The sequence below is a fragment of the Hibiscus syriacus genome, unplaced genomic scaffold (genome assembly GCF_006381635.1).
Source record: "Hibiscus syriacus cultivar Baekdansim isolate YM2019G1 unplaced genomic scaffold, ASM638163v2 tig00110548_pilon, whole genome shotgun sequence".
In the NCBI taxonomy this organism is placed as follows: domain Eukaryota; kingdom Viridiplantae; phylum Streptophyta; class Magnoliopsida; order Malvales; family Malvaceae; genus Hibiscus; species Hibiscus syriacus.
The window spans coordinates 4831395-4883355 of NW_024062775.1; the positions used below are offsets into that span (position 1 = coordinate 4831395).

The following is a 51961-nucleotide window of genomic DNA, read 5'->3' on the forward strand; positions in this document are numbered from 1 at the left end:
GATCTGAATTATCGACATCCAAATGGCAAGCAGGGCCTCGGTGGAGCTCCATACTCTCATTTACTTTAGAAACCAGTGCATACCTTGGCCTCTCCCATCGAGTCGAAAGAACCTTGCATATACCATCATGAATAATTGCACATGTTTTGAATTTTTTTTGGGTGGTGCAGGCCCATCGACACAGAAGCCAGGATAGTGAAGATAAGGTCAAACGGGTTCATCGTGTTTGTGCCCAAGTACGAACTTAGATCTTTTTATGCTGGATTATCTCCCCATGTTCCTTGTGTCTTTCTATTTCAATCTCTTTCTCGGCAAGAAAAAGATAATGTTTTGGCACTTTCGTTATACAAAACAAACAGATATGGCATAGAAGGACCGGTGTACTTGACAACAAGGGCAGAGAAGGGAAGCGGGGAGTGGCGTGTCGACGAGCAGCAGCAGAAGATTATAAAGATGGACAATAATAGTCTTTCCTACAGTGTACTGCAAGCCGTGAGGATCCACATGGAGGTTGTCGAACGCCAACCGAACCGCCCTAAACTGCAACTTACTCTTATTACCTAGAAGCAAAAGATGAGATTAGCATACACAAAGGATGGAAAAATGTTGTATTATATAAGATATAAATGGGGCTGTTATTTGATTTCTTGGTCTCGTGGTAGTTCAGGTTACTGGCCTTTGGTTTTGCTTTAAAATACTTGTTTCTACCAGTGCCACATTTTCGGTTTTCCTTTCCATAATATAATGATTGGAGTAGTACTGACTCAGTGAGTGGACCTGTTTTATATAATATTTTGGGTCGATAATTAAATTAATACAACTTAATAATATAATTACAATTAGATAATGGTAGTGCTAGTAAAAAAATGCATTGCATTGGTTGGGCGACAGACAACCAGACCTAACCCATAAGCCAAGCTTGACTGTTCTTTTTATTCGTGGAACAGGTGGGGACCCAAAAACTGCTAAGAAATAAATGTCCAAAAGTTGAACCTTAATTAACGGCCCTAACACACACACATCTTCCCCTTTTCTCCTTTTGCTTTGATTGATGTCACATGATTCCTTAACGTGGGTCACATGGCATTGGCAGAGAAGAATAACCCCACTTTTACCATCATCATATTCATATACCATATCATCTTTACAAAGAAACAGCAGATTTCTCATTTTCAGTAAGAAATGTATTTACATAAAATTTGAAATCTGGACATCATTTTTAAGATTTCATCATTAATGGGGATAATGATGGAACAAAAATGCATGCATGAATGAAAAGATGATGATTGACAATGGTGGTGGGAGTGTGAACTGTGAACTGTGAAGTGAAGGACCTGGGGTTGCCTGTCCTTTTCGGAATGTGAATGCATGTGGTGCTTCTACTATTGCATCTAGTATAGATAATTATCATTTGGACCGGAAGTGAAAAATTAAAATATTTTAATATATTTTATTTATAATATTTAAAATAATTTAAATATATTAAATGGTATTTTTGAAATATTCTCTCTTTGTTTCACTTAAATTCATTAATGATTGGTTAGTCTAAAATATCATTAGCCTTTTCAAAGCTCATTTCTCATCTTTCTTTCAGTCAGTGTTTCACCTCATCCTCATCCTCCCGATGTCAGAAATCCAATACGTACCAAATATATTAATGCATTACTCTCTCTTGTCTTAAATTTAAAAAAAATAAACAAGAAAGAAAGAAAGACAGAGACGAGGGCAGAGCATCGCAGAGCAAAAGCAAGAGTCAGAATCTGGAGCACAGATCAAACACCACCGCTAACCCATTTTCCCGTCTACATTACCATCCCATTAGGAGATCCCCAGCCGCGCTGATCTCCTCCACTCCATGGCTGCAGCCCTCGAGTGTTGGTCCAGCCGAGCCACCACCACCACCGATGACGACATGGTCGAGCAGGTTCTGATGCGCTCCAACGACCGATCCGAGGACACCTCTTCCTCCTCTGCTGCTTCGGCCAAGCTAGAAGCGCCATCCGTCAAGAACAAACGGCTCCAGAGGTTGAGCAGGAACGTCTCCGAGGCCATCGCATCTCTCAAGAACTCTCTCAATCTCGATACTTCCACCCCGCGTGATCAGCCTCCCACGGTTTCTTCCGTCCCTTCTGCTTCCTCCAAGGTTGAGGCTTGCCGGAAAGTGGTGTGGGGTACCGTCGTACGGAACTTGACTCAGCTTTATCCTGGGAGTCAGTTACCTGAGAAGCTTGTCTCCAATATCCGCAAGCATTATGATTCCTTGCCTCTCAGGTACTTGCCTTGCATGTTCTTTTTTCCTACTCAGTTTTTCGGTTACTCTAAAAATAAATGCAGGAACACTCGACGGAATTCTAAAAGAGTTTACTTTCAGCTATGTGTTTTCTTTCTAGGCTTTTAAACTGGGAAAGTTTGGGTTTTAGTATGATGCTGAAATGTTCCTATTTCTTCTCCCTTAATTTCTCTTTTTTTTCTATTTTTTTGGGTATCATGTTTGACAGTTATGCACAAGCGGGATTTGATATGAAAGAAGTATTTCTACATGTAAAATTGATAGAGCAAGCATCAGGGGATGATCATCCTGCTATATTTATTCAGCAAACATCTGATGATGATGTACAAGGTTCTGTGTTTAAGCTCACATTTGCTTGCAATTCTTCATTTTCATGGTCTGCCATGTCTGGTGCTCTTGATACTACCTCTATCTGTTGCAAGAAGATACAGATATTCGAGAAGAAAGGGTTCACCCTTGGAATTATTCTCTTCTTGGTTCAGAATACCCAAGACAAGTCTTTTAAATCCCACATCGAGAATGCCCTCAAATCTGCTCTCAGGAAGCCCAAGACGAACACTGTGAAGCTACCCTTTGGACTTTGTGGATGTCAGGAGGAGAGTACTAAAGGGAGAGACTTCGGGGAAATTGAGGAAGACCCGATTGAGCAAACTCAAAGAAGTGGGGTCGAAAATCCAAATACCAGAATTCAGCTTCTGATGCCTCTGCCCTCCTCGTCGTTTGTTGTATCGGTTGATGAATGGCAAACCGTCCAATCAGGGGCAGAAGAGATCGGGAAATGGCTGTTGAACTCCGACAGTCTTGAGTTTATTGATCAGATTGCTCCCAGCTCCTTTAAAGGTTTCTACAAGGGTAAACGTGTTGGAATCGAAAAGCTCAAAGGATGTGACAAGGGGAATTCTTATGAGTTCGAACTTCGAAAAGATCTCTTAGAGCTTATGACTTGTGGGCATAGGAACATTTTGCAATTCTATGGTGTTTGTGTTGATGAAAATAATGGCTTGTGCGTTGTTACCAAGTTGATGGAAGGTGGGTCGGTCCATGATTTGATGCTAAAGAACAAGAAGCTTCAGATTAAGGATATAATGAGAATTGCTGCTGATGTAGCAGAAGGAGTCAAGTTTATGATCGATCACGGTGTTGCATACAAAGACCTTAACACACAGAGGATTCTGCTAGATAAGCATGGGAATGCATGCTTGGCGGACATGGGTATAGTCACTGCTTGCAAGAGTGTTAGTGAAGCAATGGAGTATGAAACCGATGGTTACCGTTGGCTTGCTCCCGAGGTTTGCATCACCTTACTTTTCTTTGAATTAATATCATTATGCAGTCATAAACTCATAACCTCATTCCCTCCCTTCGCCCGAGTGCACAAAATCTTTTTGCTAATGTTGGTCATAACTCGGAAGTCATAACCATTGTGTGCAGTCAACTCCATCAATCACACGGACCAGCTATTGTAAATCAATTCACCTAAATAAACCTCTTCAACAGTTGATTAATCACTTATGGGCAATTCAGATTGATTTTTGTTTTCATGCGATGCTATTATTCTAATCTTGCTAAAAGAGTCTTTATATCACCACTTTAAACATCATTGTTTGGGCATGCGTAATATGTTTAAATGATTGTTTTTTCTGTACGCTTCAATATTGTGTTTACCTTTATTTATGCACTACTTTATTCTCAATTAACAAAGTATCAGTACTGTTGAAATGCCACGTTTATCTAATTGTCTGTGGAGCCTTTTAATTTTAGCATGATTGTTAAATTAGTCCTTTTCCACACCTAAGGCCACTGTGTGATTACTACCTTTCCTAATTGTTATTGACATTGATGTGGCGATTATCTTTAAAGCATAGTTAGAGGCAATAAGTTAGTATGTATTCTATGTATTTCAGTGACCATATAGTGATGCCATATTTTATTGTTTGTATTTTTTTTTTCTGTCTTGTTTCCGACTGGTTCTCTTTCTATCTGCAAGTTATACCAAATTTACATGATAATGTGTTTAGTGTAGATAGCTGTTCGTAATTTGGACATAACATAACATGATAACAGGACTTCGAAGAGTTTCAATGCAACATATCACGAGTCGACTTGCACACAATAATATGTTATATCTACTTTATCTATGTTGCTTTTCATATTCCGTTTCCGTATGACTTACAGTTGCTGATCATTTCTGGTCCTAACATTTTTTGGATTGCAGATCATTGCTGGGGACCCGGAGAATGTTACCGAGACATGGATGAGCAATTCCTATAGTTTTGGGATGGTGGTTTGGGAGATGGTGACAGGTGAGGCAGCCTATTCCGCATGTTCACCGGTACAAGCAGCGGTAGGAATAGCTGCTTGCGGCCTAAGGCCGGATATCCCTAAGGACTGCCCGCAAATCCTCAAATCTCTGATGACCAAGTGCTGGAATAGTTCTCCAACGAAGCGACCGCAATTTTCCGAAATTTTATCTCTGTTGTTGCGGACCAATTACAGGTAAAATATACCCTCTCCCCCCCAACCCCACCCAAAAAAAATCATAAGTGTAATCCATTCATGCTAAAATTCTGTTATAGGAGACTTCTTATGATGTCTTGCTAGAAAAATGCATGAATGTGTAGTTTTTGGAAGTTCCTACAGCAGAAAAAGAAGATAACTCTAAATTTCATCTCAACCTAAGTATATCTTCGTGCATTCCACCTTTTCAAATCAATATTTTTTCATTTGGCACCCAAGGAACAAAGTTAAAACACGTGTGTGGAGCATTCGTGATGGACTTGTTGTGAGTGGTGGGGGAATATTTAAATAAGTTTCCATGCATGTTTTAATATGTTGATTACTGCAAAAGGCTACTAGTAATTGATTGAAAATGAGGAAAAAGCAAGGGAGAGGAGATCTTTTTAGCCCTTTTTGTGTCTAAAGTTTTGGAGTGAAATAAGGAATAATTGCATCATGTGTTTTCTTGTCTCTGCGGTGGCTGGTTGAGGGACCCAGAGGTGGTCTGTCTTGTTGTTTTGTCTCAGAAAAAGGTCAGAATTCATCAATCAAATACCACATTGTTTTCCACCTATTGGAAAACATTTAGTATACAATCTCCAGAATTCGGCTATAATTTCTTACATGTGCCGATGATTTCAGACGTTTAATCATAAGAGAAGAAAATGACTTTTGCTAGTTGAAGCAATAAGTGCTGATTAGTAATGGTAGCATTAACCTTGATGGATGTTGAGGATCCTGTTGTTTTACGTCTCCTCTAAGTTTGAGTGGGTAACTTGTAGGACAGTTTGAGTTGGTTTTTTAGTGGACTCGGTTTCCCCCATTCTTCATTTTGATACTAATGTTTATCGAGTTGTTCCCCGTCCTCTGGGTTACGCTTATAGCAATAAGCGTAATGTTTCTGGCTGATGATGTGTATAAAAGGGCAGGCTACCCACTGTTGCTTGTGTTTCTGGATCTTCGACAGCCTTTGTTGCCACTGTTGTTATGGCAACAACTTCCCCTACTCTTTCCCTTTTCAGAAGCCGACTCTCTCCTGTAGCATCCAATTTGTTACGTTCAGCTTTCAAAATGAATTGCTCGGATGCTTCGAGTACTTAGAGTTTCATAGCCAAAGATTTTACCATTTGGTAACCGATAGTTCGTACGTAGAAACCACAAATCTGCATCAATTCCCCAGATTGAAACCAGACGATAATCTGACCATAAAGCTTGAAATTAACAAATATAATAACTTAAGGCCAAGGAGAAGTCCAACTGAGTTGCGAACACAACGGTTCCCACATTGCTGGGACAACTACAAGGACAACTTAGAGACATAACTATGCTTGAAAACAGTTAAGCTAAGAAGCTAAGCTCGTCTCAAAAGTAGAGGTTATGTGCTCCTTCTTAAAATGAGATCCTTAAAATATTTTATAATAAGATTAAATTGTAAAAATATCAAAATTTATCATATTACGATTATCTCTTATAAAATAAAAAATTTCAAACATATAAAATTAAGTTTTCTTCATTGAATTTTCTTTACACGCGCGTATAATACAAAAAATTGAGTTAACATATATTTTTTAAAGTGTGAGGTTTCTAAATTTTAAGACCGACTATCACAAGTTTACAATAATCAGTAGCCATGTTTTGTAAAGCATCAGGTTTGCTCTTGCCAAACCTTTGCCTAAGGCCCAGTTTACTCAAACCTTTGCTTAAGGCCCAGTTTACTTTCTTTTGTGGGTATGATCGGTTCAGTTTAATTGGATTGATTGTATATATTTAAATTTTTTATCGCATATATAAATAAATTTATTTAGATTCAAATCATCTAAAAATATATAATAAAAATTATTTACATAAAAAATCACTTATGTTTATATTTTGTCCACTTTTTGTCATTGATTTTTAAAAATCATAAGATATGATTACTTTCATTTTTATTTAATTACGATATAGTCACCTCGAGTTAACTGTCGTTAACAACAGTTAAATATTTTAATATAATCACACATGTAGTCTCATTATTTACACATTCTCTCAATTTAGTCATACTTTTAATAAATTAAAATAAATATAATCCTATTTTACAACCCGGAGTTGACTTAGAATTTTTTCAAGTCGAATAGAGTAAAATCAAATTTTCAAGTTTCTGTTTAAATTTAATTATAAATATTTATAATATTATGATATTATTTGATTCCAATTTAAATGATCTTTTATAATCATATACAATACATGTGTATTTCTTCATTGTTTTCATATGTGATATACATTTATGATACAAAGTCGAGAGACTCAACTCAAACTTGAAAACCAATCCACTAATTACTAAATTTTTTAGTAATTCGAGTTGTATTTTACAACTCGGTTTGAACTTAAAATTTTTTCGAGTCGAGTCAGGTTTATGAAATTATAACTCGAAGTTAATTCAAGTCAAGTCGAAAAAATCGGTTCTTTGAGTTGAGTCGAATTTCGCTCAACCCCTAATGTCACATGTCACCGTTCGGTTGGAGGATTAACTTTCATAAACTCGACTCGACTCGAAAAAATTTCAAGTTCAAATCGAGTTGCAAAAACAACTCGAATAACTCAAAAAAAATAGTAATTAGTAGATTGATTTTCAAGTTTGAGTTGAGTCTCTCGACTCGACTTTGTATTGTATATGATTATAAAAGATCATTTAAATTGGAATTATATAATAGCATAATATTATAAATATTTATAATTAAATTTAAACAGAAACTCGAAAATTTGATTTTATTCGACTCGAAAAAAATTCTAAGTCAACTCCGAGTTGTAAAATAGGACTCGTCAACTCGAATAACTCAAATTTTTTTTACTCGAATCGATCGAACGCTCACCCCTACGCGGCATGACATGTGACATCATTCGATTGAAAGATTAATTTTATTTTAATTTATTAAAAAGTCTGACTAAATTGAGATAATATATAAATAACAGGGACCAAATGTATGATTATATCAAAATATTTAATTGTTGTTAACGATAGTTAACTCGGGTGACCATATCTTAATTAGATAAAAATAAAAGTGACGACATCTTAATTAAATAAAAACGAAAGTGACCATATCGTATGTTTTTTTGAAATCAGTGACAAAAAAATGACAAAACATAAACGTAAGTGTAGGAATGGCAACGGGGCGGGTTCGGGGCGGGTTTTGCTCCCCCATTCCCGTCCCCGAAATAAATCCTCATCCCCGTCCCCGCCCTTTCCTTGTCGGGTTTTTTATCGGGGCACCTCATCGGGGATTTTTTTTCCCCGGCCCCGTACCCGACCCGAAATGTTATACCCGAATCCGACTCGATCCTGAGAAAAATCGAGCAGCCGTAGTTTTCATAAAAAATAGAAAAAAAACGATCACAAAAAACTGAAAAATTAGTCTACATGATTTACAATTCAAACTACAGTCACATATTCAAACTCAATTCTAAATAATTGTCTAAACTCCAAAATAAAACACATACATAATTAAATACAAACTTGTTATGATATTCAAATCATACAACGAAGATACATATGTAATATTAAGTCAAATAAAGTCATCCAAAATCGTCGTGCCACTTTTGTCACTTTCTTTGGTAGCTCCCTACATTGAGAAATTTATCAATAAATCAACCAAATTTTACTTTAATAATTATAACAGTTAGGGTTTAGGGTTTAGAATTTAGGATTTAAATATTTAGGGTTTAGGGTTTGTATTATATAATTAATATAAAATATATAAAATATTATATATATATAATTAATATAAAAAGTATAAAATATTATTATATATATATATATATATATAATCGGGGTGGGGCGGGGATACCTTGCCCCGAGCCCGAACTCGAAAATATCCCCGAATTTTACCCCGATACCCGACCCGATATTATTCAAACCCGAAACCCGACAACCCGACCCGAACTTAGTCGGTTCGAGTTTTTCTATCGGGTTCGGGTCAGGGTCATTCTGTCATTCCTACGTAAGTGATTTTCTATGTAGTTAACTTTAAAATATAACATTTCCTATACCATTAAAATGGTTTCTTCTATTTTAGTTCAATTTGAATTAGAATCCTTTTGGACGGGGTGAAGTTAAAAATAATAAGGTGGTGAGACTTATTGAAGTAGCAATAAGTTTATACTTGCAAATTAACATTACATATATTAGTTTAAAATATATATACATAATTTAATATAATAAATAATTAAAATTATATTCACATTAAATAATAAATTAAGATTATATTTTTGTTAAATATAAGATCGTATTTCTATTAAAGCTTTAATTATTTAAAATAATTTATATTAAATAATAATTAGATTTAATATTTATGATAACAATTATATATTCACTAGATTATGATATAAAAAAACAATATTTTATATTTCCAACACGATAAAATCTGTATTTTAAACCGACGAGTGGCTCTTTTTAAATGGTTCTTATCGAGACCAACGTGGTAAAATTCGTGTTTTAAAATGAGGAATTATTTTGCAATGTGTATTTTATATACCCAATGAATTATTTATTAATAAATATTAACTAGGGTTTAAATTCCAATATCCTTCTGCATGGACCCTACAATAATTAATTATTGTAATATATTATCCCATTATGGAAAAGAGAAGTGCAGCTAGGGATTAATTAATGGAAAGGTGATGTCGTTTTCTACTATCACTAGGTAAGCTCTATTATATCAGCAATATAAGGTCATGGTTAGTATACAATTAGTTTCATAAAAAAAATAAAGAAAGTATTAGACTAATGCTGAATTTGGGGTTCTAGCATATATTGCATATACATAGAGTAATTTTCAAAACAAATGATTAGGTCTAAAATCTAAATGAATATTATAGGAAAAAGCCAGGCGGCAAAGCAGACCCGTGGAGGCGGAGGCGGCTCCAGGGTCAAAACTATTTAATCTGACCGGCGCCCGCCCGACCCTACCCGGTTAGGCCAGGCAGTGAAAAGGGTTACTGACCTTGTCCCTCGTGGATAACCTTTTTGAACTTTGAAATTAGAATTGTGAATTTTAATATTTAACTTAATAGTAAATATTTATTGAGAGGTTCGATGAATCTTTAATTTTAAAATATTGTATTATAAAAATTAATCTTATATTTAGTAAAGTACAAGTATGGCAAAAAGTAGATCAAAGAAAGAAAATTGGGAAGTGGGCGGGTACGGCAGTTTCGGGATAGCTTTTAAATTCATATATGGATCGATTCATTTGTAGTTTTCTAATCATTTCATGGGACAACTTGACTTGAGCATCTCTAGGTTTGGCTGCCTTGATCAATGCCATACCTCTAGCAAGGGGAATTCCCATGCCTTCTCTAGTTTTGTTTAATGAACTCCCTTTTGTATCAATGTGCTTGTGAACTCAAAACTGGAAACTTAAACATAAAATGTTAAAATTCATTGAATTTCACTGCCCCCCATTATTCACAGCGTCTAAAGTAACCTCAACTACCCAAAAATGGAATGATAATACTGGCTGGCTGGTTAAACCTGAGAGAATGTGTAAACGTGTTAATATCCATGGTATTTGACTCAACTGAGTCAGCTCGAGGTGGTGGAGCAGAGGCGTCCCTTTCTGAACCTTCTTCCTTTCTTCCAAAACTCTGTACTATTTATTACTCATTTTCAACAACGTCAACGAATATTACTGCCTCTACTGTTTTCTAAGTTCCTGCAAACCCAAATTGATATTTTGTCTTCACTACAGTTTCCATTCCTTTTGCTTTAGTCTTTGGCTTCTGAAAAAGAAACCCAGAAAAGAGAAATATGAAGGGGTTGTCGCTATGGTGCTGTATTGTGGTTTTGTTAGTAATGGAGGGAGGAAGAGTAATGGGAGCAGGCGAGAGTTCAGGGGAGAGGAAGCTTGATCAGACACCTACATGGGCTGTGGCTGGTGTTTGTGCTGTTATCATCATCATCTCCATTACATTGGAGAAGGTTCTTCACAAACTTGGAACGGTAATCCCTCTTTTCTTCATCAAGTTTTTACCTTTTTTGGGGTATTTAGATTTAATTCACTTTATCATTGTCATCTCGACTATTTTGGCACTCAGTGGTTCACAGAAAGACACAAGAGAGCTTTGTTTGAAGCCTTGGACAAGGTTAAAGCTGGTGAGTCAATGGCTTTATTTTTATGAGTCACTAATAGTTATGCATTCTGCTTTTAATTGCCAGAAACTGGTTGTGCAAACAAGTTGCTTCTTGGACTTATGTCTGATGCTCTTATGGTTAAGTTCTACGAGCTGTCACTGTTTTGCCCAATAATTTTTTGACTTATAACATGATTATTGCAGAGTTGATGGTTCTGGGTTTCATTTCACTGCTCCTCACTTTTAGCCAGAGCTATATTGCCAGAATCTGTATCCCTACAGATGTTGCAAATACCATGCTGCCTTGTAAAGCTGATGTTAAGGAGGAGCACGCCCCTAAAGACAGTGAAGAAGAACACCGCCGCCGACTCTTATGGTTTGACCGACGAATTTTGGCTACGATTTCATCTGCTCCTAAATGCAAGGAGGTGAGCCGAGCTCAACATCTATTAATGTCCAAGTTGTGTGGTTTTTTACTATTAATTTTTGAATTTGATCATTTACAGCTTCCAATTGGTCTTATATATACCATTTTGTAATGAAAAACAAAAACATTTAATACTCCTTTAAGATACATGAAGTCACCCTTCTACATCTTGCTATTGCATGGTCAATTACAGCCATATGGAGGCTTCTCTTATTTACTTTTCTGGGTTAATCTTCCTGAAACTGTAACTATCTGGATTTTCTCTGCAGGGGCATGAACCGCTTATATCGGTTGAAGGGTTGCATGAGTTACACATCCTCATATTCTTCCTAGCTGTTTTCCATGTTTTATATAGTTTTGTTACTATGATGCTTGGGAGACTAAAGGTAATTAAGTTTTATCGTATACGTCTGCATTATGCATGACCCTCTTTCTCTGCTCTACTGCACTAGATGCATTCTTAAGGATTATCAAGTATGTTCTTTTAAACTAAAAGTTGCTTTGAGCAGATTCGTGGCTGGAAGAAGTGGGAACAGGAGACCTTATCTCATGACTATGAGTTTACAAACGGTATGTTTTCCTCCAAGTAACAGCTTCCGGTGCATTTTATAGCTTTAAATCTTCTACTGTCAAACTTAATTTCCCAACTTTACTGTTGCAATCTTGGAAACTTACATAGATGCGTGGTTGTTTTCGCAGATCCCTCCCGGTTCAGGCTTACTCACGAGACGTCTTTTGTGAAAGCTCACACCAGCTTTTGGACTAGGATTCATTTCTTCTTTTACATTGTAAGTAATTGTATAACCAGAAAAAATAGTGCCATCTGTTTAATAAGGAGTGTCAAGTAACCAGATACTGACCAGAAAGTGCAACCATTTTGGTTCCGCTTGTGGCCCGTAACTCGTAAGGTGATGCACGAAGCTGAAATCGAAAAGGATAAGTTATTTCACGTTAGTTATGACTGCATTAGGAGATGTTGCACCAGTTAATGACCAAAAAATGAAAATTCTGTACTGACCTTAGCCATTCACTGCAGGGATGCTTCTTTCGACAATTTTTCAAGTCCGTAGGGAGGGTTGATTATTTGACATTGCGAAATGGATTTATCAATGTGAGTTTCTTTCAATTGCAAAGCCAACGATATTTAGATGTCTGTCCGTCCTTCTGTTCCTGACTATTTCAAACATGTCTTGTAGGTTCATTTAGCACCCGGAAGTAAGTTTAACTTCCAAAAATATATCAAAAGATCATTAGAGGACGACTTCAAGATCGTTGTAGGAGTAAGGTACTATCAATATTTCTGTCTTGCACCAGACAACTTTCCTTGCTGTTAATATACCTGATCATAGGTTTATCTTGTGTACAGTCCGGTGCTCTGGGCATCATTTGTGGTCTTCCTGCTGCTAAATGTCGAAGGTGAGCCGCTTTTTCTCGAGGCGATTAACATTTTGCTATGATAGGCTGAAATAGAAGCTGAATTCTGTTTGCTAATAAAACATACATGTTTTTGCAGGGTGGGAAGCAATCTTTTGGGCATCCCTAATTCCTGTGATTGTAAGCAACATTTCTTTATAGCAGTTTCTTTATAACTATAGTAGAAGATTTTGAACTTCTAATTGTTTCATACATGACAGATCATCTTAGCTGTTGGGACAGAACTTCAAGCCATTTTGACAAAGATGGCTCTCGAGATCACCGAAAGGCATGCTGTTGTTCAGGGAATGCCACTTGTACAAGCCTCAGACAAATACTTTTGGTTCGGTCGACCCCAATTAGTTCTGCATCTGATTCATTTTGTATTGTTTCAGGTATTCATTACTTTCGACTTTGATCGATTAACGAATATAAGAATAGCTGCCTTTTTAACAGACAATCCTTCAGTTATTTTCTATCATAGTTGTCTAGTATATTTCATGCGAAGAGTACTTATCATGCTGTAATGGCTGTCTGATCCATATTTTCTTCGTTTTCGCAGAATGCGTTCCAGATAACTTATTTCCTGTGGATATTGGTAATTATCTAAGCTCTACCAACTTGTCCATTTTCTGCTTTTCGGCTTTCGCATGCTCTTTTATTCTCTTTTATTCATGTTTCTTCGAACCTTCTTTTTAATATTGGTGTAAGTACGTAATTTTTTGTTTGTAATTCCTTGTGCAGTATTCCTTTGGGAAGAATTCCTGCTTTCATGATAAGTTCGGGCTTGTCATAGTAAAACTTTCTTTGGGGTAAGCTTAAGCTCAAGTACCATCAGTTTATTGTGGATGGTAATATCATGCACCACAGATACTTAAATGTATTGCTCGAATGTTTTTCGTGATTTGCAGGGTCGGAGTTCTACTTTTGTGCAGCTACATCACCCTTCCGCTGTACGCCCTTGTAACTCAGGTGCCTCTTCGATTTACGACATCGTTGATTTGATCCTTCAGTAATTTTCTTTACTGTGAACTGTCCATTATGGATAGAGTTAAAACCGAGTGATGCTTATAATGCCGGATACTTGCAGATGGGTTCCCACATGAAGAGGTCCATCTTTGATGAGCAAACGTCCAAGGCCCTTAAGAATTGGCATATGGCTGCTAAAAAGAGACGAGGGAATGCAACAAAGTCCCCTACTAGAGCCCTGGGTGGAAGTGCAAGCCCGAGTCCAACACTCCATTCCCCCGGACACTCGCTTCGTCGGTTCAAAACTACCGGTCATTCAGCGCGTCCTTCGAATCTCTTTGAAGATCATGACTTGTCCGATCTCGAGGCCGAGCCATTGACACCCGCATTGAACGACAATTTGACAATAAGAGTGGACCCCGATGGGCCAGCAACCGAAATGAGCGAAATCTACCATGTAGAAGCAAGAAATGTAGACAACTTCTCCTTCACGAACTCCTCCCCGGCAAAGGAAACATGAAAGATTGTTGGGTAGGATAGGAGGCTGGGCAAGTCGGATTCGGTTTGCTTGGAAATTGTACAATAAGGGGCACTGGCGGATCTATACTTGTATCAGAGTCCATCCTAAAATTTTATGTCTATTTATGTTGAAAATTTATATATATATATATATATATTATATATATTTACGTAGATATTGTTAATATATGTATGTTCGACTTCAAAAGTATTTTTTAAATTTGTCAGTAATAATAGGCATATTATTATTTCTACCATTACTAGTTATTCTAAAAACATGGAGCGTGGAGTGGACACCCAGCCAGCAACCGGCATATGATCTCATTCTCATATCAAACTGCCATGTACTTTAAGACGACGACTGTGACTCCCATCTCTTTCTAATTTCTATAATTTCATATTAATTTTCAGAGTAAATTATACCAAATAGCATTGAAGTATAAGTTTACTATTAATTAAACTATTTAAATTTAAATTGATTTTGAGTTAAGTTTTAATTTATATTTCACCTATATTATTAAACTGTTAAATCTAAAATGACACAACAAAATGAACAACGTTGTTTAACCTCACTGGAATGATATTGATGTTAAAATAATATCATATTAATTAAATAAATATTTATAAGTAAAAAACGATATTTAAACTCTAACGTTATAACTAAATTGATTTGAAGTTCAATATTAATTGATATTAAGCCTAATGTTTATTTGTGTTTATTGTAGTTTATCTAATTTTAATTTAACGTAAGATACGATGAGTTACAACAAAAAGGGATATGGTTCAAACACTTAAATATATCAAGTAACAATTATATGTCAATTATTTTAAGACGTATATCTTGAAGTCTTCATTAAAAACGAGAGGAAGCAGTATTATGCAATTTTAAGCCAATAGGACACCGACACATTTAAAAATCATATGAATATAGTAACTTTTGTGTTGGATAAAAATAATTATCTTTTTATGTCAAATTGATAAGATTAGTAAGGAAATGATCACGTGCGTCATCTTTAATATACAGTTAAAAAATAACGTTATCTATTTTATTATTATTTAAATAATAAAATCGGTATAAAAAATATTATTATTTCTATCGATTTTATTATTATTGGGCGTTTTACCGGGTTTGATAATATATATGGTAAAAAAATAATGTTTTAAGTAACACTTTACTAGATATATTATTAAACTCGATAAAGCGTTCAATAATAACAAAATCAATAGAAATAAAAATATTTTAAGTAATTTTTTATTGATTTTATTATTATTTAACTAATAAAATCGATAACATTTTTTTAATCGTATATAAAATGTGTTGCACTGTAGAAATTCCCGAAATCATAATCTCATCACCAAATTAAAATAGTTGTATTAAATTACATATACAATGCAGAACACATCTTCTGTTGTACGTGTTCATAAATGCATGGCAGACTGCAGACAAGTTTCCGAACCCCTTTTAACCAATATTTTGAAAATCAGATCGGATCGATCGGTTTAAAAAAAAATCATTGTTTATTTCGATTCAGACTATACCGATTGAACCGCTACTAGTGAACCGGTCAGAACCGCAGAACCGTTCAAACCGAACATGCTGAAAACTAGAAAAAACCGTCAATTTTGTTTTTTTAAAAAAAAAATTAAATCAAACGTCGTCGTTTGTTAAACGAGTCAAGTCAAACTCGAGTATTGCTAAGCTTAACTCGAACTTGAAAACTTTAAAAATAAGCTTAACTCGACTCAAACTCACGAGCTAAAAATTATCAAGTTCAACTCGAACTCGAAATATAATATTGAAACTTGAACTCGAAAAGGCTTGAACTCAAAAAAAATTTAGAAGCTCGATTGAAGTATAAAATTCGAGCTTGATTGAAGTGAAAGAATAGTTCACTCAATGCTCACCAAAAGGCTCCATGATTTCGAATGTCAAATTACCTCTATTATTTATAGAAGTTAGTTGGGATGCTCTTCTATGTTTCTTAGCCATGTGAGATTGTTTTGTTCTCATATTTTTACTCTTGGGATGCTCTTCTATATTTCTTAGTCATGTGAGATTGTTTTAAAAAAAAATTAAACCAAACAATATCATTTTGTTATGATTTTTTTAACTCCAAATTTTTTTTAATATGTTTTACCTTAATTATTATGTTGTAGTTAATTTAAATCATTTTGTTTTACTTGATTTATTGATTTTTAACTTATATATGTTATACTTGCTTTGAATATGACTTGTGATATAAAAAATTATTTTTTATTAAATATTTTTAATATTTTTTATTTAATTTTTTAAATAATTATGACGTCGTCCGGTTCTTTCGACCGGTCAAACCGATTCGACCGGTTAAACTAGTGAACCGATAGCATAACCGGTTCGCTAACCAGTCAATCATCCAATGGCGAATAAAATGAACCAGAAACTACAGATTTCATGATGTGTCTTTTGGATCAGCACGATCTCCGTGGAGTTCGTAAATGCTGTTGTAAAAGAGAGCCTGCAACAATATCAAGATAGCAGCGGAAATTGGAGTTATCAAACACCAGTCTGGAAACTTTTTCAGAATCATTCCGTGTTCAAATTAATGATTTTTCTATCACGGCTTGTTAAAATGGTACTCAAACTTCAATTTTACAAAAGAAATACAGATTACAACGCTTCCTTCCTCCCTTGTTTCCTGGATCTGAATAGTACAACCTCAATTCAGTGCAAAGGAAAACATAAATCAAGTGGGAGAAAAATCAAGGGGGGGGGGGAACAATTATACTTGATTAGGGAAAAAGGGAAAGAAATCCACGATTTTAAGAAGAAAAGTCAGAACCATGATCTATGATCCACTTGGCGATGCCAATGACTGATTGCATCGTCCTAATTGATTCCATCTGACTCAGTAACAGCTAAAAAACCTGTAAGATACAGAAACAAGAACAACTATGAGTGAAAATTCTACTATTAGCTTTCCTTTATGAAGATTTTAACGCTAGGATAAGATTTAGCTATGAGTATTCCAAATCCATTGATTTACAGACAACTTGGCCAAAACATACAAGTGCGGTAAATCAGGCTTTGACATAGTCCATTCCATTGCGCTTCCTTTTGTTAGACTTGGAGAAGAAGCATATTTGAGCCCAACTCTTCTTCTGCTTCATCGGGGGTAATTTAACATCCCTTTTCTCTACAAGATCAGCCATATACCGGATAATAGCCTAAGGAAATGAAGAAATAGCTTTAGCCATGAGATAACATTTTTTTTAAAGTAAGGCATAGCTAGGGAAACATTACCTGTGCACCCTGTTCAGCAATGTGCCTAGGAGGCACTTCCAGGGGATTTTCTTCCACACGTAGAACTTGAAGGCGTGTTAGCATCCTAAAAGAATCTGGGAGCACCCGGATCTGATTATTGCTAATGTCCAGCTCCTCAAGCATCTCAAGGTTCCCAATAGACCTTGGTAGGGATCGGAGATCGGCAAAATTGTTGCCTATGTTCATCTTCACGAGTGTGGTGACAAAAACATAGACTCTCCGGCAAAGACTCGAGCTCGTTGAAACTGACATCTAGTTCCTTCAAGTTTGCCAAAGATGCCATCGTTGTAGGCAATTGTTTGATGTTATTATAGCGCACGGATAAAACCTCCAACGTTTCTATCTTCCCAACTGCTTCAGGAAGGGCTTTGAGCCGGTTATAATCGGCACTTAGCTCTTTAAGTGAAGTGCAGTGACCAATAGTATGTGGAATTTCTTCGATGTCATTTGTCTCCACATTCAGTTTCTTTAGGCTAATGAGTGAGCCTATTGTGTCCGGGAGCGAAGGAAGGTGATTGGAACTCAAATCAAGCTCCTCAAGGCGTACCAATCTCCCAAATGTAGCGGGCAGAGAAGACAACTGATTGGCACTGACATCTAGAAAGACCAAGCTGAGAAGATCGCCAATGGAATCTGGGAGTCGAGCAATCTTATTTGAATGCAAATCAAGTCTCTTCAATGATGAAAGGCCGCCAATGGTGTCAGGCAAAGCTGCAATACGATTGTCAGACAAATCGAGTGTAAATAAACTCGACAACTTTCCTATTGAGTCAGGAAGCCAGTCAATTTTATCCATCAACTTAGCTTGGAGGTTGAGATCTCGAGTGCCTTTCTTTGCAGAGACTTCAATTATACTTGCTAACTTAATCAAACTCAACTTCTCACCATCTTGAACTGCACAAGCAAGTAATATGCTGGAGTATTAGAGAAAGAGAAAACAGGGTTGTAGCAGCAAGCTGAACAAAGTGCTACCAAAATCTTAGTCAAAATCTTTTACTTAAAAAACAAAGAAATCAAGTCAAGTAGAAGCTAACCGGAAGCAGCGGCTCCCCCAGGTTTAAGAGAGGAATCCAATATGTGAGGTGTAGATGAAATAGAAATACCCAACCCGCCGTCAGTAGCGTTAGCATAGAAGGATGACTTTGAATTCTTAACGTAACTGTCATCTCTGGAGAATAGTACTCGTTCTGATGCAGGCTCCCTGGCGGTGAAGGACGACGAAGTGGCGGCGGCAAATGAGTTGTTGGAAGGCGGCGGGGTAGCGGTGGTTCTGGGCAAGGCGTTTGAGCAGGTGGGTATATCGTGAGATTTCGAGGAGGAAGAAGAGGAAAGGCAATTGGATGCTCTCTGGATAAATTCATCGAACAAAGCATGGACGGCCTCGAGATCCAGCAATTTATATGCCTCCCGCTTCTGCTCCTTGCTCTGAAAGTAAACGCAGTTCTTTTGCATCTCGAGGAGGATAAGGAAGAGCTCCTCGGGGACATTAGGGCTCTTGGTCTGTCGAGCAATGGCGTCGAGCCTAGCTTGGTCTTCCTTCTCCACATTCAGAACGAGCTCCCTGGCAGCTTGAACATCGTCGAGAGCAGGACGCGGCGGCAGAGATCTGTGGATTCTCTCATTATCTCCTCCACCGCTTCGTCAGTGGATTGAACCGCACAGGATTCAACCATATTGTTTTCACGAAGAAAATCACCGAATTGATCGGAAATCTAAATTACACTACAACTCCACGAAACTTAACGGTTAGTCGAACAGAATCTTGACTGATACCGCGATTGATTTCGATATCACCTTCGGCGGCGGCGTTCTCGTCCAGCCCTGAACCGACCGGATCCAATAAAAAATAACCGAAACAAACTGAATCTGGATTCCCGAATCTCGAATTTCAATTGCAATTAGACGAAGATGGATTTAAGATGGGAGGGGGGAAAGAAACAGAAAATGATTACTAGAAACAAAGGAAGGATCATCGCCGCTATTTAAATTAAAACCGGAGTAGTAAAAGTAGTATAATAAAGATAAGATTTTCCAGAAATGAGAAAAACAAATGTAAAATTAAGTGCAGTAATAGTCAGAATCACAGAGAAAAAAGAGAAGAGAGGCTTCACCACCAAATCACTCACTGGTAATTCATTCTTTACATGTAGACCAGACATGGACAGATAGACGTGTTCATGGTTAGATTGCCTAGCTCGGCTTTCTCTTCGCTGCACATGAGTGTAAGCTCGTAACCCATTGCAATTAAGTGTGAACAATTTTATAACTGATTTTTTTATTTATTAATATTTTTTTAATATTAATAAATTTAAACCCATAATTTAAATTGGATAAACAAAATTATATTAATAAAATTCAAGGAATTAAATTTAAATTATTTTATTTTAAATCAAATGATTAAAAATAACCATATCGAGGCATGCAGCCAGTTTCTTTGTTTGTGTTATCATTATGTAATGGATGCTTCCATTGCATTGCAAGACAGATGGAGAGGCTAATTGATAAAAATCCAAAGATGATGTGGCGTCTAATAAATCCAGCTGTTTCGGTGCACTGCTCAGATTTTTTTTAGGAATCTTACTTTTATTAGTAAAATATATTAAGAGAGTATTCCTTTGTTAATTCCATATACTATCAAAGTTATAAAATATCATTCGATTTTTCATTACATTTTAAATTCATCATAATTTGTTAAAAATTTGATAGGATCCTGAGGTGAACGTTAATACGCTGACTGTGATATGATAAAATCTTATCATAGAATCTCAAACAATTATCATATTTACCATCATGGTACATCTACCTTAGACAAACGTTACTTTTTAACAAAAAGGACAGTGTGGAACATAATAAATAGTCGTGTGATCATTTTGTAACTTTTAATAGTAAAAGGACGTAATAAAGCAATGCCCTATAGTTGAGGGACCATTTATGTACTTTACCCAATATATTAAATCTCACTCAATTGTGTTTAAATAATTATTTTAATTATAAGTCTATTAAGTGAGTTATTGGTTAAAGAGAGTAGTTTTTTTTTTTAAATTTTAGATTTTAACAATTGTATTTGTAGGGTATGTACGTTATCAATAGTTAAAAAAGATTTTGAACATATATTATCATTATAATCATCATAAATTAACAATTTAATATAATCTAATAATCAATTTATAACATTTCGATAAAATTTTAATGATTATTTTATAACTTTTAAAAAAAGTAATAACTAAAATATTTATATAAACATAATTCAATAGTACAAACCAATTTACTTCGGTGGTTAAAGAATCGTTGTTGTTTTTAGAGGTCACGAGTTTTAGCACCAGCGACTATAGTAAGATGATTGAGCTTTTATTATCAAATGATTGAGAGTATTTAAAACAAATATTACTTTGTAATTACTTTAACTTAATTAAAAAATAATTCAATAATTTTAATGTATTTTGTCATAATTTTATTATTATTATTATTGTTAAGGAACTGTTGTAATTTACATTTTAGATCATTTAATTTAGTTTTAACTTTTATTTAGATTACAAATTCTTTTAATTTCATCAAATTATATCATTCAATTTTTATTTTATAAACTAAATCACTTACACTAACATCGTTAGATAATTATAAAAATTAACTAAAATTAATACTTTTATTTTATATATTTTTATATATCTTCATCAAATAATGTGTAATTGATAATTTAAATAATACTTTGTCATAATTTTTTCAAACATTTCATTTAAATAAATTCAAAGAAAATATGACTATTTTTTATAATAAAAAAATTAGTTGACCCTATTTCCATATGTAATGATGATATAAAAATATATTAAATAAAACTATCCATTCATTTATTTCATTATAGTTATTTAACAGTGTTAGCATAAATGATAAAAAAAATTATTAATAATAAAAGTAGAATGATGTAATTCAATTAAATTAAAGGTTTATGATATAAATAAAAATTGAAACTAAGTTCAATGATTATAACCGATATTAACCTAAGAAACTGCGTGCAAATGTATTTAGAGTCGAGCAGTGCATGTAGTTACTACATCCTTAATATACGGTTAAAGAAATGTATTACCGAAAATAAATTTTTTTAATATTTCTAGTAAAACGTTATTTAAAACATTATTTTTTTTATCAAAAAATATTATTGTTGCTATCTAATTTCCTGTATAATCTAATATTAACATTTTCGATAAAAAATAATATTTTAGTTAGTGTTTTATCTGAAATGTTAAATATTTTAGGTAGTGCCTAATATTAATATTTTTAGGTGAAAAAATAATATTTTAGGTAGAACTTTACCGAAAATGTTAAAATAATAATAATATTTTCAGTAACGTCTTTCCTTAATCATATATTAAGACTATTATACCTAAGACATCCCGCCATGTGCCAACTACTATGTTCTAGTACTTAAATTCTACTATGATTTCCTAATGATTAAAAATACTTTACTTCTAACGTTTTGTTTACTATACACAACTAAAAATAATTAATCAATCATTCATATCCCTTCATCCTAATAATTCGTTATGGCTTCACCTCTGTCATTACTATACTATTATTTGGATACGAAATATTTTATATAAAATATATTTAATAAATTATCAAATGGTTTGTGTATGAATTAATTAATTTATATTTTTTAAATAATAAAATTTTAATTATTTTATTTAAAAATATATAAATACGTGAAAATATAAATATTTTTTATGATAATATTAATGAAAGAATGTTCGATTTTAAAATGAATTTAAAATAGAAAGCTTTGAAGCATTGATGAAATGCACCCATTGTGATAATTATTATTATTCTGTTTTATTGATTTTATTAAAATATAATATTTTGGTAATAAATCGACAAAACATAAAATTAGAGCCATATTATCTATTTGTGTAAAGCCAATAATGAATTTTTATTTTAAAAACTAGATTGAGATTTGAGTCTGAGTGAGATCTTCTTTAATTTAGTTCAAGCCGAATGAAGAGTGAAAATATATTATAATCGGGTTAGATTTTGATAGGTCAAAATTCTATCCCGACCCATAAATATCTTTGGATAAATAATATCTCTGTATGATTTATGTATGACATCTCATATGAATATATATATATATATATATATATATATATATATATATGAAGAATCTACAGCGTACATCGCATATCACAATAAAATTTAGTTTTGTTTTTAATAAAATTATAATTAAAATGAGAAATTTACTTGTGGTATGTTTTGATACGTAACTTTAGTGATATATTACGATATGCGACGTACATTGTAGAATTTTTCTCTATATATATATTGAAAACATTTAAAATCAACCGGTATCATAAAATTTTAAATAGTTAAGATTGAATATAAACATAAACTAGAATAATTTAATTCAACTTAATTTTTTTTAAAATAAATTCTGATTTATAAAATAAGAATGATCAAATTGAGTAACTAGATCGAGTAATAAAAGAAGGGAAGAGTGAGTTAATGGTGTCTGAGAAGAAGGGAACACGTGTTGGGGTGATGTCGAGAAATGTCCGCCTAACTGTCTCCAGCTGGCGAATGGATAGTCACGGCATAACCGTTTTATCATGTCCATGCCCCCATCAACATGGAGGATGGCACCTTTTCAGAAATGTTTATTAAAAAAAAAATGAATACTTTGAATCAAATTTGAATTTAATGTCAATAAATTTTTATTTTAATAAATTTTATAGTTATGTTTTCGTGAAAAATAAAAGAAATATTTGATATTAAATTTAAATTTAATATAAATTAAAGTTTAGCCACTTAATTAATCGATCGTAGCAATTAGGACATGATTGCTAATTTGTACACAACAATATGATGCGGAATATTTTGAACATATGCAATGTAAAATCTACTTGTTTTCTTAAATATGAATAATTTATTCAATTAATCGATTGTCGTAATTAAATCATATGTAACAAAACTAATAGAATGTCTCGATTGTGGCAAAATTAAGTGAATGTCTCGGTTATAAGTTTTTGAAATACGACAACTCATTTCTAAAATTAGTAATAAAAGAGTGGCATATGATATAATTTATCCCATAAAATATAGTTTAAAGTTTTTTTTAATGATAAACTTGTAATACTCGTTTTTAACGACATAATAACTTGATCGTTACGATCTATCTATTTACTAACCGACTCTATTGTAACTTTTAAAAATATGACTTATTTATAAATTTACTAATAATTGGAATTTGGTTTAATTTACCCCTTATAATTTGACGTTTAAAAGGATTCTCAAATGGTCAAAAGCTTGAGTTTCTAAAGTTTCTTTTGAGAAATTGGTTATTTAACCAAAACAAAAGACCAAACTCCGTTAATATTTATTTGTTTTGAAAATATGGTTGGAAACTCTCATTCTCAAAACGTATTAAAGTCAACTCACAATTAACTCGGTGTACAAAGCAACCTCATAAAAAACAGATGGGGGGGTTCCTTTCAAAGCGGATACAAGATTTTGCCACCCGTCACTGTTCATCAATTACGGGCCTTACGGCCTCATCCGTCTTCACCAACGAGTCACGGATTCAGCATGACTCAATCACGTGCTATGTTTCTCTAATCTCACCAACTCAGCGCACTCACTCCAATAACTCTAAGATGAGTCTACATCTCACGCATATGTTAAAATGATATTTTTAGTCAGTCAACTTTTAAAAAATTATAAAATGAATATTAAAATTTAGATTTCGTTAAAAAAGAGTATTGACATTTGACTATCGTTAAGAGCTAATGTGGCATATTAAATAAATAAAAAAATCTCATTTGCTCAATCAATTGTGACTAAAATTTTATTTTTGATATTTTTCAATAATTTTAAGTAATAATTCCAAAAGATTAGAAAAATATTTTTTAAATATATGGATTTTTGAAATTTATTTTTGAAATTTTAAATATATTTTTAGAATTATATTTAAAACTACTAAAAAAGTTAAAGGATTGAATCACATTGTTTAATAAAAAAATAATTTAATTTTTATAACCAAAGTTATTGGATTTCAAAAATTATAAATTATAAATTTTCAAATGTAACCACAATTAAATAAAAATTAATTATAAAATATTTGTAAATTAATAAATTCATATTTTTAAAAATATATATAATTTTATGAATTAAAAGATTAATTATAAAGTTGTAATTTAAAAAAAAATACTTTTATAATTTTAAAAATGAATCATGAATTTATATATATATATATATATATTCATTTTTTAAAATTATTATTTCAAAATATTGAAAAATATCAAAATAAAATTTAGTTTATAATTGAGGGCTGAATGAGATTTTTTTATATTAATTTAACATGTTAAGTTATCCTTTTAATGATAATTAAATATGTGATATTCATTTTCTAATACAATTAAGAGATTGATTGAATGAGATACTATGTAACTTTTAAAGTTTGATGTTCAAAAGAAATATTTTAGTACAATTTATTGACCATTTAAAAATTTTACCTTTAAAATTAATGGTACGGTACATGGCATGTATTGTATAATTTTCCTAACTCTAATCCGGATTCTTCTAAATCAACGTCACCTCCAGTTGTAGTAACCGCTTCCTTTGGTACCGAACTCAAACAAGACTTTATTAGAAAACCACCTTGAGCCATACCTCAATTGCAAGATTGGTCCCCAACCTAAACTATCAATTTGGTTTCTGGTCCCAAAACCAAATATCAACTGTTGATATGTGACAAATGTAATGTTCTTATCAAATACGGTAGACATGCTATAGAATAACAGTTTATGTCCCACTTTTAACTAAAATGAAGTTAACCAATCTGAAACCCGAGGCATAGCTAAGGGATCAATGTTCTAATAAAGCCTTTAAAAATATTCAACATAAAACAAAACAAAACTCATTTGAAAAGTTTCCAACAAAGGTTTTGTTTTACCCAAAAAAATAAACTGTTGAGAGGAAAAAACCTTATTTAATTAATATTTAAACTAACAGACCTAAAAATATTATTTTACCAAAAAAAAAAATAGGGGCAGCCCCTCCTACCCAACAAATGGCTCCATCCCTCGATATTACAATGTTTAAACTATAGACAGACTACTTGGACCACCAAAATACCATGCAAGATGTAGAATAAAATGTGTAAACCACCACCACCATCTCACACCATTGATCTGTCTAAGCTCCGTTTCTTTTATTCCATAGCACCGAAAACAAACCTAATCGATTCCTTCGAGTTATCCGAGTTGCTCGCTTATGTTCATCCACAAAACTTTGGTCTCAAGAGACAGCCACATATATTCATAAATATAATGATCACAATGAATAAAGAATAGAATTTAGTCTGCTACGGGGGGCTCCTCCACCTTTTTTTCTGTTATACCTACCATATTGCAATGTGGCTCGGAAGGGAAAACGAAAACATTACATGCATCAATGGAGGGCTGAAATCGAGCCGAGTGTCTAACAGATGTCAATGAAATTCTAGGCAATTGTTGCAAACCTGAGAGTAGAGGCACTACTTTGTAACAAAGGATGTGCTCCGATTTTGGAAGAACAAACACCGTGTCGCTGTGAGACCCAGATAACACAAAACTTTGAGAATCTGCCAATGAAAACTTAACCTCTTGAAGCAACTCGGTGTGGTTACGGATTTTAACATGGTACATGAAGGGATCTCCAAGGATGGCATATGGACGACATTCCAAAGTCCAATAATCAGTAATGACTCTACACGTACATCGGGAAGTTCGTGTTTAGTTACCACCTTGGAATCGATCACAGTCAAATCAGATCTATCTTCAATTCCGCAATGCCTCTTCCATTTTAGATACACCGTCCCCAATCTAAGCTTCAAGGAATCAAGAATAGGAATAACATTGAAAACTTTCTTGAATTCTTCTCCAGACACAAGAACCACATTGCCAAGATCTTCGTTCCCGTGTTGGATGGAACACGACTTTTCAGTTGCACCATCAACTTTAATAGCCATTGACGGTAGCTGCTAGGGCTGTAAGTGAGACGAAATAGATCGCGAGGTACTCGAGATCGACTCGATAAATACTCGGATCGAATGGATTCGACTCGAGTTCTTAACGAGTCAAAACGAGCTACTCGATATTCGACTCGAAAAACTCGTGAGCAACTCGAAAATATAATATATTAAGATTTTATTTTTTTAGAAAATAAATTATTAATAATATTAATATTTATGTATTGATTTTTTTTAAAAAAATACAGTAAGATTTTTATATATTTAAGGTTCATGTTTGAGTTTGAAGCTTCAATCGATTTAAGTTTAAGAATTTTTTTTTCATTTCGAGCCTTTTCGAGCTGCTCACAAGCTTCAGTTCATGATTTCGAGTTCGAGTCAAGCTTGAAAATTTTAAGCTCGCGAGTTTTCGAGTCGAGTCGTGCTCTATTTCAGAGTTTTCGAGTCAAGTCGAGTCGAGCTCGACTCGGCTCGTTTACACCCCTAGTAGCTGCAATGTGACCTCAGAGCAGTTCTTAGCACTAAGAACAAGTACAATTGATTCATGCAGGGGTAGTGATGAAAACTGATTGGAATCGGGGCCGGCTTGATCTTTGAAAGCAACAAGGAATCCCTGCGAAAAGGCAGCATAAAACGTTGGCTGATTAAAACTGCATCATCTCCTTCGATTTGCAACGTCTTGTGAACATTGACTTTTTGTGCATTCAACTCATAAGAAATTGGGGAGTAGCCCAATGATACAAAGAACATAACTGGCTTCGGTCGGTGCCACATGACTACTAGTTAGCAGGACCACGATTCTCCAATCTTTAGAAACGGAACAGAAACCAATCCGAAAGATTGTTGAATTTTCATTATTTTATCAGAGCCCTTTTGAGATTCCTCTTCCCGTTCTGGTCCAACAACGCCAAGAAGCTCAACATGTTGAGTGTCCAATGAAATAGGCTCAGATTCCCAAGGACTAAACATGCCACCTCCTCTCACATCCACAAGGTTTATCTTCATTTCACCAGCGTAGATGGCATGGCCCCTGGAGGCTATGGTAACTGGTACCAGAAATCTCTCTCCAACTAATGCAGGGCCAGAAGCACCAAGAATAACATCCACTTGTGGGTCAGGTTCTTCAATCTGAGCAGCCTTCCGACCAGAGAATGATAGTGCAGGATCTTTTGTGGGGAAAGTTTCCACATGGTTTTCAAACTTCCAAAGGGGCAAATCATCCATTGAAGTAGGACTTTCAGCTCTACAGCAGATATTGAAGTGGGGTCCCATTTTTGCAATAATAGATATGCATTCAAGCTTTCCACTTTGTTCTGAAAATTTTGAACGTTGTATTAATGAACTGTAGGTGTATAAAATGAAGGAAACCATGATGCTAATTGTAATATATAATTTACAGTAGAAGAGAGTGCATGTGAAAAGAAGACATCAGATCCCATATGGGTTTGGCTAAAAATAAGAACCATCAGGAACTTAAAGTTAAATATGACTTTAAATCAAGAATACGCAACCCTTCTGATTGAACTTTGAAGAAAGCAAAATTGAAAGCCCAGACAAGAAAAGAGGAAACAAGTTATTGTCAATCTGATGTAACCCTTATTTGCTATCTATGGCGAAGCACTAGTGATTTCACATAGTTCCTGGTTGATCAAATCCAAGGTTCATTCGTTGAAAGCTAAAAAGGCCACTTACAATCAACAATTTAATAATGTATTAATGACCGTAGGTTAGGTCCAAACGTGTAGCTACAATGCTGTAACAAACTCATTGCAAAGTAGTCAGGCTAATATCAAGCAACATGTAAAAAAAACCAATCAGGGTTACAGGAGAAATTAATTTTCTCTTATTTGCAAATCTAAGGACTGCCTAGTTGAATTGATTATGTGTTATCAATGTGGATGAAGTCCTAGGTCTTTATTAGATGAACCTACTATATGATGAAAACAACAAATGCAAAAATAAACGGACTTACCAGATTTGATGTCATAAATCAGCCACAGCCATTTGTTTGTAACCAGTGCTAAAGAAGGGGCACTCTCCATTCGATGATCATGTTGCTCACTCTGCACTGCTTCTAATGGACGTTTTTGAGCGTTCATGATGATAAAATTACATTGCAATTAATTAAATTGGACTTCCAACTGATCAATCTCGATGAAAAGGGGTAAATGTTATAGAAGTGATATTGTAATCGAGGAGGCACCAGACTTAAGTATCTGTTCATGAAAAGCCACTGAAGCAAGAAGTACAGATCTGAGGAGGGGTAAATCACCTACTTGCATAGCTCATGCAAACATCACTCACGGTCACGGATAACGGTAATAGCAATAAATGATCCAGGGTTAGCATATAAGTGTGTGTTCGGTGTTAAATATAGGGGAAACTTAAGACAAATATTTGCTGTGGGAATGCTATATTCTTGGTATATCTCGTATCTGCTTGAATTTGACTCGTATATTCTTTCTACGATACAGGCAACAGAAGAGAGATACAATAACAAAGGAGCATATGTTTTATTGAACCCCCCGAACTTCGATAGCCCCGAATTCCATAGTTTTGAAGCAATTACTCCAAGACCCAAGGTATCAATCTGGCTTCAATAAAATGTAAATTACCACCAATAATATGCAGTTAATTGGTATAGATTTGGTAGTCGATTGCAAGGATAAACTAACCTTCAGATGTGCAGGTGAATCCATACTATGACTTTGAGGATGTGATTGATTCCGATGAAGACTTGGACTTGGCGTCAATGGTACCCATTTGTAATGTCCCTGATCTATATGCTTTTCACAATCATTATTTTGAGAGTTGTACATGGTATTAATGGATTTTCATTAATATATGGTGTTGTTTAATAAGATGACGATGATTTGGTATCAAGAAGCATGTTATTTTCATCATTTTGAAGCTGTTTGTATTGCTATAGGTTTTAAAAGAAACCTAACTTTATGTGACTTGTTCTTTCTGAAATTATAGTGCTGAAATATGATTATTTTTGGTTAAATGGCAGAGTAAATAAGTCGACAGAGTTGATTAAGTTATTATTACTTTTATTATTATGTTGTACATATTTAGCAGTAAGCATAATACAACTCCCACCTCTTAGCAGGAGAGTGAGCTCAGTTAGGATGACATCGGGTCAATGTCAGGTTTTTGGTTAATTTGACCCGACTTGAAAATATATATCCTCCATCTGAATTCAATCTAGTCTGAAAATTTTATATCCTCCACTTGACTCGAAGACTATAAATTCGACCAGACCCGACCGACTTAAATTTTTAGATTATAAATACGGCCCAATCTGGTATAAAATAAGGATTTAATTAAAAATAATAAGGAAACTTTTAAGGAAATTATATTATTATTCTCGGGTCGGGTCGTAATTTTTTCACCCTCCACTTGAACCTGACCCAACATCACTCCTTAAAAAATTTGACCTAACCTGAACTCGATTATTTTTTAAAAAAAAAAACTCTAACTCTATCGAATTAGATCAGATGGAATCAGTCAAATTCAGATTAAATTGTTGTCTCTAACCTCAATAATCAGGGGTTATTATAATTTTTAAAAGATTTTGAATTTTAACACCTACATTTATTATCAAATAATTAAGTAATTTTTAAAAGTTACGAATCAATAATGATTTCTTAAAATTTCATTGGTGAAACTATAAAAAAAATCCAACACTGAATAAATTATTAAATATCCATTAATTAGGAGCGATAGAATATGAACATAAAAATCTTTTTTGGGCAGAGAAAAATGTTTAAAAAAAGAAGTTGGTAGTTAAGGTAAGAGTTACCACACCTAAGGTAGCGTTTGGTTCGTTGGAATGTTTATGAGGGAATTAGAATATGTGAAGGAATTGAAATCTGTCAAGAATTGGAATTCAATTTCATATTCTGTTTGGTTGGCAGGAAATGAAATTGAAATCCAATCGGAGTATGTTAATTAGTTACCAAAAAATATACCAAAAACTATTTTTATTCAATATATGAATTAGAAACCCGACCCAACACGACACAAAATAATAAAAAAAATTATTTTTATTCAATAAAAATATTGACTTAATTAAAAAAAATTATATATAGAGGGGTATTATTGTAATTATTCTTAAATATATAAGATAAAGTTATATATTTTTTTCGGGTCGGTCCAGTTTTTTTCACCCTAAACCCGAACCGATCCGACCCGACCCGAATATCACACTTAAAAAAATCCAACCCGACTCGACCCGAATATCACACTTAAAAAATCCGACCCGACTCAAACAAAATAAAGTTTCACCCGACCCGAATATATGAATTAGAAATCCGATCCGACCCGACCCAAAATAATAAAAAATTATTTTTATTCAATAAAAACAGTGACTTAATTGGAAAAAATATATAGAGATGGGTATTATTGTAATTATTCATAAATATATAAGGTAAAATTATATATATTTTCGGGTCGGGTATTTTTCACCCTAAACCCGAACTCAACCCGACCCAAATATCACACTTTAAAAAATCGACCCGACCTGAAATAATAATAAAATATTTTTATTCAATATATGGAAAAGTTGTGGAATTGTATTCCAATTCCCTTCGATCCTAAAAAATTTCATCCCCGTACAATTTTTTCTTCTAGTCAAAGTATGGTGATTGTGACACCATATTTTTTAGGTTTAGGTAAACATTTTTTAAGTAAAATACTTTAGATATCATTTATATTATTAAGTTTTCTCATTTATGTACTTTAACCAATAAATAATGAACAATAAAAATAATTAGTATACGTTACATTATAACAATAGATCACAACGATGGAATTCAGATAAATAATTTTATTGATTAATAATTTAAGTTAAAAGGTTTTTTTTTTAATAAAAATGTTTATGTTATCTAAATCTCATTCTATCTATATATTAAAAAATAAATACATTTAAACTCATGTCCTTCTTAATGTTGTAATAATAATTATGTCAATTAAGTCAAGACTTAAGCGATCTAAATTAAAAAAACTAAATTTAAAATAATATATTTGAGTATAAAACTAAAATAGGTAGATATATTTTTAATCAATGGCGGATGCACTAAGCCCTCATAGGGCCCAAGTGCATCCTATTATTTTGAAAATATAGTTAAATTTAGCTTAATGTGCTAAGGAAAAAATAAAAAAATTTACAATTTTTGCATATCTATTATTTTTAAGAAAAGAAAATTAAAATTTTGGACTCCATTCTTAAATTTCTGAATCCGCCACTGTTTTTAATATAAAATAATTTAAATGTTAAATTAGAATACGGTGAATTTATAATAAAAATAAATTGAAAAGGATCTAAATATGAAATAAAAACAAATAAATCTTAAATTTCCTCAATTCAAAACAATTAAAAAATATTAAAATAAAAAACAATTCAAATCCAAATTTTCTTATCATTTTCAACCCCTTCTTTTGGTGTATATTTAAGTTCTTTATGGTTCGGTTTGAGTCTTCAAGCTCTTAGACCGGGCCCAGTCTTGTTAAGGTACTTTTTAAGTTTGAGTCTAAGAATACCCTAAGCTAGCATAGTCCTTATATATAAAGTATTTTATATAAATTTGATGTTTAAACTAAAGTTTTATATCTATCTTCGTAAATATTGATTTTGAATTTTATTTAATTACTTTCTTATTTTATTGATAATTTTTACTTGAAAATTTTTATCTGTGTATGTCCATTAAAAATTATGTATTTATTTTTAAAAATATTTTTAGATTAGACGGTAAAGTATTGCTCTATTGAGTACAAGTATTTCTCTCAATATGGGAACATCTGTGTAGGCATTACTATATGTGCACGTACTGGAATGAATTGAAGACAGTCATCAAAGGAGGAGTATATTGTTTCCCATGCATGCAGTAACACACCGGATAGTCTTATGCATCATGCATGTATGCATGATTTAAGGTAACGTACACCCTACCAAAGCTCAATCTGGAAACCGATAAATCATTTTTTGTTGTATATATTTAATTATTTATCATGTTTTGCTTCGTAATTAACATCCTGATTTTATTTCTTAAAATCGGAAATTATAACATGACGGCAACTGCTGCAAAATAGAAAAGACAACAGTACTAACACCAGACACAACAGTAACCTATAAATACCCCAAACACAAGAGACACACAAAAAGAAGAAGAAGAAGAAGAAGAAAGGAAGCTTCCAAAATGGTGAACCCCAGCCTAAACAATGATTGACACCATCATTTGGCTTTGATAGTCAATACATCTTCCTAACTGTAAATAGCAACCAATCCAACTTAACCTAGGAACAGGAACAAATTATAAACAAAAGAAGGCACCCAAATTTAACGGTTTTAATATCTTGACCTGCGTATATGAGATTGTGTTGATAGGAAAATTGTGATTGCGAAGACTTTAGGAGAGTCGAAGACGGTGGTTCTGTAGATGTAGAAGGAAAGATGATCAGGACAAAGAAGATGACGAACGTTGCCTCAGAATGAGAGAGATCCCCTTCTTCAATTTCGCATGGCAGATTATATACCTATATTTAATGTTGGTGTCTTGCCTAAGGTGATGATTGTTATTTGTATATTGACAGGATGAAATGATCTGACCATCATATAATAAATTTAGTCGGTGACAGGATTGAGAACAATCACTCTAATTGATTGTGACAGTCCAAAGGATGTAAAACTCCTGAGATTTTTCAGGAACTCCAAAACCCTTGATACGAGGACTGCCAGTGAAGTGCAGTTTACAAAAGAGATTCAGAAGAGTTACAACAAATTTCTAACAGGAAAAATGGGGATAAGATCAAAGGGGTAAAGACGGTGGCATACATCAATATGGTAACAAACATCTATCCATCGGTAGAATTCATAAATGCAGTACTAATAATCCATATGGACTTTCTACTCATCAATCCTCAAAATGAAATGGAAATTCTTCCCCTATCTTAGAGGAGCCACATCAAAACTGAAGAGTAGAAATTAAAATATAGAATAGCAAGACTCTGCATTTATATATATCATAGGTTTTGGTTTGAAGGCTATGGTTTGGCTCAGAAATTAGGTGCAAGTCTCGGATTATATTAAAAATGAGTTTTTCTTATGATACTCTCCCCTCAGCCCTCTTGCCACTAAGAACACAAAGCTGTTATAAAATTTTATGCACAACACAGCAAAATGGCTAAAGAGAACTCACCATTCACTAATGCCTACTTTTGAGCTTAAAAATATGGACATTTCATATATATAATGTTCACAAAATTAAGTTTGTCTTATTTTGAGATTTCTCTAAGGAGCTTTATGATCCAATCCTGTCTATACTCTATTACTAGGATATATACAAAACTGTATTAAAAAATTAGGATTTATTTCAAACAAGCACAATTGTGGCAACTTATAGGATATCTCTACTATAGACATTATCTTCTTCTAGCTAATTGTTTACGTACAAAGATAAAACTATTTAAGAAACACCCTTTATAACAGTGTAGAGGGTGCTTAGATCAGTTCACATAACATTTGTGAAAGACATGAACCTAAATTTGTAATTTTCTTCTCACGATTTTGGTGTAAAAAACTGTATATGCACAATGACACTTACATTACATGGACTCCGTACCATGCAATAACAAATAAGATAAATGAAGCTTTTAGCTTCCTAATTCGGCTGTGTTGAAAAAACATTAAATGCTGTTAAAAATAAAAGGTCAAGAGCTTTTGTAGCTGAAAAGCCAAGGGTTGATACAGGAGATAATGGTCTTTTATGGTTTTTAATAGAATTTATTATTTTTTCTGTTTTTGGTATAGTAGTACCTAATGTCTATATAAAGGCCTTGTTGATTTCATTTAAAAAACAACTTAGAGGAATACAAAAGTTAAAGCATTTTGAGCTCATATTTCTCTCTATAGTAATGTTCGTATATGCTTCAGAAAGTTAAATATTTCAAGTGGGTTCTATTAGAGAGAGTTGAAAATCACTTGGAAACAGTATAGTAGTTGTGGGTTAATTTGATTTTTGTTTTACAAATTGACATCACAACCAATGACAAATGTGACAGATCAAATGCCGCTACCACGACTAACGAATAAGAACTACGAGAAATGGAGCATTCAAATGAAAGCTCTTCTCGGATCTCAAGATGCATGGGAGGTTGCCAAAGAAGGTTTTGAAGAACTAACAACTTCCACATGATATACGACAACTCAAAACAAGGCATTGAAAGAGACGCGAACGGAGGATAAGGCGGCACTATACATGTTGTTTGAGCCATTGACGAGTTTTGCTTTGAGAAGATTGCTGGTGTAGCTACTTCAAAAGAAGTTGAGACATTTTAGGAAAAGTGTTCAAAGGAGCTAATCGAGTCAAGAAAGTGCATCTCCAAACTCTTCATGGCTAGTTGCAGATCATGAAAATGAAGGAGTCGTAAAGCGTATCTGACTATATCACACGTGTACAAGCCGTGGTGAACCAACTCATTCGTAATGACGAAGCGTTAACCGATGCACAAGTTGTGGAGAAGATTTTGAGATTATTAACGATAATTTTGAGAATGTTGTGTGTGTGATAGAAGAGTCAAAAGACTTTGCGACACTCACAGTCGACGAGCTCGTCAGTTCTCTCAAGGCACAAGAATAATTTAAGAAGAAAAAGAAGGATGAGACTCTCGAACAAGCACTTCAAACCAAGGCTTTGATCAAAGACGAAAAGGTACATTGTTCTCAAAATTTTCTAGGCAGGGGGCGTGGCCATGGAGGTTGTGGAAATGGTCGCGATGGTCAAGGTGATAGTCATGAAGAGTATTATAAGGAGAAAGGACAATTAAGTCAACCAAATTGGCGTGGAAGAGGACGCGGTCGAGGAAGAGGCGGTCGGTCAAACTATTCCAACATCGAGTGCTACAAGTGTTACAAGTATGGTTATTACGCAAAGGATTGCAACTCAGATAAATGTTATAACTATGGTAAAGTGGGGCATTTTGCAAAATATTGTTGAGCCGATAAAAAGGTGGAAGAAACAACAACCTAGCCTTGGAAGACGAAGCGAATGAAGGCTTTTTCTTGATGGCTCAAAATGAAGTCAACATCAACAATGACACTCTGTGGTACCTCAAATTGGGCGCAAGCAACCATATATGCGGTCACGAGTACCTATTCAAAAAGATGCAAAAGATTGAAGATGGTCATGTGTTGTTTGAAGATACATCAAAATTGGAGGTCAAAGGCCGAGGTACGGTTTGTTACTTACAAAAGTATGGCCTGAAAGGGTCAATCCAATATATTTATTACGTACCACACCTCAAGACCAAGATTTTGAGTAACGGGCAACTCACGGAGAAAGCTTACTCGACACTTTTGAAAGATCGGGTACTACACTTGAATGACAAACAAGGGCGTCTGATTGCTCGAGTCGAGATGGGTAGAAATTGGATATACAAATTGAATCTGAGAAGCACGCGAGAAAAATGTTTGCGAGTCGACGTAGAAAACAAGGCATCGTCATGGAATCTCCGCTTTGGTCACTTATATCATAGTGGTCTAAAAGAGTTAGCAAAGAAGAACATGGTGCACGGACTGCTGGATATGAATTATGAGGGAAAATTTTGTGAAGAATATGTGCTTCGCAAGCAATCGAGAACCTCGTTTCAAGAAAGGTAGAATATCGAGCTAAACATTCTCTCGAGTTTATTCAAACCGACATATGTGGACCAATCACCCTCGAATCTTTTAGTAGTTAAAGGTATTTTATTTCCTTTATCGATGATTTCTCACGAATAACTTGGGTTCATTTTCTGAAAGAAAAATTCGAGGCATTTGAGGTGTTCAAAAAGTTCATTCAAAGTGGTGGTAGAGAAGGCAATTGGTAGACACATCAAAGCCGTATGATCCGATAAAGGTGGCGAGTATACTTCGACGGGTTTCATAGAGCATTGCGATGAGTAAGGCATAAGGAGATTTCTAACCGCACCATACTCTCCTCAATAAACTGGTGTGGCCGAGAGGAAGAACCAAACCATTCCCAACATAATTCGATCAATTCTTAACAGTAAGAAGATGTCGAAGGAATTCTGGCCAGAAGTCGTGCAATGTTCCATCTATGTACAAAATCGATGTCCACATGTGAAGTTAGATAATCAAACTCCACAAGAGGCATGGAGAGGACAAAATCCGACAATTTCTCATCTCAAAATGTTCGGTATAGTTGCTTATTCAACGTACCGGATCAATGAAGAACGAAACTCAAAGACAAAAGCAAAAGGTATATTTTTATTAGGTATGATGAGAAGACAAAAGGGTACAAGCTACTCGATCCGATAATTAAGAAGGTGATGGTGAGTCCTGATTTGCGAGTAAACTAAGCAAGCGAGTGCGACTGGAACAATTCGACAGGGACTATCATCGAAGTTGGAGAAGTATCAGTCGCTACACCAACAAGCATCCCAACAAACTCTGAAACTACCGATGATGAAGATGAACCACGACAACTCAAAATACGAAGTTTGCAAGATTTGTATGATTCGACAAATGAAGTACACCTTGTATGTATTTTGGCAGATGCTGAAAATATTATCTTTGAAGAGGCATTCTGAGACAAGAAGTGGCAAACTACCATGAACGATGAGATTAAGGTGATTGACCGCAACAACACATGGGAGCTAGTATAATTGCCGAAAGGAAGTTAACTTATTGGTGTGAAGTGGGTATTCAAGAAAAAGATGAATGCTCAAGGCGAGATAGAACCACTACAAGAAAATATACCTTTAATGACACGAACGATGACACACGCTAATTTATGACTTGAAAAATAGGTGTGTCATAAAAAAATGTCATGTTTTTTTAAAATCTAAACGATTTATGACTTACAATAATGTGTGTCATATTTAATAGTCATAATCCAAAAAAATTTGCAAAACCACGAAGTACACTTTTAATTGTGTGTCATCTGTAAAAGTCGTATTTTAATTTTCCCCTCTATTTTCATCCTTTCCCGCTTCTTCCCCTCGATAACAAAGTTCACGCCGCTTGCTTCCCCATTTTTCTCTTTTTCCCTTTTTCTCTTTGCATCAGTGGGTGATTCTAACATACGTGGTGGCAGCGGAGGCGGCGGTGGCTCTTCTCTTGACCCTTCCCTATCCCAAGATTTTGAAGAGACGTTTGGTGTCTCTCTTCTCTCTCGTTGTGCATCCTGCCCTCTTTATTTCTCCCTTTAGCGGATTCCATCTCTTAGGTTTTCTCTCTCTATTACATTTCCTTTCTTCTTTTCAATGTTTGCTGAAACGAATCTTTAACGTTTCGTTTCTTTCGTTTGCAGACATCTACTGGAATGAACACCGCTTGGAGTATACCGCTGAGATCTGCACTGTTGACGAGAGAGATCGTTACGACAAATCTGTAAGTGTTATATAATTCCAGCTTTGATATCTGATTATGAATTACTGCTAGCCTTTAAGACATTGATCGTTTGTTTATCGAATATATCCGTAGTAAAAATTCTAGGTTCCTCTTACTCTTGTTAATGTCTCAACTTCATCTTTTACGTTATTGTTATTCTATAATGTGGTTTTCAGTGCATTTATGTTTTGCATTTTTCTGGCCATATATTGTGATCTCATGGCTTTACCTGCATAATGGCTTAATTCATTTATTGATGTTGCTGGGCGATATTTTGAATATTTTATTTATTTATTTGTGGCACTTCTAACTGGTGTTTGGTTATTGAGAATTGAAATGAAACATTTGTGCTTGGTTCCTCTTTCCTTTACCTCCATCTTTTTGGTCTATGAAATATGTTAGGATTTTCGGAAGCTCGAAACGACAACCAGAACAATTTGCAAAGAGGGGTCGAAACGGTTTTGTGTTTAGGGAGTAAGGAGATTGAAAGATAGAAAATTGCACAGCGATTTAGAGTGGTTCGACTTTCTCAACCAAAGTCTACATCCACTACCTTAGCTCCTCACCAAGGATTTTCCAACAAATTCACTAATTTGTTCTTTCTTTTGAGGACAAAGAGATAACCTTACAACTCCCTAGTTTTTCCGGGCTAAACTAGAACCTTTCCCTAGCTTTTACACGGGATAAGCTAGAACCTTTCCCCTTTACAATAGGATAAAATATGTAAACAAGAAAACCTCTCTAAGGTAGGTGTTTACAAGATTGAGCTCACAAGAACAAAATATTTACAAGAGAAAGATGAAATAAGAATGAAAAACTCTTCTCTTGTGTTTGATTGCTTGGATAGTTATTCTCTCTCTTCTTCAAGTGTTCTTAGCTTGTATTTATAGCTTGGAATGTGTTTGAAGTCATATCTAGCCGTTGGGGATGTTTTGGAGCCGTTTGGGAATGATTTTTCTGCAAAAATAGGCTGCATGGAATAGGGGGAATCGGTACCCTTTCATAGGGAATCGATACCCCTTCATAATATTCAAATATTATGATTGTTGGGCTGATGAACAGTGAGAGAATCGGTACCCCCTTGGGGGGAATCGGTTCCCCTTTTACATACTGGAATTTTTTTAGCCTCGGGATACTGTTCAAATAGTAAATTACTATTCATAAAAACATTTTTGTGCTCAATTTTAAATTAAAAGAACTTTGAATTATTTTTGTAAATTTTGAATAAATTCAATTAAGTCCAAATACATTTTGTAAATTCAATTCAAGTCCAAAAACCATTTTGCCTTAAATTGTTATATCGAAACATAGTTCAACAAAATATAACAATATCCCAATAATAACAGTGCGAGCCGACTTACCCAGTAGCCTTTGCCAACAATTAGTGCTGAAACAGAAGAGACTCCTAAGGAATATAGCAGACCACCATTTGTATTTTGACCAAGATTAAAAAATATGACCAAATCGCTTCCCTTTCATAGTATGTTTTTGTTCAAAGTTATTTAAGCAAAAGTGCTTTATTCTTTATGTATTATAAGACCTTTCTACTTGTAAATATCCCCCTAATCAAAGAAAGAGTTTGGGTCAGTGCCACTAGGAATAGACTCTGAGTGGTGCATTGGATGATTGATTTTTAAATGAACCTATATCAAGAATCAAGGAATCTGTTTTATGTCTTCATAGTATAAGAATGATGCAGTCTAAATCTAGAATTTGTAATGTTGATATAATATTGTGTATCCATTTGTTATTCCTCTTCAATTTATACTTTAGTTGAAGAAGGAAATTAGTCATAATGATTATTTACTGATGTTTGCATTCCTGCAGATTAAGGACGACACAAAAAGACCGGTATATTGTGCCTTGATACAGTTGTTACAGGCCAAAGACCTATCTGTGAGAGTATGTTCTATCATTTTGCTTTTCCTTTTTCATGACGTTTCCCTGCTTCTTTCTCTGCCCCTTCATAATAACCTATTTATGAAGGTTTTGTACTTTGCTCACTATGTTGTGTTTTGTTGGTTTATCTAGCTGCCTGCAGATCATTGTGTTTTCATATTGAAGATGCAAACTTTTCAGGGAATGATTTTTCAGATCTACTTCCTGTTTGCTGGGTTTCATGTTTTAATTTGGTCAAAGAAGTTCAAGAGTTTGATTCAAAGGTAGTTATGTTGTTGGTTGTTGTTGACGTTCACTACTTGCTTAGGCATTATTTTCCTTTCATTTTTATAGAAAAGGTAATTTATATCTTACTGGACTGTGGAAAATTTCTGTAATCTATACTCAGCTTAAATATTTCTTTCATGCATGTATGACCTCTGATGATAATATTGAATAGACGTGCATATTACTTGAAAACCTTTTTGTAACGACGTGCTTTGCTTGTTCCTACTTTAGATAATTTTTGTCGTGATTTGTTTCAGTAATATAGATTCTCAAATATGAGATGCAAATTCTGGCATTGGGAGTCTGTCTAGATTTAAATGAGTCTTTGTTTGTGTTTGTAAGCTTAAATGCACTTGTATATGCAACTGTATAACCTGACATTTAATTCACATTTTGCTCAGTTTGCTGCTTTTCACATAAATTTCAGGTCCAGGTTTTAAATTTGATATTTGTTCTTTTGGGCCACGTCAATGAAGTCATCCCATATGCTAACAACTTGATGCAGTTTTTCCAGACGGTATTGTTGAGATGTTGTGTTATTACTTAAATGCACTACATCTACTCCCCAAACCCGAATTTTGGACTGGCTGTTAAATAATTTTAAATGATGTAATAGATACCTAAGGTTGAGGATCGAATGTTACTAAATTTCGGTTTAGTCTTTATACTAGCAATGGTTGTGACAAACAACAAGGTTCTTTTTGGGATCACTTCGAAAAGCTACAACTTATATAGAACCACTGCTACAGGAATTTTATTATGTTCTTTGGTATAGTGATTTTGAAATTGTTTAATTCCTATCGTTTCAGTTTTTTAAAGATCGACACTACCTGGACAAGGAATGAGATCAATACTTCTCTGCGAGTCAAAGCTAACTATTTTCTTCTCTTTGTTTTTGATTTTTTAATTCTTCAAGGTTATTTGTTTCCTTTTTAACTAATTTTTTTTTATTAAATCAGAGAAGATGAAGAAAAGTTATTTTGGAGGTAAATCACTTAACATTTTCACTTACATATTATCCGTTCAATATATATTTTGTGGTAAATAAATAGACTGCCTACTAATACTATTTTCCTGAGTTTGAATCCACAATAAGTTCTCTGTTAATGCTAGGTTATTTGGAAATGGACTTGTTTTAATTGAGTTCGAGTAAATGAGAATAGTGCTAACATTTCTGCTTTCCCTATGAATTCTTATTTTATTCCTTTAAATGGTCTGATAATCTTATTCGAGATGCCCTTATTGTTGAAGTGAATGGTGTGGCAAACCTTGTTGAATGTTGGTCACTATATATGGTAGAACTTGACTTTATTGTTCCTTATAGTGTGTGTTAAGTAGTTCCCCTTCTTGTCTAAGGTTCTTATATTCTCATGTAAGGTTTCTATATATTATAGAACTAATGTGACCTTGGTAATAAGGTTTGTTGTGGTGCTGGAAATGTTGTATTCCCTCTAATTGCTACATACCCAGAGGTTGATCTATGATGTTCCGAGACTATGATGTTGGTGACCTTGCTCAGGTTGATCTATGCACATATCGTTTAGCACCATTTTAGTAAAATTAATGTGCTAAGATCTTATAATCTGTTAGTATCTTCTTGTGATAATCTGAGAACATTCTTGGTTTTTTGTTTTCAAATAGCCATAGGTGATGGATATTATGTTTGTAACTTAATGTGAATATATTGTATGCATATGGATTGCTTATATATAATATGATATATATATTTAGTATTATGAGGCATTAAATGTGATTTAGTTTGATTATTTGTCAATCTACAATATATATATATAATTTACGACATACAATCACGACACACGAATGTGTGTCATCTTTTCTAATGATGTGTGCTTCAATAACACGCAATGTAAGCCATAAATGCGTGTCATAAATTTATCACACAAAAATGTGTGTCGTCTTCATTTATTATGGGGGTTTCAATGATGCGCAATGAGCGTCATAAATGCGCATCATAAATGTGTATCATAAATGCGCGTCATAAATTTATGACGCATAGTTGCGCGCCATCTTAAATTCATGTCGGTGGCTTCAACGGCAGGCAAATGTGTGCCATCCGCACCCATAGATGACGCGCAATGCGCGTCATTAAAGGGGTTTTTTCTACTAGTGAACAATACAAGGCGCGACTTGTTGCGAAGGGATAAAAGCAAAAGGCATGAATCGACTATGATGAGGTGTTTGTTCCCGTTGCAAGAATGATGACAATTTGATTACTGAACAACCACACTGGTACATGAAAGTCGGAGAAGAGAAGAAGGTGTTAAAATTGAATAAGGCGCTTTATAGGTTAAAGCAAGAACCACGAGGATGGAATACACTTATAAATACATATTTCAATGAGAACGAGTTCAAGCAATGTCCCTATGAGCATGCCCTTTATGTAAAGCAGAATGAAAGTAACGTGTTATTTGTTGCTCTTTATATCGATGACCTCATTTTTATAGGTAACAATGATGAGATGATAGAAGAGTTTAAGGGCACAATGACACGAGAATTTGAGATGACATATTTGGGCTTAATGAAGTTTTTCTTGGTTTGGAGGTTAAACAAGTATAGACGGGTATTTTTGTATCACAGGAGACATGCAAAAGAGATTTTGAAGAAGTACAATATGGAAAATTGCAACCCGGTATTTACACCAATGGAATCAGGTGCAAAATTCTCAAAGTTCGATAGAAGGGAACGTGTCGATGAGAGTAGATACCAGAGTTTGGTAGGAAGCCTTCGCTATCTCACATGTACAAGACTAGATCTTTCATTAACTGTCGGTATTGTAAATCGGTTCATGAAGGAGTCGGTTTATTCACATTGGAAGGCATTGAAGCGAATTCTATGGTATATCCAAGGAACGGTGTCACTCGGGTTGTTCTACTCGAAAACAAAAGATTACAAATTGGTTGGGTACTCCGACAACGATTGGTGCAGAGACATAGACGATCAGAAAAGCACATCGGGATATTTTTTTTATGGGAGATACTACGTTTACTTGGCTTTCAAAGAAGCAACCGATTGTGACGCTCTCGACATGTGAAGATGAATATGTGGCAGTTGATGTGTATGTCATGCGATATGGCTTAGAAATTTGTTTAGCAAGATGGAGCTAAAGCAACTAGGTGCAACCATGATTCATGTTGGCAACAAAACAACAATTGAGTTGGCAAAGAACCCGATGAACCATGAAAGAAGCAAACACATCGATGTTCATTTTCACTTTATTCGAGATAATGTGAAAGAAGGAAGTGTGGACTTGGTGCATATGACAAATTGGGATCAAGTTGCAGATATCTTCACAAAACCGCTGCCAAAAGTACTTCTTGGCAAATGCAAAAGATGTTTGGCATGACGGATGGTAGAAGCAAAGTTTACGGGGGAGTTTTGTGGAATAAACATTAAATGTTGATTTCAGTGGGAAAATAAAAGGTCAAGAGTTTTTGTAGCTTAAAGGTCAAGGGGTGATACAGGAGATAGTGGTCTTTTATGATTTTTAATAAAATTTATTATTTTTCTGTTTTTGTTAGAGTAGTATCTAGTGTCTATATAAAGGCCTTATTGATTTTATTTGAAAACAACTCAGATGAATACAAAAGTTAAAGCATTTTGAGCTCCTATTTCTCTCCACAATAATCTTCGTATATGCTTCAGAAAGTTAAATATTTTAAGTGGGTTCTATTAGAGAGAGTTAAAAATCACTTGGAAACATTATAATAGTTGTGGGTTAATTTGATTTATGTTTTACAGCAGAACTAAAACACTTGTCTCGTACACTTTTAACTCTAGATTAGTTTTCAACTTGAAGATTTGCAGGTTTCACAGTTCAGTTTCCATGATTCTACATATTTCATCGTTGTCATGGTCTGGTTTCTTAATTTGGTTCAAGAAGAAAGCTCAAGTGTCAGCAGCCAAAATTAATATTACATAATTATCTCATAAAAATCATTATCCAAAATAAAGAGTATGGTACAAGAAGTACCATCCAATGAATTCTGCACTGTAATTTAACTCATGAATTCTCGAGTACTTGAGACGAATTTAAACCCAGGTTTAATTGCAAGCTGTGCGCTCATCATCAAACAGAAACTTTTAGAGATGGAAACCTAGAGAAAAGAACATATATGGTTCTAAACAAGAGATCAGCAATTGAGATGAGAGGTTCATAAGAAAAGGGAGCATTCAAGGAGCTTTTTTATTTCCACCATCAATCCTTAAATAAACAACAAATTGAAACTGTAGCTTACATCTTCGATGCTCATGCACTGCATATAAGCACTATGGTCCTTCACTGCAAGCAAAGCAGGCCTCTCAGGGTTTTCCATATAGTTGAACTCCTGAAAATCAAGACTGAAATCAATTAATTATATGCGAAGTGAGATAATCAGATGTATGACGGGCCTCATATATATATATATATATATATATATATATATATATATATGTATATGTATATGTATATGTATGTGTATGTATATGTATGTGTATGTATATGTATGTGTATGTGTATGTGTATGTTCTTGGATAGTACCGGTTGAGGGATTGACATTGGTTATAGCACAAAGGGTAGAGTGAGCCATTGCACCATTAATATCCCAATTCTGGGACAAATTGGGGAAGCCATTACTGCAACAGGTGTTGCAGATTGCATCCTTTGAAGTTGCAAGGCTTTGCTGATAACCCAAAATTGTAGATGGCTTCAACATCCTTCTGATCACTATAGATTTTTCGAAGACATTTTCTCTTGATGCTGCACTAGGTTGTTCAACTTGATGAGTAACGACTTTAAAGGAAGACGATGCCATGTTGTTGTGGCCATACACTAAATGATCTGGTTTCTTGGATATTTCCAGTTGTTGGGTCAATGGATGAGTGCTTGAATCTGAACATATGTTCCACTCATGAGCTCTAGCACTACCACTGTTCATCTTTTCTCTAGTTCTTTCCCTTGCTCTTGCCCTTGCCTTTGCCCTTGCCTTTGCCCTTGACTCTTTAAGAGGGGTTGCTGCTAATTTCTGCAACTTTTCCACTTTTGAAAAAACACCCTCTAGCTCAAGTGAGTTGCTTTCTCCTCCATCGACATCAAGCAATCGATTCTTCGCCATCATTTTGTACTGATCGTCATCATCATCAGAGACGAGGAACAACCTCTTTTGACCAACATTCCCATATTGCTTCATCTTCGTCAGCTCTTTAATGGCGTTCCTGGAGTTCCTAAGCAGCCACTCCACCGTTTTGCTTGCTTTATCAAACCCTAGCATGTCGTGAAGACAAAAGAAATCGCGGGCGATTTCTATGGACAGCCTCACCCTCCTATCCCTCACCCCTTGCGCGGTGCAAATCTTGCTGTGCCGATCTTTCTTCAGGGCCTTCTTGACGGAAAAACCCAACCCCGGACGAAGCCCACCACCAAAACCAAGCACCCCACGATTTCCGTCCTCGTTCAAAAGCGCCATGTTGAGTAAAGTCTCGTTGAGGTTAAGCTGCTGAGGGTTTGCAGAAGCGGGCAAAAATGAAGAAGCCAGCACCAGATCATGGTGGTGGTGATTATTGAAAGCATTGTCATTAGGTTCATGGCTTAAAAGAACTTGGGGAAGTTGGCAAGAAGAAGAAGAAGGAAGGTTAGAAAGAGGGTTGACATTATAGCTGTTAGCCGAGGTTGGAAAGAACATCTTAGCGTAGGCAAAAGTAGTGTTGTTTAAGGAGGAGTTGGCTTAACAAAATTAGAAAAAGAACATGTGGGAATTCGATCAGCTGAAGAAGAATTTTGACATTGAGAAAGCAATCACAGGGAAGACAGGGGATCGTGTTGTTTGCCTCGTGCTTCAGAACCACAACCAAACTTAGCTTAGCTAGCTGCTATAAAGACATTGAGCGACACTGTTTCACTTTTTGGCCAAAAGAAATTCCTGAAAATGAAAGGTAATGGGAGGGCTATTAGCGATATTTTAATTATATGAGTATTATTTTATATTTTAATTTATTATTGGAGTTAATGAAGTATATAAAATAAATATTTTTTTACATAACGCTTAAACTATATATATTTTTATACAGATATCGAAAGATATTACGTGGTTGTTTTTTCTGTATGGTGTATTATCTTAGATAGAATTGAAATAAAATTAATATAAAGTTTAAATTTCAAAATTTATCATGTAAAACTATCAAGGATTACAAATTAAATATACCAATAATCAGTTCATCTAGTGAGATGAGGCACTAGGTCATTCTTTAAGTAAGGTCAGGGGTTCGAATCTCGACGTTTGCGAATGGAGCAAATTGGGTTGGGAGGGTTGCTCTCGTCACTGTAGTACCCGATCTGAATTAGTGATTAATTCAAAATTAAATATAAAATTTAAATTTATCTATAAGTAAATAACTTAATACGTTCATCTCAATTTATAATTAATATTTAAAATTAATTATTTAAATGTTTTCTCATATCTTACTTATACTTTTTAAATTACTATAGTTTAATTAACCTTAAATGTATAAGATCAATTTAATATAGACTAAGACTAAATCTTTTATGATAATAAATAATATATACTTATTTACTTATTATATTTGTCATGTTCATATAATCTAATATTAAATAATATCAACGAATTTAAACTTAATTAGTTATTATCTTTATAATGTTACTCGTTAAATTTTTTTTAAAGATAAGAGATTATTTGGGGTAAAATTAAATGAATTTTACATTAACTTCTTTAAAGATTAATATTTTGACAAACCAATCATCAAATTTAATGTTCTAATGACTACAATTATATGGATAAAGATCCAGCCGTTAAGATATTAACATATAAAAGTCACACTAATGTGGATAAGTTTTTATATTCTTAATTTTGAATGTTTTTATAATTATTTTTAAATAAATTTTAGTGTGTAATTTAATATATTGCCAATAAACATATTATAATGAAAATTATATATATTTATATATATATATAATTAATCAATATAGCTATTTTATTTATTAACAATACATTAAAACTAAAATAAATTAAATATATTAAAAATCAAGAGATGAGAGGTTAGATCTCTAAAATAAAATCATATATTCAAATCTCGACCTTAAATCTAATTGAAAATATTATCTATAATGGATTTATATAATCCAATTTGAATTAATCAGTTTGAATCAAATACCTATTATTATATCCTAAACAATGATATAATATTAAAATTACCCCAACGTTTATATAAATGGTTATTTTAATATTTATTCTTTTTTCAGAAACATTTTATCTCTCAATGTTTATATAATTTTTTATCAAAGTGAATAATATTAGTTGAAAACTGTTAACTAACTAACGATCAATGTATATTGCTAATATAATATTTTTACATATGCTTAATTATTGATGTGTTACATGTTATATCACTCAAAATGATGACATGACATGTTTCGCATCATGTGAGGCATGCCACATCACTTAAGGTACTAACATGATACGTGACACATCAACAATTAAACGCATGTGAAATTATCACGTTAACATGTGTTGATAATTAATCAATTAATGATTTTTATATAATATGTGTATTTTGACCAAAAGTTAAAATATTACAAATTAAAATGCTAAAAAAGTATGTATCAAAATGATTATTATAATAAATATAGAGGATTAATTTTAATATTATTTTAAACAATAAATTTAATATATAAATCTACAAAGAGATGAAGACAATAAATTAAATACAAAATAGAGAACAAGTCACCCACTAAAGGTCGGGAGAGGGGGGGGGGGGACTATAGCAGTCATTTCACACTTTTAAACTCGTTATTTCAGATTTGAGGCCAATCTCTCCCGCTTTTTCAAGTCTTTTCAATGCATTGTCATGTACGAACAACAAATAAATCAACCCAAACGTACGAGCTAATTTGGCTTTTCGAAGATTAAATGGTTACGGTAATTAATGTTTAGATTTAAAAATTTTAAATTAAAATTTATTATATCATTATAAATATGATATTTAAATTTAAATTAATTATATAATCAGATCTCCTCTTTTAATAAAAGAATGTTTGCTGATATATTTAAAATTGTATAGAGAAACAGTCTACCTTTGTTTATGGTATTAAATCTTATTTCAACAAAGACAACAAGTACTTTTAAGGTTATTAGGTTTTGATGTTCATCGTCATTCTTAATGGAAGGTTTTATTTTTTTTTCATATATTTAAGTTTAATATTTTACTTTTGTATGTTTATTTGGGTGACAAATATCATTAAATTTCTCTGTATATTTTAATACGTTGTAATTTTTATTCTTTTCATTATTAATAAAATCAAGTTATAATCTTTAAATATAAATTATACTATTAATCATTGAACTTTAGTCATTGTTTTATTTTGGTCGTTGAATTGTAAATGGATTTAGTTTTACAATTAAACTTTTCAAATTAATTTATTTAATCTTACGTCATTAAAACCCCTATAAAGATAAAAGAGTGTCAGAGATCCATTAATCAAATCAATAACAAATAGTTTATTACAGCATGAGTTAAGAACTCAAGAAACTCCGACTTAAAAAGAGAAGAGAGTATTACAATCCAAAGCCTACTTAGCAGGCCACTGTATTTGCTTCTCTACGTACATAATGCACTGTACAAATATGAAAAGCAGTACAATTGTCATGTCTCTTTTAGTTTTATTTTATCTTACGTCAAATTTTCATGAAAATAAAAAAAATTGATAAAATATAATATAAATATTCAACCTTATAATGTTTTAATCTCTTCCGATTCCGATGGTCGTTTAAATTATTTGTCTTCTCAAAATGATGTTTTTTATCATTTAGATTTTTACGTAAATGCAAGGTCTTAAACCTCGAAATTAAGGAAATTTTTATATTTAACTTCACAAAATTTAAAATGCTTTTAATAAAATTTAAACTAATAGTGTGGTAGAGGACGATAAGAAAAGCTTGTTATTGTCTAGGGTGATCTTATCCTCCCTTATGTCACATAATGACATTTTATAAAACCCTAAATATTTTATGAATAAGATGATGAGATGTAGAAAAAATGTCACCTTAACACAAAATAAATATTTTTTAATAATTTTTTTGACATCGCAAAAAAAATGACAAGTCATTCAAATGTTAATGACTTAATAATAAAAAATATTAATGACAAAATTAGAATTGTTTATACTTTAAGGACCAAAACGAGATAAAATATTAAAAAAACAAAATTATAATCATATTTGTTTATTTAAAATTATGTCTTCATCTTTTATCTATTTAATATCCATAAAAATTAAATAAATATCTTCATAAATATTAAATAAATATATTTACAAATATTCAAGAACATACAATTAAGCATATTATGAACAATTAAAAAATCATAAACAATAAACAAACAATTCATAAATAAACATAATTTTATTTTATAAGTATACTGTAATTAGATATAAATATTAACCAATCGATGATAAAGTTGTTATTTATACAATAAATAAATAATAAATAAGTTCTATATGATTTATTAAACAAATTAAAATAAAGAAAATAATTTACTCATCAACGTAAATAAATGAAACTTATTTTAATAACTGAATTAGGAGTATAACGCTCTGATTCTCGAGTTAGTAGTTCGGGCTAAATCGAGGGAGTTCTAGATAAGCTCATTAACCTTGTTAGAAGCCTTAGCCTAAGTTTAAATTGGATTGGGCTTGGTTTGAGCCTAATTTGATTTAAAAGGGGGTATTATTGATTTGAGATCAAAAGAGAAAGGACTGAGGGAGTAATTATACAATTTAAACATTCAAAGGCTGAATCTCATTAATTGGGAATAAAGTCGCAGCTAGACATCTCATTTTCTTCACTCTTTTGTCTTCTTCTCTCTTCATCTTTCTCATTTTCCTTTCAAATTAGAACCATCAAATGTGAGAACTTGATAGTGTTGTGGACCTTGGCGTTTTAGAGAAGGTAAGAATGGAAATCTCCTCACCTGGAGCTTCATTTTAAGTCCTCAACATCAAGGTTTGGTCATAGTGACCATGGTGAGGGGTTTTAGAAAGGTTGTGGGCTTAAGAACTCTAGAGAGTATCTAATCCAATCCCAGAGCTTAGGAATCACGTTTATACTTTTCTTGAGTCCTAAAATGATTTAGTAACTCATTTTCTTTATTTGTGATAAGTGAAATAAGTTGGAGAGAGCTCCAAGTAGGGATGATAATTTCACTTGCATCCGATGGGTTCCGACCTAATCCGACCGTTGAATTTTTTTTTTTTAAAAAAATAGGTTCGGGTCGGGTTGGATCGAATTTTTAAGGGATAAAATCAGGTCAGATTCGGGTGGAGAGTGAAAAAAACTCCGACCCAAGCCAAGGATAATAATGTAATTTCCTTAAAAAATATTATTATTTTAATTAAATCCTTAATTTATATCTGGTTGGAGTCGAGTGAAGGGTATATATTTTTCGAGTCGGGTTAGGTCGGATGTAGGATTTAAAATTTTCGGGTCAGATCGGGTTCGGGTAGAGGGTGTATATTTTTGGGTCGGGTCGGGTTCACCAAAAACCCCCTTTGCCATCCCTAGCTCCAAGGACAAAAGCAAGGAATAACTAGTTCTTAGGTGCATTTTGAGTGTTTACAATAGCCTAGGATTCAAGGTAACACATTTATAACTCATATATACTACTTGTAGATCACTAGATGTGTTTGTTGGCTTGTATGATTTCATAGAGCATGTAAGTGCATCCATGAAAGTATAACATATGATGATATACAACATCAAAAACAACTTGTTATGACCCCTATCAGCTTATATAAGACTTAAATAACATTTAAGGGACTTAGATAGGCAAATAGGTGAAGTTGGGTGTCATTTTGGTGAGAAAATAAAGTATTTTAAGATTTGGGTATCGATATTGGATAAACAATACCTATACTAATTCTTCAAATAGTCAAAATAATGAGTTTTTTGCTGGATAGTATCGGTACTTATTCATAGAGTATCAATATTATTCTTCGGGTATCAATTTAATGGTGGGGTATCGATGTTTGCGTTAAGTTGTAAATTTCAATAGTCAATTTTGGTACCGTACTCAAGGAGTATCGACACTACTCAAAATAGAAGGGTCGATACCCTAGGTAAGGGTATCGATATTGAGTTATATTTTCAAACACAGAACCTCATTTTGGGATCAATACCCAAGATGGTATCGGTACCCTAATAGAGAAGTATTGATACTTCACCTAAGGGTATCGATATTGAGTTATATTTTCAAACACCGAACCTCAATTTGGGATCAATACCCAAGATGGTATCGGTACCCTAATAGAGAAGTATTGATACTTCACCCAAGGGTATCAATACTGTAAGGTATTCTCATAACATCGAATGTAATTCTGATATCGATACCAAGGGAGGGTATCGATATTACCATGTCGGTATCGATACTAAGAGACTTGATATCGGTACCATTGAACAGGTTTTGGCAAGAAGTCTAATCTTGATAAGAGGGTTCGGGAAGGGATTTAAAACCACCAATGCTTCTCTAATAAACTTACAAGTGAAAACTATTAATAAATACAACAAAAATATAAGAAAGTTTGTGAAGTAAGATGCCATAAAACTAGCATTTGTGTGACGCTACAAAAACAAGGACACTAGCAAGTATGACGATCGTCTTGTTGATTAGAATACCCGAATATATCTCATCTACTATTAAGACACTTCAGTTGTTAGCTGGACACAAACACCCTAAATACTCTCATGGAATAAATTAAATACTCTCGTGGAATAAATTAATCGAGTGTAAATTTCCGATGTAATTTTGAATCTCACCCAAATACTCACGAGGATCATAGGTAAGTTAGAAAGATGTTACAAGAAGATTTTATTTATATTTATTTATTT

General features: G+C 33.6%; 4 protein-coding genes, 1 long non-coding RNA gene and 1 pseudogene across 6 annotated transcripts; 3 read left to right on the forward strand and 3 right to left on the reverse strand.

Moving 5' to 3' along the window:
• Nucleotides 1-1702: 1702 nt before the first annotated feature.
• On the forward strand, nucleotides 1703-4808 carry LOC120130471 (receptor like protein kinase S.2-like). 2 transcript variants are annotated; one of them, XM_039147700.1, is made up of 3 exons: nucleotides 1703-2271; nucleotides 2499-3579; nucleotides 4466-4684. In XM_039147700.1, the coding sequence occupies exons 1-3, from the start codon at nucleotides 1856-1858 to the stop codon at nucleotides 4559-4561; spliced, it is 1593 nt and encodes a 530-aa protein (XP_039003631.1). In that variant the 5' UTR covers nucleotides 1703-1855; the 3' UTR covers nucleotides 4562-4684. The 2 variants fall into 2 exon arrangements, with proteins under 2 accessions (XP_039003631.1, XP_039003630.1); XM_039147699.1 differs by having other exon boundaries at nucleotides 1709-2271; nucleotides 4506-4808.
• A 5564-nt stretch (nucleotides 4809-10372) lies between these two features.
• Nucleotides 10373-14302, forward strand: LOC120130812 (MLO-like protein 10). Its single transcript, XM_039147968.1, has 15 exons — nucleotides 10373-10760; nucleotides 10856-10913; nucleotides 11096-11319; nucleotides 11588-11704; nucleotides 11828-11888; nucleotides 12018-12106; nucleotides 12355-12429; nucleotides 12515-12603; nucleotides 12685-12734; nucleotides 12832-12872; nucleotides 12953-13126; nucleotides 13294-13329; nucleotides 13476-13543; nucleotides 13643-13703; nucleotides 13822-14302. The coding sequence occupies exons 1-15, from the start codon at nucleotides 10569-10571 to the stop codon at nucleotides 14218-14220; spliced, it is 1734 nt and encodes a 577-aa protein (XP_039003899.1). The 5' UTR covers nucleotides 10373-10568; the 3' UTR covers nucleotides 14221-14302.
• A 2518-nt stretch (nucleotides 14303-16820) lies between these two features.
• LOC120130813 (plant intracellular Ras-group-related LRR protein 4-like) lies at nucleotides 16821-19513 on the reverse strand. The gene is given in 6 exon segments (XM_039147969.1): nucleotides 16821-17123; nucleotides 17255-17423; nucleotides 17500-17727; nucleotides 17729-18414; nucleotides 18555-19137; nucleotides 19140-19513. Coding segments are annotated over 5 exon segments (1698 nt in total). The 5' UTR covers nucleotides 19194-19513; the 3' UTR covers nucleotides 16821-17123; nucleotides 17255-17276.
• A 6346-nt stretch (nucleotides 19514-25859) lies between these two features.
• Nucleotides 25860-28794, reverse strand: LOC120130643 (annotated as a pseudogene).
• Nucleotides 28795-28888: 94 nt separating this feature from the next.
• On the forward strand, nucleotides 28889-29511 carry LOC120130814. The gene is made up of 2 exons (XR_005516867.1): nucleotides 28889-29094; nucleotides 29202-29511. It is a non-coding gene; the product is annotated as an uncharacterized LOC120130814 (long non-coding RNA).
• A 14825-nt stretch (nucleotides 29512-44336) lies between these two features.
• On the reverse strand, nucleotides 44337-45908 carry LOC120130843 (transcription factor DICHOTOMA-like). The gene is made up of 2 exons (XM_039147997.1): nucleotides 44611-45908; nucleotides 44337-44416 (listed from the first exon to the last, which is right to left on the reverse strand). Exons 1-2 carry the CDS (start codon nucleotides 45749-45751, stop codon nucleotides 44391-44393), a joined length of 1167 nt encoding a protein of 388 aa, XP_039003928.1. The 5' UTR covers nucleotides 45752-45908; the 3' UTR covers nucleotides 44337-44390.
• Nucleotides 45909-51961: the final 6053 nt, after the last annotated feature.

Bases quoted from the DNA above. Each gene is read 5' to 3' on its own strand.
- LOC120130843 (XM_039147997.1), bottom strand. From the start codon at position 45,751: ATGTTCTTTCCAACCTCGGCTAACAGCTATAATGTCAACCCTCTTTCT. The intron at 44,417-44,610 runs GTACTATCCAAG...CTTGATTTTCAG, and splicing joins CAATGTCAATCCCTCAACCG to GAGTTCAACTATATGGAAAA.
- LOC120130812 (XM_039147968.1), top strand. From the start codon at position 10,569: ATGAAGGGGTTGTCGCTATGGTGCTGTATTGTGGTTTTGTTAGTAATG. The intron at 10,761-10,855 runs GTAATCCCTCTT...TTTGGCACTCAG, and splicing joins TTCTTCACAAACTTGGAACG to TGGTTCACAGAAAGACACAA. The intron at 12,873-12,952 runs GTAAGCAACATT...CATACATGACAG, and splicing joins CATCCCTAATTCCTGTGATT to ATCATCTTAGCTGTTGGGAC.
- LOC120130471 (XM_039147699.1), top strand. From the start codon at position 1,856: ATGGCTGCAGCCCTCGAGTGTTGGTCCAGCCGAGCCACCACCACCACC. The intron at 2,272-2,498 runs GTACTTGCCTTG...CATGTTTGACAG, and splicing joins TATGATTCCTTGCCTCTCAG to TTATGCACAAGCGGGATTTG. The intron at 3,580-4,505 runs GTTTGCATCACC...TTTGGATTGCAG, and splicing joins ACCGTTGGCTTGCTCCCGAG to ATCATTGCTGGGGACCCGGA.